This window comes from Pollachius pollachius, assembly GCF_949987615.1.
Source record: "Pollachius pollachius genome assembly, chromosome: 6".
Taxonomy (NCBI): Eukaryota; Metazoa; Chordata; class Actinopteri; order Gadiformes; family Gadidae; genus Pollachius; species Pollachius pollachius.
The window spans coordinates 11,701,304-11,773,025 of record NC_136939.1 but is presented as its reverse complement, the minus strand read 5'-3'; the positions used below and the strand labels follow the sequence as shown (position 1 = coordinate 11,773,025).

Genomic DNA, 71,722 nt, shown 5'->3' with positions numbered 1-71,722 from the left:
GGGCGTTTTCGCTGACGGTGATGATGAGCCAGAACCCGTTCCCCATAGAAAACCAGAACACACCCAGTTCCTCACCGTGTTACTCAATCATATCAGCACTTTATGATTAAGAGTATTTAAGAGTATCCCCTTGTGCTTGACTCAAACAAAAGCGTTTGGTTGATAAACCAATGCACAGCCACCATTGAATGTTGTACGTCCTGGCACTTTTACATTGCACTTATTCAAGGTACTTAATTGTGTAGCATCTACAGTAGCTGCTATCATTGCTTTACACGGGGAATGGGTTAGCCTAGCGATTGTAATACTTGCACTTGGTTCTATGAACATCTTTACTGTACCGACAGCGATATATTGTTTCACTTCTTATGACAAATGTACTTATTGTAACAAATGCACTTATTGTAAGTCACTTTGGATAAAAGCGTCTGCTAAATGCCCTAAATGTAAATGTAAATGGTTGTTAATCTATTTTAAAAGGGTGTTAAAGAATTTGCTAGCTCTTTATGAAAGTCTTAAGACGTACTCGGGTTAAGGTTAGCTTCAGTGAGTCGGTCCAAACGATGCGGTTCTCTGGTTTGAAATGCCCACCATCGCCTTCCCAGCGGCTCCCCCAAAACTAACGTTGTGTGTGGACCCACCCAGGGCAACTCAGGCCTTGGCTTCAGCATCGCCGGTGGGACGGACAACCCCCACATCGGAGATGACCCGGGCATCTTCATCACCAAGATCATCCCAGGGGGGGCGGCCTCGGAGGACGGGCGCCTGCGGTAAGTCTGGTCCTGGTCCGGCTCTGGGTGGAGGGTCTTAGAGTAGACAGATGTGTCCTGAGTCAGCCCAACGTCTTAAAGCAAACAGGGTCCAAAATGAGCTCCTTGTGTTGGCCACCTGTTGTTTATGTTGTCATTGCTGTCCTGTTTACACTCATTTTTAATTATTTCACTGAAGGGATGTTTTGGCCCTGCATTGTAAGGTGACCCTGAGTGCCCTGAAATCACATTATCACACGATTTATGCCGTGATTATATATATATTTTTTTTAATGTTTGTTTCTAATTTAGAAAGGGCAACAAATTAGTTAAGTTCTTTAAGACCAACATTGTGTTCTATCATCATATTATTTTTTACTGATTTTAAGTTCATTTTACAGTCAAGTGATCAATCATCCTGCAAATTAGTCCAGCCTTGCTTACAAACTACAAAATCATTTTGCCAGATGTTCATGGCTATATTGAACCAGCTGCATGGTCATCATAGTATAAATGGCTGAGACGAGGGAGACAAATTACAAAGTGATCCTTAGTTATGATGAAGAAAGTTAAGAGCGTTATGAAACTTGAGTTAAGCTTCATAAGTGTGTAAGTATTCCGATTATTTCGCTCTGCTTGCCACTTAGTTTGTGTCTGTTGCCACTTTTGTCTCTGTGCGTGTGTGTGTGTGTGTGTGTGTGTTTGTGTGTGTGTGTGTGTGTGTGTGTGTGTGTGTGTGTGTGTCGGGTCCCAGCTGGCTCCACTGCAGGGCCTCAAGGGGTTGTGTGTCCTTGAGTGTTAGGGCATGGATGTTGTATCCCTAACCTCTGGGAATTCAAACGCTGCCTCCCTCTGCCTCTCACCACACACACACACACACACACACACACACACCTACACACACATTTATGCACACACATACACACACAACCACACACACACACAAATACACACACACACACACACACACACACACTTAGTCACACATGAACGTTTCCCAGTAGAGAAGCAGTGGTTCATTGCAAACCTGCGTCCTGAAGCAGACTTAGCATCTATGCAGAAGCCGATGTGCCCTGTGCCCATGTCTGTTCTGCTTTCACAGGAAAGTTATCAGAAAATCTAGTGGAAAGCTCCACAGGGAACCCTTAATCTTGCATAAATATTGAAAAACAGCACTTCTAAAGCGAGTGCTGATTTTAATAAGTATTGAAAAGTCCACTTCTCAACTGAGTGCTGATTTTATTTGAAGTACCCCCCCTTCTGAGTAGATACTGCAGCGGGGGCGCGCGTGTAGATAAGTGTGCGTTTCCAACCTACCTATCCATGTCGCTACCGGTGGATGGTGGGCGGCCACCCGTCTCACTTCCTCCCCTTGCTCCCCAGGGTGAACGACTGCATCCTGCGGGTGAATGACTCGGACGTGTGGGAGGTGTCCCACAGTAAGGCCGTGGAGGCCCTGAAGGTGGCGGGCTCCATCGTGCGGCTGTACGTGCGGCGCCGCCGGCCCATGCTGGAGACCATCCTGGAGATCAAGCTCATCAAGGGACCCAAAGGTGGGAGGGGCTGTCGGGAGGGGGGGCGGGGCTAGTGGCGGTTAGTAAGGCTGCTCAATTAAATGTGTATTAATCTAAATGGTGATTTTGAAATCTGCCATTAGCAAATTGTGAAGGGTTGCAATTGATTTATAGATGAAGATGAATTAGGAATTGATAGATTAATTAGGTAAAGTATAAATAAGTTGAAATGAGTCCGACCGCAACATTCAAATCAAATTACAAATATTACAACTCAGCAATTTCTTTGCTAATGGTGTTTTTTATAAACAGTTAGCACCGCATAAGGTGAATTGAATCGATATTGTGTTTTGAAATAATTCTAATTTGAACTAAAGTTAAAAATAATAAAACCTCATGTGACTTTTAAGGAAAAATCGTGTATAGATAAAGAATTATGTTGAGTTAGAGGCTTCCACAAATTCTGCCTCTTGCTATTGGCATCCAGCTAGCCAAAACTGTTCTAACAAGGGGGGGATGCTACATGGCCTGGGGACCATGCTGGGCTCCATGGCTATGCACATGCTACCTTGCATGCTAAGCTAATCTTTTCCATACACACAGGGCTGGGGTTCAGCATAGCGGGCGGGGTCGGAAACCAGCACATCCCCGGAGACAACAGCATCTACGTCACCAAGATCATCGACGGGGGAGCGGCCCAGAAGGACACCCGGCTACAAGTGGGGGACCGGCTGCTTATGGTGAGGGATCCACCGCCGACCACTGAACTCAGAAAAACAGAACGCTACACCAGCCGTCTCAGGCTCGAAGGGCTTCACAGGACCCCTTTAAACAAAACTCCTCACCCTAAGCAGGCCTATAATGATACTAATCCAAATAAATGTTTTTCAAGCGTTCTGATTTGTCCAAAATGATGCGATATGATAGGTTGAAAAGAGAAATATTATTTTCTGAGTGATCTGATTGGTCGAAAAATCTATAATTTAAGAGCTTTCCACTTTAAACAAAATTCCTCATCCTAAGCAGGCCTATAAGGATAAATATCCCAAACCAAGCTCAAACGCAAAAGGTTCTGTCCGATGATCAACAGTGTCCCGCAGCTTCCCATTATTCGATTTGTTTTGCGTGAAGTTAGCTAAATTTATGCAGTGTGACTTTATGATATGAATATAATTATGAGCTGTCAATTTTTACCATTTTTTTTTCAGTCAGTAACCTCGCCCACTTGCTTAGCCACTTATCCAAACCTCTTGTGAGACCGAGCCACCTCCGATGCACCTGTGAGGCATGCGACGGCAGAGAGCGCCCATGCCTTCCTGCTTTGTCATGTCGGTAAAGCTCAGCTGGCTCCTCAGCTATTAGGGCACCTCTTCGGCGGGGCGCCTTCTTGTTATACCAGCGCCTAATTTAATTACCTCCTGTCCCACCGTCGTGCAGCCCTCCCCAAGCCCATCTGTCATAATCTGGTTAGCCGGCATACAGGGAGGGGAGGGAGTGGGAGGGCGGAGGAAGGGAGTGAAGGAGTGGGAGTAAAGGAGTGTGTGGGAGGGAGGGAGGGCACAGCAACAGGAAGGAGTGTATGAGCAACAATAGGTTGGCTTTTTAACAAGTCATCAACAATCGACCGTCTCTCTGTCTTTGTTGCCCTCTTAATCTCTTTATCTCTTTCTCTCTCTCTCTCTCTCTCTCTCTCTCTCTCTCTCTCTCTCTCTCTCTCTTATTCTCTCTCTCTCTCTATCTGTCCCGGTGGGGTACACACACACACACACACACACACACACACACACACACACACACACACACACACACACACACACACACACACACAGGTAAACAACTACACCCTGGAGGAGGTGTCCCATGAGGAGGCGGTGGCCATACTGAAGAACACCTCGGACGTGGTCTACCTGAAGGTCGGCAAGCCCACCAACGTGTACCTGTCGGACCCCTATGGGCCTCCGGACATAACGCACTGTGAGTTCCCCTTCGCCGTCTTCCCTTCTAGCTAATGAATACCTCAGAGAGACCAAGAACACGTAGAACCATTGTTGTTTGGTTTGGGAGCTGCTATTAGCATCGGCACGATAACCTAGGTTGAGCAAGTGAGGGTAAGTAGATTTTGTGTTGTTTGAGTTTGTTCAAATGAACATGAAGTTGAGTGTAAATTAGGGGTGTTTCACAAAGGTTTGCTTTAATCCCGACCGTGAGCTGTCAGGATGCGCTAATCTACGCTTGGGCTCCTGCTCGGATAATGCCCTGCTCTCAGTGGAGCAGCTAGCTAAGGCAGCTAGTTAGAGAAGCCTCAGTACCGGCCAAACGCGGGCGCTGTCTATCGCATCCTTCTGTGTTCCTTTCTCAATTCCTCTCTCTCTCTCTCTCTCTCCTCTCTTTTTTGTCATCCCTCTATGTCTACCCTAACCCTCGTCATCCTTACCCTCACCACACACACACTCACACTCAAACACACCGACACACACACAGCATTCTCTCCCACCATGGAAAACCACATCTCTTCCCCGGGAAACATCGGCGCCCTGGAGTATAAGTCGGGGCTCCCGCCCATCTCCCCCGGGAGTTACTCCCCCATCCCCAAGCACCTGCTGGGCGACGAGGACGTGAACAGGTTGGACGGTTTTTCCTTCTTACGGTAATTAGTTCCTGCTTTCCTACCGCACCTTCCTCCAGGTAGACGTCGGTGTCTCTGTGTCCCTGTCGGCCCATCACCCGCCTCCACCGTCCTCCACCGCTGTTCCATCTTGTTCTCCCTAATGGTTTAGCCGTTGTGTTTTCTTGTTGTGTAATTTTGAGCGTTTGGACGGCGTGTGTGTATGTGTGTTTCTGTGTTTGTGTGTGTGTGTGTGTGTGTGTGTGTGTGTGTGTGTGTGTGTATGTGAGTGTGTGTGTGATGTAAGAGTAACCAAACACTCGTCATCACCACGACAGAGACAGTAAAACACAGTTTGTTGTACTTACTTTTTTGTGATTGGCTTAAAGTTGGGGGAACCATTTAAGGGAAACTAAACAGTTAGGACAATAACGGACGTTTTCAAAAGAGAGATTGCTTGGTAAGTCCTTTACGGGAGACAAAAGTGGGAATGTACCGTATATCATTTGGAAGAAATTAGCCTCTTTTTCTACTTGACCTTTCAACTGCTCTCGCATTCTCAGCCTCTTGAATTACCTCCCATATGGTCAATGTGAGCATTGCTTGTTCTGATTGGTCTAAAAAGATATATTTTTCGAGCTACCTGAAAAATAAATATTTTTTGACCAGTGTGGCTCCAAATATGGAGCCACTACTGACAGTCTGTCGAAAACTGGACAATTATTCAATAGCTGTCTGCGTGTTGTATTGATTGTTGTGATTTGTAGTACCACATCCACAAAACACTGGAGAGTATCAGTAGATGGTATGCTTTGGGTACATCTGAGGTCAGAACAGAGATGGGAGGCTTCTGCCCCCCCTTTCCCCCTCACTCCTCTTTCACAGCTTTTACATCATCAATAGTTGACACATGTTTCGGTTTTAGTTCTTCTTTTTTCGAGTTGGCCAGTGGAGTTGTTCTAAGCTTCAAATTCTAGATGACGTCTGTAGTGTCCTTCTCTCTCCCTCACCCTGTTGCAACTGGATTGGGATTAGACTGCACAAACCATGATTCACGATCATGGTCGGTGCGTTACCAAGGACAAACAATAACAAGAGAAAGGCTTAACCGGAGAAAGGCAAAACTTTGGCAAAAGAAAAAACTTGGATAGTTATCGATTCTATCATGACGTCTTTTTATTCGTACCGGAATGGAATTTCAGGAATGGCAATAACACTCATAAAACATTCCTGTGTGCCGTAAGGAGGATGCAGCCGCCCGTCCCCGAACCCAAACGGTGAAAGCGGGACTGAGCTGCTGCCGGGGCTGGTTGGCAGATAGCCTGTTTGTTGGAAGGATGGCGAGGATGGGCACTTCCTGTAAATCCTTTTGTTCTCCGAAGACTTACCCCTCCTCCCTGCCTCGTCTCTGTGGCCGAGCTAAGAGGATTAAACATTTGTTCTGAGCTTTAAGTCCTGCGTTACCTCACTAGTGACCTTCCACACCGCCATAACTTGGGAAGCCATTGTTCACATTTAATGGCCATCCTCCCCTCGTCAAGGTAGTTAACGTTCTCCCGTAGTAAGACAGAGGGCATGCGGAGATGTTTGATATAAAACAAGTCGCCGACCTGTGGTGATATTCAGGATTTTAACCGTAAAGGCCAAAGCATGTTGCGACGAGAAGATGGATTTCTACTTGTGGCATGTATTCCTCCCTAGAGGGTAAAGGAAGCTTTAAATACAACAATTTAAGGAGGATTATGATCCCTCCCCACAGTCGTCTCCTTTTATATCTAAATCTTCCTCTTTTACAAGAGAAAGGCTAACTGAACGGTCTGAGCGTCCATGTTAACCACGTTTCCCCTCTCATTCGCTTCGCTTACAATTCTCTTTGAAAACCTGCCCTTTAATTTCCCCTATTAACAAACGACCAGCAGCGCCTCACTCTCTCTGGGGAGACTTTACAAATCTCAAAGAGAATTGTGAACTGGAAAAGGCCCCGAGTCGTACTCCGGCTACGCGTGTACGGAATGAGAGTGAGTTTGGGTGGGGGGGGGGGGATTGATGGAACTCAACTGTTTCTAAATGCCACCCTGAGTCGCTCCCCGCCCACTCTCTCCGCTTCCTCGTCCTCCTGCCAGTCTGGATTAGCTCTCCGTCCTCGTCTCTGGCCAGAAACACGTCAGGGGGTTATGAATGATTCAGCAAAGGCTCTCCAGATGTCTTGACCGTCCCTCTGGCGGTTCTCCTTATATCCCCACAGCAGTGTCTTCACGCCGGCAGTTGATGTGGTTAGTGAAGCGCATACCGAGGCAAATGTGACACTCAATTTGTTGTCCGGAATATTTCAGATCCACTTTGGATTAAAACTCCACCGCCGGTGATTTAGTACCAAATAGTGCTTATTCAACATGAAAAATGCATATCACCCAAAATCGATATTTTTAAAATCTTGCTTAGGGCTGAATGAGACGCTACTATGACCCACATTATAAAGATATGCAACATTAAATGATATTCATATCGACCGATATAATAAGAGGTCCAAAGTGTCTTCATTGAGCAGCTGTAGGGGTCAGGGCATCTTGCGAGCCTACAGGTAGAATTGGGCTCAAACCCAACACCCTACCCACCAGACTGTCTGCCACTGACAGCCAAGGCCTTAGCATGGAGTCTGGGCACATAGGCACACAGATGAGGCCGTTCCAGACGGCACAGAGCCTGGTTCTGAAGCGAGTGGCAAGACAGAGCTCTCAGAAGAGGATCCCTTCAAATCTTTGTATTTCCACAGATTCCTTCAAACCTGTGTATTTCCACGGTGCCCGGTCTACGTATTGTTGATTTGAAAACCTCACAGACCGCTAGGACAGTGCTATTCAGCAGCAGCACATCCAAAAAGTCAGAATTGCACTTAAAAATATAAGAAGAAGACTTGTTAGGTGTGTTTACTTTGCCTAAACCTGGCATTGTCCAGTTCTGGTGAGCCACCATCTCCACGTCTCTCCCTGTCCAGTGCCGGACTCCGACGTCGTGGACGGATGGACAGGGAGCTTAGAGAAATGTCTGTCTGAGTCGCATCATGAACGAGCGGACACTGACTCCACGGCCCGCACGTCAAAACGCTGGCACAAATGAAATGGACTGCGGCCCTCGACCACGGTATCGCTGTGGCTCGGCCCCGCTCTCCTAGGATCCTTAGGGCCCACGATCAGTTCAGTCAGCTGTAGACTGCCAGTGGCTACATAATACACATGAGCACGTGACAGTCTGTCAGGCAGAGAGCTTGCCCGCGGAGGGCATATAGTGACAGTGTGTGTGTGTGTGTGTGTGTGTGTGTGTGTGTGGATGATGTAGTGCCTGTTGTCATGTCCATGTATGCAGTGTGCATTTGTGTGGGTGACTGATTAAGCAGTGTGTGTGTGTGTGTGTGTGTGTGTGTGTGTGTGTGTGTGTGTGTGTGTGTGTGTGTGTGTGTGTGTGTGTGTGTGTGTGTGTGCGCGTGTATGTATGTATATGGCTGTGTTAGTGAGCTGTGGAGTATGCTAATTTGTACACTGCCTATTAGTCGACTCAAATTTAATCTGCAGGAGCAGAACTGTAGCTCCCAGCATCACAACAAACTTTGTTCACGCACGGACGCACATACACGAACACACACACACAAGCACACACACAAGCGCACACACACACACATAGCAAATCATCAGTCGTGCAGATACAAATTCAGTGCATAAACAGCCCTTCTGTGCACTCTCGGACAGTACGGCCCCTGAAACACTGCACATGATTTCACATTCCGTTTACACTGAGAGGCAGGCTTGCACGCCTATGCTTCTCTGTTTAGAGCAACAATTGCTACACAACTGTATACAGCGTGGATCTGGCTCTGCCCATGTGCACGGGAGGGAAGGTATTCAAATCTGAATCCGGTTAGGTGGCGGTGATGATGATGATGATGATGTGATGTCCCTTGAGTGAAGAAGATCGCACAGCAAAGGCGTGTCCTCTTCAGTGTGTCCGAGGATGTGCGCCCCCGTCTCTGAAGCCGTCTCCATTCGAGTCCGTCCACCCGTCTGTCATGACCTCACGCTATGTCCGTCTGGTTCTCTGTCGCATGCCTTTATGTTGTGAGTCTGTTCTAAATTCAACCTCGATGTAAACATTGCTTTGAATTTACTTTTGGATCGTATAAATAATAAGTTTCATAATTTGAAAAGTATTAATGAAAAGATAACATTGAGTATTGTACTCTTCAACGTCTGGGTTATTTTTGTGTCCGGGGTCTTGTCGGTTATAAATAAAGCAGCTGTGATGCCCATGAGCAGGAGAGTGTGTGAACGAGCGGCCTGCTAGCGCCAAAATGACTCACGATGTCTTTTTGCCCTCCGCCTCCCCGATTAGAAACCCATCGCTAGACGACAGCGACGGTCACAGGTTTGAGTCCCAGCATTTCCAGCTTAGGTGAGAACCGCCCCCGTCTGCCCACCGCACGCTGTGTGACCACGCCCACTCGTCCTTCATCGACCCCCCCTGCCAGACCCCCTCCACACCCCCTCCCAGCTTGTTTTTCTTCCAATTTCATATTTCACTTTTTAAATGGGGTATTTTAGATCTGTCATGGCGTCTTTTTTTCCCCTTCGTTTTTTTCCTGCTATCTTGCTCCGTTGCCCGTATTACGTTCTTTCCTGTCTTCCCCCTCTTTTCGCCGCCTTTCTCTGTTTTCCTGAAACAGAAATGTATTCCACCCCTCTCCTCTCTCCCCTCTCCCTTCACCCCTCACCCTCTCCCCTCACCCCTTCTATTTCCTTCACACCAGGCACTAACCTCAGTTCTTGTCTTTCACTCCCTAATCCCCGACTCCTCACCCCCTGCTCCCTTACCTCCCCCCTCCCTCCCCCCCCCCCCCCCCCCCAGGCCTCCCGAGCCCGTTTACAGCACTGTGAACAAACTGTGTGACAAACTGCCCTCCCCCCGACACTACTCTCCCCTGGAGGACGACAAGAGCCTCCTCCACTCCGTCCCCTTCCCCACCTATCACTTAGGCCTGTTCCCCGACACGGACGTCACCAGGTAATACCGCCATTCCGTGAACCCACCACCTCCACCGTCACCAACTCCACCACCGCCACCATTCCAGAAGGACATCGGCTCCTTCGTCATGTGCATGCCACCCCAAAACCCCCCATCCCCCAGCATCACAATCATCATCATCGTCGTCATCATCATCACCACCACCGCCGGCGTCACCCCCACAACTCTCCCTCACTAAAACCCGCAAGCCTCTCAGTTTTTTGGCCGCTGTGATTTATTTATTTCTCCCGGTACGGTTAATGGGAAGCCTGGCGCTTATCTTCCCCCGACACATTGTGCAGGTCGGGTTCCCGTCATTGGAGTTCCAACTTTGTCGTGGCTCCCCTGCTTCTGTCGGGGGGGGGGAAGTCGGTGTCACTGAAGCAAATTTAAGCAAATTATTCCTTGAGCATTTTTCTTTTTTTTTGGTAGCTTGCTCTACTTTAAACGGTGGTTTACACAGAGAACAAATCGCAAGGAGAGGCTCTTCACACTGTTGCGTACCAAAGTGGGACTTGGATTTGACGAGGCTGTTGTAGGCCTGAGAACAGGGACGTGTGTCCTCGGAGAACAACCCTGACCTCTGCTTACAGGCTAACAGCGCTCCATATGTTTTCCATCACATCCCTTCCTCAGGTTGAACAGTGGGACTCCAGGCTGTTGTGTCATCTGACATGCCAACCAGCTTTATAGCCGGTGGCTGTGGTGCTCATGGAAATCGAGATGAGTTCGGCCCGGGTCTTTTGACTTCCGTTTGGGTTCCACTCGCATTGAACCTCACTGTGAGGACATTTTTTCAGCCCGATCTCAACGTGACTAGAACAGAACAGCTTCAATTTCATGCAGCTTTCTTCTAGAAACTGAACGAGAACACGTCGTTAATGATAATTCATATTAATTCCCACCTGTGTAACACCTTAAATGTTTTCTCAAATGTGGGCCTTTCGGGCACATTTCACACAAAGAGACATGGTTTATGTGAGATATGGTAACATTGACAATGATGATAATAAAGAAGCGTTTCCAAAGAGTAAAGCTTTATTCAAACGACACACGTGCAGGCCTATAAATGCGCCTTACAAAACACCAGCAGAAATGCACCGGCTGAGGCGTCTGCTTATCAGAACATACACGTTTTTATGTGGGTTTTGCCTTGCCCCGTGAGGAGATATGCCTGACCACACGGAAAGGTTGATGTCCCGATAAAAAACACAGACGAAAGCGATCATGATGCGAGCCCTCCGGTGCCCTCGCCCCCTGAGAGTTGGATTTCTTTTGTCAGCCTGCGACGTGCACTTATCCTGAGCCACACGTCTTGTATCCCCGAACACACAGCCCTGTGGGAAGCTTGTGTCCTGCCCGTGGGATGAAGGGGCTGTGATGGCTTGGTGCAGATACCCGATGCGCCATCACCGTTTCCAAGTCTTACCTCTTGAGACCCACAATGCTCAAAACAGCCGGCTGCAAACACGAAGGCTTCAACAGCTTCAGTGCAGGAAGGCCCTGTAAGGGAAATGTCCTGCAGTGATTGACGTGGGGACGTGGGGACGATGATGGTTTTTTTGGCAACATCACTGCAGTTCATGTACCTGACAGTAGGGGACAGTATATCACCAGCATAGACGATGTTTGTGGTTGTTCCGTGAAAGGGAGCATATAAATATATATTCTTGTACTTCCTGTACAATCTAATTGTGTTACGGCAGATAAGCATGGTGGCATTTGTCCAGACGAAGGAATAAAGAGAAAAGTAAAAAGTTACACAATATGAGGGCTGTTGGCCGTGTGTGTGTGTGTGTGTGTGTCTGTGTGCGTCTGTGGAAGGGCTAGTAAGAGATAGTACGTGATGGGGTCCCTCTTGTTCAAATTGGGACAAGTCCTCCTAAGTAGAGCACTATCCCCCTGTGGCTCTCTCTTTCTCTGCCTCTCTTGCTCTCTCTCTCCCCATCTCCCTTTTCTCTTCCCTTTTTATCTTATCGCTCGCCCTTCTCCCGGTGTATCACCGAGACCGCCCTGCGTCCGTCCGTCCCTCAGTCCGTACGTGCGCGTCCCGCCACGTGCCCCGCCGTCCGTGCACGTTTCTTCTTCTTCCTTCCCTCTTCTTCCACCTCTTCTTGTGTTGTCCACCCACGGTCTGTCTGGGGGGTCGTCGCGGCGTGTGTGAGCGTGAGCGACTGGTGTGTGAGGATGCACCGCCCGTCGGAGTCCCCCGAGCTCATGTACTACCTGAACTGCGTGTACAGGGAGCCGCGCAAGATGGTGCTCCACAAGGGCTCCACGGGGCTGGGCTTCAACATCGTGGGCGGTGAGGACGGCGAGGGCATCTTCGTGTCCTTCATCCTGGCCGGGGGGCCGGCCGACCTCAGCGGGGAGCTGAGGAGGGGCGACCAGATCCTCTCGGTGAGTCTCAACCGCCTCCCTCGGTCCGTAGGCTATCCGCTCTCTCCTGTGTCATCTGCCCTCGGTCATGTGTCCTGTTTCCTCCCCTCTGTCCTCTCTCAATTAGTCGTCTCTCCTAAGTGCTCTGTCCTCTCTGCTATGTCTCTTCAAATTCCGCTCTCTTCTCTCCTAAGTCCTCTCCTGTGTCCCATGTCCTCTCCTTTTTCCTTTCTCACCTAAGTCCTCTCCCTTCTCTCCTGTGTCCTATGTCCTCTCCTCTCTCACCAAGTCCTCTCTACTAAGGACTCTGTCCTCTCTCCTGTGTCCTATGTCCTCTCTCACCTAGTCCTCTCTCCTAATTCCGCTCTCTTCTCTCCTAAGTCCTCTCCTGTGTCCTATGTCCTCTCCTCTGTCCTCTCTGACCTATGCCTCTCTCCTAAGTTCTCTTCCCTCTGTCCTATGTCCTATCCTATGTCCTCTCTCATCCATTCCTCTCTCCTCTCCTTTGGCCGATGTCTTTTCCTCTGTCCCCTCTCCTCATCCATCTCCCCTTAGTCCTTTCTTCTTAGCCTCCTCTCTTACTGTGTCCCTATCTCCTCTCCTCTCTCCTCGGTCCTCCCTCCTCAGTTCTCTGTCCAAAGCTCCAGCCCTTTAGTGTTCCCTGGGACTCTGAGTAGAGCTTTGTATATGCCAGAGAATCTGACCATATAGTACTAAGCACAATGCAAGGGTCACAGTGGAGTATAGAACAATACATGGAAGCGTATCGTTAGATCCACATTTTGGATTTACACAAAACCCTATCTCAACTTGTGCATCAGGGGTAGAATTTCATGCACTCAATTCTCAAAACGGTCAAAGCAGTAGCACAATTAACAGCATGAATCTTTTTGATTGCTTAATAAAACAGTGTTACCCAAACCATGAACCTCCCACCCCGTACGGGTGGGAGGTTGTATAGCATGCGTTTTCCCACTGACCTCTTCAACTATAGTCCAGTGGCCTAGTTCAGCCCAGTGATGTAATTAAGCTTATTATACAACTGCCGCTAATGTTCTTTTGGCTCAAAGGATCAAAACTGGATATTTTTGGTCTTGCACACTTTCTGCTTTAAAGATATAAATAGCTGCTACAGGGATATAAATAAACTGTAATGGATCATTCTAACAGATTCACAATCGCCTTCTGCTGCATTTCGTGAGCATTTTCACGGAAACTCTTTACAGCCAAGGAGCTGCTGTGAGTCTGACACCTGCAACTTCACAGCAAGGTCGAATGATAATTTGACTGAAAAGCCAGCGGAATGTATACTTAATGAATCCAGAATCTAGGTCAATTATCTTGTAATATTAGGACCACGCTCACACACTCACACACACACTCCTGGCGGAGCAGTAAATGAGAGGTGACGATCATCGCAGCTTGGAACAGGCTCCGGGGCAGCGTTCCGTAGAGCGGAGCAGATTGCGGCGGGCCTGTTTCAGGGCTAGTTCTCTGAACACGGTGTTAAACCAGCCGGGCACCTGTCACCCAGCCCATTTCAGTCCAATCACCACCTGAGTCTTCCCTGATGAAGGCAGGCGGTTAGTGCTCCAGTGGTGCCCTCGTTTTCAGGTCTAAGAATAACCTCTTCACTCTGTGTCATTCTCTCTCTATGTCTCTCTTCTCTCTCTCTCGCTTTCTCTCCAGTCTCTCTCTTTATTCCTGTTCCTGTTAGGTTTGTAACTACGGCATGGCAACCCATGTTTGCTTGTTTCTATCGTTAACAGTGTGTGTGTTTGTGTGTGTCGGGGGGTGGGGGGTGGATTTCCACACACACTTCACACTTCAGCCCCCATCACACTTTTATATGTAACCCAACACACTAAAATCGAAATGTCCCAGATGCAGCTCAATTTAGTGAAATGGGGTGTATTTAACTATACAAACTAGGCCAAATAGTGTGTGTGTGTAATGCTTTCCCTATGGTTTGGATTTATTGTTGGGGTTACTCTTAAAATAAAACGTAAACTGCTTCCAAATCTTTATCGGCCTAGTAAACAGCTCCATAAATGGTATGACATCAAAAGTGATGTTATGTCTGCCCTAGCCGTTTTTTCCTTTTCTACCCCCCCCCTTCTCTCTCTATCTATCTCTTTCTCTCTTTCTCTTTCTCACTCTCTGTCTTTGTCCTTCCTCTCTCTCTTCCTCCTCCAGTCCATAACTAACCTCCCTGACTCTCCTCATGCTGTGTGGACAGGTGAACGGCATTGACCTGCGAGGGGCCACCCACGAGCAGGCCGCCGCCGCACTGAAGGGCGCAGGCCAGATGGTCACCATTGTGGCCCAGTACCGGCCTGAAGGTGAGCACTGACAGCCAGCCAGCCAGGTGTTAGCCAGGGATGCGCATTTCACCGGGTGATACAATCTGTGACTAAATCAAAGTATTTACTGGATTCCACAGTGTTGGGTTAAGACTGGCTGTTTTTAGAAGCAACTCTTTTGGGCTCGACTCTCCGTCCCGAGTGTAAACTACAAAGTGTTCAGGAGCATTTGAAGGGTTGATTTGGGTCTTATTCTGTGGCTTATTTTGTGCGGTCTGAAATGACATCCTTTTGACTTGAACTCCTTTGAGCCAATCATGGAATTACCATTGCAATAGCCGATCATAGATCGAGCTTTCTGTACAGTCTAGTTTTGGTTGTAAACTTTTAAGGCTAGAACCTCATGTTCATCTTCTATATAAAAAAAAAAACACCTTAAGGTGGAAACTGGTTGTGGTTATAAAAACAAATGATGCCAATTCTTTATCTCGAATTCTTCTTACTGTTTATAAATCGCACACCCACTCTGTCTTTACGTGTGTAGTGGGTAGTAGTTAGGATCTGAGGACTACTAGTGTAGAACTGGGAAAGAGGAAAGTCTGGTTATTTGCCATGTTTTCTGAAAGCTCTCTTTACCTCTCTTTACCTGATTATCGATCTGTATCGATCCGCTCTAATATGACAAAACATTTAATCTACACAGCCATTGACGCCATACTGAATTGCGTAACGAGTTTCTCTGCATCTTTCAATATATTGTGGCCATCCTCACAAACACATGTATTAAAAGACACAAATATAATAGAGATACTATTACCAGCACCCACCTAGGAAATCAACCACTGTGGGCGCCCTACAGTGTAAAAACACAGGTCAGATAAGGCGCCTCACCTGATCTGATTATGCTTACAGGAAGTACCGCCAGCCAGCAAAGGAAATAACTCATGGTTAAAAAGCTCACACTGAGCAAAAGAAAAAACGTGCTCCCCACTAAAGCTCATGTGCCAGGCCTCTCATCAATGTCATCTATTATCGTCTCGCTAATTATTGCCGCCATGATTCTATTCCAAGTGCGGTCTCTTTTTATGCTCCGTCGAAGCGAGAACATTTCCACGGAATTTAGCAACGGTGCCAGAAATGGGACGCTACCGTTTTACAGCGTGTCAGCCTGGAATGATCCATACACATTAAGGACCGGAACAGGACGATATTAATTTGCTTAGCGGAGCATCATCTCCAGCCGCTCACATAGCAATTAAACCTAAAGCAAAAAAAAATACAAATAAATGTGTGCGGTCCCTAATCGCTTCTGTGTCTGAAACGGCCACCGTGCCAAGCAGACCAACCGGGCCTGGCTGGCCCCGCTCCCACTAACGGCTCCTCTCTCTTCTCTCGCCCATCAGAACTTGCCCTATGCTCACCATGCCGGGGCCCTTCTCCAGCACCAGGTTTGTGCTGCTGGCACCGGCGGTTGCTCTGTGTAGTGGCATCATTCACCGCTGTAGGGGCTGGGGGTGGGGGCAGGAAAAAAAAACAAGTGAATGACTGCAACTACAGACAACAGCCAACTACACCCTATTTAACCACCGGGCATGTCTTGTTGTTAATAACAACCCTCCCCCCACCCCCCCCCACCCCCTTGAAGAAAATACGTATATTTTTATCCCATCTTACGATACTATAGATATATCATTATTTTCTCAATCCTCGACTGTGCACTTTTGAATACCTCCCCTCCCCACTTGTCCTTGTGTACTTTTTGACTTCTCGTCCCTGGTCTTGAAGCCAAGCCCTGAATGTGTAGTCCGTTCTCCTAAACCCATATACTGGCTCCTCCCACCCTAGAATTAAAAGTGTCTGTAAAGATTTCCTCTGCAGAAGAGCTGTGTTGTGTTTTGAACCCAAATTGGAGAGACATCCAGTGTATGAGGCAGCCAATATATGATGAACCATACCTGGTTTATTAAGCATTATACATTTGAAGTGCAACTATATATTTGTAATGTTTAAAATGACAAGGTAGTTGAATGACAATCAGCTCATGCCATGAGAAGTAGTATTTTCCACTTGTGAATCTTAGAAAACAGTTGTAGCTGAGGATGTGGCTGGCACAGATACAGCTTGGTGTGTATAAAGGTGTAAGGCTGCAGTCTACATCTGCAGTTTCATGGTTTCATTAACCCACACCCTGATTCCGTATCCACAGGAAACTGATCATTTGAGAGATGACAAAGAGTATCTCTCTTGGTTTCTACAAATCAATTGTACTGTGTATTGTAATTTGTCTTTGTTGATCGGTTGTACAAATGAAGCCAAACTCTCAGTCAAACTCTGAACTGAATCAAACCTGTGTCTGCAGGGCATTGGCTTGATATAAGTTGTTAGATCTTGATATAACAATTGCTCTCTGATCTATACTTGTTGAAAACCTTGAAACACATGCAAGGTTGATCCCCCACTGAATTTACAATGAGGTACGGGGCAGGATCGCATCGTGACTTGGAAGCTAGACTCCAGGCCAAAGCTTCTGGGTTCGATAACCAAGGTCTGCAGCCACTTTGTAATCAAATGTTATGCTATCGGGTCTCTCTTGCCAAAGAGGTGCTCAACCTCAATGAAACAAACCTGAATAGGCAACGGTTCAATAAAAAGAATGGCCAACAGATCAATATACTCAATAGAGCAAGGTACGAAAAGGGTTGTACAGGGTCAGCAACTAGTTATTCCACCTCAACACTTCCATAATCACCGGTCCACTCACCCCCATGATGAATAATTTTGGTTGAGTCGCTGCAATAGAGACCAGGAGAGGTAGGTGGGCTTCTAATGGGGCTGCAGCACAGGGAGAGGTATTCAGCCCTCGAGGGTCTAGAGGGCATGCATGTCCTTCAGGGAAGTGGCTGGAACGCTGGAGGCGGTTTTATTCCCAAATGTTTGCTGATTTTAGATTTTGTTTTTCTATGTGTGTGAGAATTGAATTAACTCTGAAGTGGTGTTCCAATGTCATTACCTACGACAATTCACTTGCTTATATTGCTAATGGAACAGGGAGAGAAATACTTGGTTAACTCTACGTTACTTATCACTTAGTGTTTATTTTAATGAGCAGAGGAATTGTCACAGACGTTCATACAGTGAAGCCCTTTTGAAGCAATTGAAACGGCATCATTAGGTGATTTTGTGTCGTTTTCATGGCAAATTCCCACTGGCAGCCTGAAAGAACAATTGTCATGGGATTTGTCTAGTCAATTTGTAGACCTTGCTATGCTGCGTGTGATGAGATCTGACAGAAATTCACGACTGCACGGCAACTTTTGGCAATTCCACCTTTTTCCGTGTCCTGAATACGGGAGCATACCCACGTGTGCTCACTACAAATAATGCTTTAGGGTTCACTGTGCCAAAGACAGCTCATTAGACCCAGAGGTGACTCAGAATAGGAGCATCTCTGGGAGGATTTATTGAACGCGGATTATTACCCTGTAATAAAAAAAAGGACTCCCGCCGAATTCAAGTCAAGCCAACCCTTGACTCTGATCCGGCGCCAGACCTTTGAAGGCCTGGGAGACTGGCCTGTGTTGACCCTGGGATTATTCCTCTCCTTCTCGGGCCAGAGTACGGACGTTTTGAGGCCAAGATCCACGACCTCCGGGAGCAGATGATGAACCACAGCATGAGTTCTGGGTCAGGGTCGCTACGAACCAATCAGAAGAGGTCCCTCTATGTCAGGTAGGGACTATTTCCCATTCTAACACATTAGTCTTTTGGCAGCGTTTAGCTGGTGCAATATCTCTCTGTCTCTGTCTCTCTGTATCTTGCTCTTGCTCTCCCTCGCTCTCTCTCGCTTATCACTGCCATTGCTGATACCAATAACCGATTCGATCCATTACTTTTATTGAAGAGTGGGGACGGAGGCTGATATGTGTTAATCTCCGTTATCTCCTTTCGTGACAATCCCAAATTGCTAGAATAGGTCCCAGGAGAATATATCTCTGTCTTTCTGTCCTTCTTTCTCTCTATATCTTTCTTTCTTCCTTTCAGACTTTCTTATTTATTTTTGTGCCAAAGTGCTCAACCGACTCCCTTTGTGTGTGTCTGTCTTTGTGTGTGTGTGTGTGTGTGTGTGTGTGTCTTTCTGTGTGTGTGTGTCTGTGTTCGACGCTCCGCTTCCAGGGCCCTGTTCGACTATGAGAAGGCCAAGGATAGCGGGCTGCCCAGCCAGGGACTGAGCTTCCGCTACGGAGACATCCTGCACGTCATCAACGCCTCTGACGACGAGTGGTGGCAGGCCCGCCGCGTGACACCGCACGGGGACAGCGACGAGATGGGCGTCATCCCCAGCAAGAGACGGTCAGCAGAGAGCCAACGTTCGGCGGCCATCTTCTTAACAAACGACCTCCACTTCAATTGAATGATAATGTGGGGGGGGGGAGTTAGAGAGAGGGGGAGGGAGAGGGAGAGAGAGAGAGAGAGAGACAGATTATGAAACTGAACAAGCCAAAAAGGTTCCTCCCTCGTTGCTTAATGTTCTCCGTCTTTGAAAGGCGTTGCATTCTTGCACCTGTGATTGACAAGCAAGATGGAGGCCCCGAACCAATCAGGACCTATAGCTCCTTATATTAAACCAGAGATGCAACATTTTTAATCTGATTTTAGTCTTATAAGGGATTACCATATTGGTTATTGAAGCAATCATTTTAAACAAAGTCGTTACTTATTCAAGGAAATCGTTCATCGACATCTCCTACATTAATTGATCGTTGATGACCCTGTGGTGATTTCTCGGTAATGGATGAAGGCCCCGGTTGTGACTGTCCTCCCTCTGCAGGGTGGAGCGGAAGGAGCGAGCGCGTCTGAAGACGGTGAAGTTCAACGCCAAGCCGGGCTCCATTGACTCCAAAGGGGTGAGTGTGATTGTAAATATCAAGTAAGGATCTGCTGACTTGTTATTCTAATCATGGGCGTTAATCGTAAAACTTTACGAACGAAACGGTCAAGTTTGGACAAGGCGTGTCATTTTGACTGTGATTTTTAAGGCGCATATTTTGCGCTGATATGTAGTGTAGTTTTAGCCGTTTGCTATGTTTTCTTAGATACATGCATAGGATAACTTGATCATTGGCTATATTTAATTTAATAACACACAAGAGTATTAGTGTGCAAGAACATACACTTCATCGGAATACCCCTCATCTAATGCTTACCATACAACATCACAAAATACAGTTCCCAAATGAAGAGGGAAAGGTAGACTTCTAAGCAGATATCCAATCTTTTTTAACCGGCCTTTCATTTGCACTTAATGCACATAAAAGCTTGCGTCTTCAAAATGCTAATATTTCCCACGAGGGAGGCGATCATTGAGGTCTACAGAGTGTGACAAGGAACACCTCCAGTGTCGTGGTCCATTTTGGCTCTCCGTAAAACAGCCATTGATTATCCTTCATTGGTACGTTCCACCTCTGCCTCTGAGTCCAAAGTCACCCCTCCATTTTCTGTTGCTGCATGCTCTGTTTTGCTTATTTAGTTTCTCTTCTGAGGCGATACCCTGATTAAGTTTCTCACAGCATGATACCTTCAACCCTTTTGTTGCGTGTCTCACTTTGCCTGTGTATCATTTATATTCATTTATTTATGTGTATTTTGTGCCTTGGATGCAACTGTGGGATATCAGAGGTTATGGAGAACAAAGTTCCGCTGGGGGAAAGACGGTTTGATGTTGAACCGTTAGTTGAAAGAAAAGTATTTATCATTTATAAAAAAAAAAATAAAGTATTTTTTTTCTTAGCTTTGTAAGGCCTGATGATTTCGGGCAGTAATGGGCCAAAAGTATCGACTCATTGAATGGTCTTTTGATGTTTTGAGGTAAAGTAAACACTCAAGTATTAACAATGCTAAATCTTTTGTTTATTCAAGATTACAGGGAGTACGTAAAACTAAAAAAAAAGCCTCAAAAATAGGATCATTGACAGACTTCGAGAGGACAGACTTCGAGATAAAAGAGAGCAGTATAATCAGTGTTTACCTAAATCGCTTTGGTATTAGAAGGGTCACCAACAGAACGACCTTGTTGACTTCCCACTGTCTTTGCTAGCAGTTTGTTTGTTTGTTTTCTGTCTGCATGAAAATGTCCACCAGTCACACATACCTGTCCCCCCCCCCCGACACCCGCCCCTCCCCCATGCCCTCTCTCCTCCACAGTCATTCAATGACAAACGTAAAAAGAATTACATCTTCACACGAAAGTTTCCATTCTACAAGAACAAAGATGGCGACCAAGAAGGCAGTGATTCTGACCGTAAGTAAGCCACGGCCGCACGCACGCACATCGAGGCACACACACACACACACACACACACACATGCATGCAGAGACACACACACAGAGTAGGGTATACTTGCAGTGGTTGATAGGCAAGTAACAGTACAGCTTTGCGTCGTGAGAAAAGGGTTTGGGTTCTTTTCTGTAAGGTTTCCTGCTGTCTCTGTCGTCATTTCCTGTGTCTCCTTGTGCAGAGTGGTCCGAGTTGCTAGTCTTGAGGACGAATCAGTCAACAGATTTAAAACACGTTAAGGCTCCTAGAACTAAACCCTAAAAAACCCCAAAGGAGCATCAACTCTATGTATTTGGCTCCCCCTGCTGGCTGATTCGTGTTCACAGGCAGAACTCGGCCCCCTCGCCTCCGAACTGAAGGAAGCTCCCGCCTTTCAACGCCTCTTACCTTTCCCTTCTCTTGGTATCTGGTGTCGCTCCCCCCTCTCTCTCTCTCTCTTTTTTCCCACTGTCTTCTCTTTGTCTCTCTGTGGACGTCCGGGTACCCGTAGGACATCCTTGGCCTGGGTGATGATGGGTATGGGACCAAGACATTCAGTAAGTGGTTCTCAGAGCCGACGGTTCCCTCCTAACGTTTGGCTCTTACCCAGCCGCGCCGCGTCACATCTCCCCGTTAACCTTGACATTGATTTTGTTTTTTGTTTGTTTTGATATGGTTTCTGCAGTATCTCTGCATGCCAGGTGTACGTGCTTTTCTCTGTGTGCTGCTCCGTACCTCTGTCAATCAGGTTTTAACGTAACCGTCCAAACGTTTATACGTTAAATACAACACATCGTTTGACAAGGAATGGGCAAACAATTTAACGACGGCGTTCGTATTTGATGTGTTATTCATGATTATATGTGTATTTTTATGATGTAATAATGAATATAATATATATATTTTTATGTATATATTTTATATTTATTAATATAATATTAAATTAATTATAATAAATATATAATGCAGTCTAAACACTAGGCGTCATAGCAGATTGGCGTCTGAGTTAATTGTATGTCATCATTGTCAAACCAATCTTATCAGCCCCCGCATGAACAGTATTATTAAGTTGAGGGAGGCAACCTCCAGCTACACACACTGGTTTGATTGGGCTACTTATTGATTCGTTAATAGAATTGCTTCAACATAAATGTCGTTCCTTCATTAGCAAGGTGCGCCGATGACGTTAGTTCCTGCCACAGGCTGCTTCATTAGACTGCTATTTTTAGCAACAACTTCCCTTTAAATTACCGGTACTTTGAAGTCATTTAAGTGGCCTGCTGTCACCATGTGATTTAATAGGCAGTTGAAACCTTGGCAATACCAGCTTTGATCTACGCTCAAGTACCTACACTTAATACGATCTTATGAATACTGTTATGGGGTTTTCTCAAGATATGATTGAACTGATTATGAATATAGTGTACAACTCCCACGTTGGATACTGTACTGTATAGACTCCCGTTCCCGGTGCACACTGACTTTGTAATGCTAATAGAGGCCAATGCATGTTTGCATGATGCTCATGACTATAACCTTAATGCAATGTTTGCTTACGTTATCTGTGATTGCACCCTGGACTTTAACATTCAGCATAGTAATGCTTTCTTATGATTTTCATGTGTATCATCTATCATATAGTCTTTTCTTTCTTTCTTGTTTTTATATGTTTTATTATTGACTAAATGTAATTCAAATTCACCATTTTTGACGTTTTAGGAATTAACGTTCAGTTTGCAAAATCTTTCAGTTTAACAATTTCAGAGGTAACATTTTACAAGTGAGTTCATCTTTTAAGGATAAGTCTAGAAAACCTCCTTATTGGTCAACAGCAACACATGTAGTTGGTTGGGTTTTAGTGCCCAGGTTATAAAACAACCAAGCACTTACAGTCGCCGGCTTCTAGCCCTAAGCGGGTCACATATGCACTTGCTTTTGCTTTTATTATGTCATTAATCTTTTCAATAAATGTAATGTATTTTTTTCCAAACCCTTTAAGTGAGGGAAATACCCCAACATGGATTTGAATTCTTTATAAGGCAAATGCTTCAGCTAGAATCAAAGACTCAAAATATCCTGTATAACTGTACATAATTACATGTTATTTCAATTCTAGTGGCCTTTTTCTCAGCCTCTAAGACAAATTTCTTTTACACATGGTTATTGTTTTACTTTGCTTAGGCCAAAGATGTTTCCTTGTCATCGGCCATACTTTCTTAATCAGTACTAGCTCAACTTAATTTAGCTGGCTACCAAGTTCAGATATCACATAGAAGACAGTTGACAGGAGATTGTCCTCGTAATTACAAATCACATCACATCTTCACATTTTATTCCTCATATTTAACGCAATAAAACTGAAGACAGATAAACTCTCACTTAGAATGTGACACAGGATGTGGTTACACTTCACAACCGTCCTCAACATAGGAGTGTCTTTTGGTGCTCGTTGCTAAAGGTGTGTGTGTGTGTGTGTGTGTGTGTGTGTGTGTGTGTGTGTGTGTGTGTGTGTGTGTGTGTGTGTGTGTGTGTGTGTGTGTGTGTGTGTGTGTGTGTGTGTGCGCGCGTGTGCGTGTGCATGTCTGCGGTGCGTTGCATCCCCACAGGAAGCCAGGAAGAGATAATCCTCTCGTATGAGCCGGTGATGAGACAAGAAAGTGAGTGGCTATCACCCCTCCCTTGTTGTGAAACCTTAGAGGCCTGCAATACAAATATACCTGTCACATAGATAGATCCCTTAATAATCCTTTACAGGAAATTACAGTGCCACTGAAGCTTCAGGACAGACAAACACCACACATTTCCTCAGATAGCTTCCATACTTAATAAGTTAAAATACAATAAAGAAATGCTAAAAAAGTTATTTTTGTTCATTGTAAAACCTTATAGCCACTGGTAAACAAGACTTCCTGTATCTCTCAGTTTTGCACATTGGTGCACATACATATATGTATATACATTCAACAGGAGTTTTTCCTTTCTCTAGTTAATTACGCCAGACCTGTCATCATTCTGGGACCCATGAAGGACCGGATCAACGACGACCTCATCTCAGAGTTCCCCGAAAAGTTTGGCTCATGCGTACCACGTAAGTATTCACAAATGAAAGACCAAATCCAGGTGACTCCATTCGGGGTGTCATTTTATTGTTAAGAAAAATAGATATGGTTTAAGATGTTGTTTTATGTTCCTATGAGAGAATCAATTCCAATATGCAATCATACATTTCGATTAGATTGGGTTAGGTTGCTTGGATTAAATGACATTAGACTCAAAAAGTTACTTTAGATCAGATAAAATTGGGTTTTCATTAGATTGCATCGTATTGGGTTTGTTTAGATTTGATTAGGTTGGGTTTTTTTAGATGAGTTTGGGTTAGTTTAGATTAGCTCAATTTAGATTCAATCTGGTCAATTTGGATTAGGTCACATTGGATTGGTTTGAATTAGACTAGATCAGATTGTGTTAGTTTGAATTAGATCAGATTGTGTTAGTTTAGATTAGATCAGATTGTGTTAGTTTAGTTTAAATCAGATTGTGTGTTTATATTTGGTTACATTAGAGTAAATTCGATCAGATCAACAGTTGCGTACCTCCCAGGGCTGTGGAGAAATCTAAACTCTGTATCCACACCCGCATCCCTGCCACTGACCACGCTTGGTTGCGTGTGTGTGGTACACCGTTTGTAGCCATAGCAAATGGCTGGGTCTGGAACTCTGAGCCATTGGCTGTGCTGGCTACAGCATGTTGGATGGGCTGGCTTCACAATCGCACGGCCGCCTTATCTATTAATACTGAAATACTGAAAAGGTATCAAAGACAAAGTGTGCTTGACATTAAAAAGGTCATTGTGTGTCTGTCTATGTGTGTGCACGTTAATGTGTATGTAACCCCAAATCTTAACCATTTTGCATGCTTTTATTTATCCATCCGTTTGTTTGTGTTTATTTCAATTGACCCATTAAACAAATAAAAGCTGCTAACAGTTCTGGGCAACAAGGTGAGTGAGCCCCAAAGTCGTTCTCTTCCTGTTTCTCTCTTCCTGTTCCTCTATTCTTATTCTGTTTCCTTTTGTTCCCGTTGCTCTCGTGAGTTGCGTGTCGTATTGTGTTGGTTCCAAGTCTAGTGTAACCCTTACAGTGTCCCACTTCCAAAGCAATAGCTTGAATAGTTGTTTGGGCCCATCAGAAGAATATGGTGAGATAGGGCTGCTAGTTAACCATTGTGTCTTCAAGGACATCCAATTAAAATATTGAACTTGCAAGTTTATTTTGTTCTTACTTTTTCCATGTTTATATATTTTTTTACTCTTTTGGTAAACGATTGTTTGCTTACGCCACACACTGTAAGCTCTGTTTTACAGATGTGTGTTCCAAGTTAACATGTTAACTCACGTGGGGATAAACATTTGTCTGAACACAATTATTATAAACGTGTGCTCAATGTTGAATTGAAAAATGTATCTCAAATTGTCTTCTATAACCATTGTCCCCGTTCTGTAAATTCAGTCAATTAAAGCAGTGATGTTCTGCCACCAGGTTTGAGTTTGATTAGTCATTTCAAGCCGTTTGAAAATCAACCTTTTCCTGGGTTTTAGTGACATCACAAGTGGGAGTGTCCACCTAGATGTATGCTGGATAGGTAAGCAACATGTGTTAGAGTGCACTGGGTAGGCTAGTAGACTGATCTATACAGCACATATCTAGGTGTGCACCCACTTGAGATGTCCCTAAAACACAGGAAAAGGCGAATCACTCTCAAACCTGATAAGGGATGGGTCAGAATATTTGATTATTCGTTCCAGAGGGAACGAATAATCGTAACCGTTAACATTTTTTCCCATTCAAATATAAAGTTTTTCACAAGTCATAACTTTGTTTCCCTGGTATCGCCCGAGGGTTTGACTAATCCCTGTGACAATCATTACCTACCCGTAAGGTTCTTATGCAGCAGAAACGTTGTTCACTCCTCCAGTAAATAGGACGGACCTTAGCTACGACTTGGCAACGGGAGGTATTCTAGTTCGCTCGGCTATGAGCCAGAGAGCTAACGTTATGCGTTGTACATATTTATAATTCGAAATTCATCCCAGACAATTTGACTGGAACTACTTAGCAGGTAGTTGTTTTTTTGCGTTTAATATATTAAGTGATTTCTTGCCGAAGATCCATGGCTGCCTTTGTGAATGTCGGCACACATCGAATAATCAATTATCCGTTCATACCACCTACTGATTATTCGACAATGAAAAATTGTAGTTATTCACATCCCTACACCTGATCACTCCTTTAAGACACATCAAGTACAAAATCTGATTGGATGTCCTTGGAAAGATTCGTCCTTAGCTAGCGACTAAATAGACCTTGTGTGTCCCAACACTAACAGAGTTAAGCTTAAGCTCATTATCTTTCTAACCGGTCGACCCTTACCCCCGCCTCCTCCCGTCCTCAGACACCACTCGACCAAAGAGGGACTACGAGGTGGACAGCCGCGACTACCACTTCGTCCAGTCCCGGGAGCAGATGGAGAAGGACATCCAAGAGCACAAGTTCATCGAGGCGGGCCAGTACAACGACAACCTGTACGGCACCAGCGTCCAGTCGGTCAAATACGTGGCTGAGAGGGTGAGGCCCCCCCACCCCGCTCCAGCCAATGGGAACGTTGGATCCATATTTTGGCGGGGAGGTTGACGGTTGTCCTTGACTTTCCTTTCTGTGCATCCGTCTGTTCCAGGGCAAACACTGTATTCTGGATGTGTCCGGGAACGCCATCAAGCGATTACAAGTAGCACAACTTTACCCTATCGCCATATTCATCAAACCCAAGTCGGTGGATTCATTAATGTGAGTACTGGGGTGTCGGCCAACTTTGTCAATGTGCCCATTTAATTTGATCTCGACTTTATCCGAATTTTAGCCGCCTCTCTTGGCTTGAGATGTCGCTGCAGCAACAGCTGTATAATCTTCAGATGTCATGGCTGTCATCTGAAGATGATGTAGCTATAACTGTAGTGACATCTCGAGCCACTATAGGCTACTAATGGGACACACACAGCTGCAAGTTTCACATCAACAATAAGGTTTTACTCTCATCTGTCTTGGGTGCTGCTACCATCATGGTAGTGATGGTTGAAAGGACCTAGAGTAGATTATATGCTGTTGGTGGTGTGTGGGTCAGTTATCTCTCTGACAACAGGGACATGAACAAGAGGCTGACTGAGGAACAGGCCAGGAAGACGTTTGACAGAGCTCAGAAGCTAGAGCAAGAGTTTGGGGAATTCTTCACAGGTACGCTACTACTTCTACTACTACGTAACTAAATCAATAATAAATAACAAAGTGTACTTAATTTATATATATTCAAATTACCTGTTAATAATATCATAATATGTCTTACTGTATGTCAGGCTGATCAATCTATGGTTTATTGTGCAGGTTCATTTATTGTGCAAGGCACATCCTCAATGTATGAACCTTGCACAATAAACCATAGATTGATGTAAATGATTAAAAATGCAATATTATAATAATAAACACGCCGTACTGTGTGGATGCATGTGTGTGGTTATCCTTGTAATTGTGTTTATTGTGTATGCTCGTCGCCACTGTAAATGAGGGAAACCTCAGTGTCTCTCGAGTGAAAATAAATGTTATTGTATTATGTTGTGCTTGTGTGCCTGTGTGTGTGTGGCCTGCATGTGTGTGCCTGAATACCTGTGTGTACTGCGGCTCCACTGAGTGTGTGTGTGTGTGTGTGTGTAACCCATGGCTTCCTCTTGGTTCCCAGCGCTGGTCCAAGGGGACACCCTAGAGGACATATACAACCACTGCAAGCAGGTCATAGAGGAGCATTCTGGACCCTACATCTGGATCCCCTCCAAGGAAAGACTATAACTCCCCAGCTTCGCAGGGGTTCTGGACTGCTAGAAACTAGTGATCATTTGTAACATACAATAACTCTATGGCGATGAATAGTCTTCTGATATAATTATTATGATTACCGGTATTATTATTATTATTACTGTGAATATTTCTTTTTATTTTCAATTTGTTCATTCTTTTTTTCGAGTTTTATTTATTTGTTTATTTTTTTCACTCTCAACATGATTGTTCCTGAATGTATACCACAAAGTGTTAGACAACGTTTAGCTTCGAATACATCAACCGTTTGTATATTTTGTTCATTCTTATTTTTGCCAAAAAAAATGAAAGAAAGAAAAGGACATGCAGCGGCAAGCGACAAAATAAACGTGGGGTTAATTTGTCCTTATCGACGCTCTGTGGGACTTCAGAACCATTACACTGGAGATGTTCAAGTGCGGGAAAAATGAGTCTGCCTACTAGTACCACGCCCTCCACCACACACACACACACACACACACACACACACACACACACACACACACACACACACACACACACACACACACACACACACACACCAACCATCCCTTCCGATCGGCAGCCTGCTTGCATGCAAATCTTCATCACCATCATCATCATCATCATCATCCAGACCCCAGCTCACGTACGTACCACCCCCCCATCTCATCTCACTGATGGGATCTTACGCGTGTGACACCCTGGGAGACGACTCATGGATCACACATTTTGCTTTGCTGTTTGTGTGCTCGTTCGACAGGGTTTTGTCTTCACTGGTTTCTTTACCCCCTTCAGTGCCCAGGGTTAAAGTAGAGGAAGTGGTAGGTGGCTGTGTGTTTGGTCAGGTGAGTCGGTGGCCATAGGCTCGGTAGGCTACTGTCGCTTTAAGGTGGCGAGAGAACTAGAACTATATTTTGCTACTTCGATTCATTAAGTGGGAAGGGCACAAAAGCACAGAAGTATTTATTAAATATATAACCGGTATCTACTGAAGCTTTCATTTGAGTCTTGTGTATAGTGATAGTGTCTGATGGGAGTCCTAGAGCGACTGTAGTGAGTGCAGTGGTGTGTTTTGGTGAAGCATGAGGATTGACATAAGGCATAAGGGACACCATAATCCCACACCACATTGAGCCCTGTTTTCTGAATCAAATATGTGAAGCGATGAAAATGAGCACTTTTTAGGAACTTTACAGATATGCACTTAGTAAAAAGCAATATTGAAGCAGTGTAGGAATTGTATTTGAAATAATTCCCCAAAATAGACAAAACAATAAATACCTAATTTAAATATAAACCCAACAGATATAAACACAACAAGCCTTCTTCTTCTGCTACTTTGAGTGCTCAAGATGCACTCAAAAGGATAGAATCAGCCTCCAAAGGATGATATTGCTGGGCTTGACAAGTAACCATGACATCTCGGTGCTGTTGTCATTAGGGTGAAATAACGACCTCTTGTAGCCTGAATGCACAGGTTACTCCAGTACAGCCAAGTCAATGTTACATAATACACAGAAGCGATATATTTTACACTGCAGCGGCTTGCCTCGTTTGACCTCTACTGGCTTCCAGACTAGCCGATGACTCAAAGCGTCCAATACAATATCCTCTGCATTGGATTTAGAAGGCCAGTTAAGCAGAATGCGTCAACACGATAGGTATGTTTCTAACCAGCGGCCGCCTTTAAAGTGCCCTTAATCATTGCTCTAGTCCCAAGCCGCAGAAGTATTTCATTCAAAACAAATTAAAATGACAAACTTTCAACACTTTAACCACCTCCCCCTATCCCCCTCCTTTTAATTTAATCTGTTAAAAGATTTCAGGCTAGAGTTTACCCCACAAACTATTTGTTTGATGTGGACACTGTTCTGTGAGTTTGGTTGTTGTTGATATGATGCAATTTCAACTCTGTAAAACGGGATTACATTACGATGACATCAGAACACAAATCACCATTATGCAAAAGCATACATTGTTTATTATTTGAGGTATACGTATATATATATATATATATATATATATATATATATATATATATATATATATATATATAGTACTGTCTGGCATCATTTCCTTCCAGTTTCCATAAATTATTGTTCACCACTTGCCTTAACAGAGTAGGTTTATATCCAAGATGAAAAATCTTGTAAATGTAACTTCCTTGAGAAATGATTTTATTTATTTTAAGAACGAATCTCAGCTCTGAGTACACCCAAGGTTGAATATAATTATATTTAGATGTAGCTTTGTATTCAGTGAAAGGTTGTTAGAGCAAAGTTTAGTTAAAGGTTTATTTATATTTTAGTTATCCTATCAGATATGCATGAGAACCGTGTTTGTGGCAACAATTTATTTTATGGATGACATTTAAATTAAAGGTGCCACAAGATTCCCCACAAAAGAAATCATCAATATTGTTAAATACTTTATTTTAAAGAGTTCATAGTATATTTAAAACAACAAGGGTTTTCTGGTAAACCAGAGGATTGGGCCTTAAATGATTAATCCTTACATTATAACAATACAATAACCAAGCTAATACTCACAAGCTAGTGTGGATCTTATAGGAACACCTGACTTATAATGGTCCAATCTTCCTTTATCCCTCAAACAAATTTCAATTCCAAAAAATTCAAAACACCAATATCATCCACATCCACTCCGGTTGAAACAGGATAAGGAAAATCGGAATAAACGAATCCCATCTGGTCCCATTGTGAACTCAAATAATAGCAGAAGAAAGTGAAGATGACTGCAAGTCATTGTTTGAGAAATGTGGTCAACTCATCTTATAAAAGTTATTTCACGATAGTTGATTCCTTAGCAGTTACAATATATTATGTTTCCAAAACTGCCTTTTTAATAATTTGAAAATGCTCCCTAAAGTATATTATATCAGGTCAACACCATTATTCCTGTTTATTACACTTTAATGTAAACAAATAAATGTTCTGTTGTTCATAGTGAATTAATTTAACAATGTGTGTATAGGGTCTCAGAATAAGCTCACCCATTTGTTTTGTTTTTCACTTCCAGCAATAGTTTGGCAACATTTTTAAATAAGCAATTATAACATGCAGGATATAATGCATAGATATTTATTCATGAGAAAGGTGACTTTGGGGGCGATGGTGTGTGTATTTGGTTTATCCTTAGGACCTTTTTCGTTGAAATGTCCTTTTATTTAAAAGGTAAACCAGGGCTTATAATGAACGGGTATAGCCTATTTTCTTAATTAATCAGGAGCCTGTGGGCCTACTGTAACCAAGGAAGGATCATGCCCACTCTAAACCAACACGTATTTCGACATAGGAGGTGGGAGGACACTCAATTATTATTTTTCCACTGAATGCTGTTTACTAATGCTGTGTTGTGTCACTTCCTGTGTTCTGAACCTCTAGGTGTGTGGATTGCACTCGTACTTTACGGTACAACGTTAGCGGATAGCTTAATCTGCTGCTGTTTGCTGTCCACTCTTCCGTCACAGTGAATAAGTACGACTAGATCAGCCATTTGGATTTTCCAACCACTGAGTTTGTATTGCACATGAGTGGGCAGTCCTGGTATAGAAGGACCAAGAGGTGGTGTTATAGAGTTACAATGACATGAGAGCAGATTTCTATACTTCCATGTTTTGTATCAAGTGCAAGGCCTGTGAAAAAGCAGTTGAAGTGGTAAATAGAAAACAATATATAAAACGGTGGTGCCAATGCCACTTCTTTAACATTTTGCGAGCAATTTGCACTTGCTGAGAATATATTTAAAAACATGTTCACATGAAACGTTTACAAAATTTCTGTGACAAAACAATTCCGCAACAGCTTTGTTGTCTAGGAAAAAAAAGGGTTGCTTTTGTTTTGAGTTTGGTTGTTGATGTTGATTTTCTTTGCTTGAGGGTTGTTTGATAAGGGGTTGTTCTAGATTGCAGTACATTACATTACATTTCTTTGCAGTAGGAATATAATGGTATTTTCTCAACACCATACTATGAAACAGATTCAGCAAAACCCTGCCAGAGTTCAGCATAGAAGGCCACCTTGTTTTGGATTTGTTGCTTCTAATTACATGGATGTTGTTTTTTTGGTTTTGTTTTGTTCTTTAAACCTTCTCGTCTATTCAATATCAAGATACAATGCACTTAAAACAAGGCACCGATATGCCATATCTGATTTACACATTTGATTGTAGCTTTTTGTTTGTTTGTTTCAGCTGAGTGGTTATAGTAAAATCCGTGCAGGGCTGTACATTTTACATTTACATTGATTTAGCTTCTTGACAATAACAACAAAACTAAAGGAAATATATGATTTTGTCTCTTTTTATTCTGGACATTTGCATCTTTTCAGTGAAAACGTTTGAAACACTGAGGTTGTCTCTGCTCTCTGTTGTATGCACTTCTGGACGCTTTGATGAATACTACTTTAAGAGCATTTGCTGTATACAAGCCCTTACCACAGCAACCGTATTTTAAAGAGAAATGGACATTAAACATGTAAAATACTTTTAAATGCTTTTTGAATCTTTTCTTTCAGAATCTCCCACTCTCCCTATCTCTCTCTTCCCTTATCCTTGGTTATAATTTGAAATGCTGTTCCATTATAATCAACATATAACACAAAACTCATCAGCCAAAGTGTGAATGTTTGGGCCTGACAGAGTGAAATGATTCTTAGCTATTCTTTGTTTGCATTTTCTAAAGTATATCCAACATATTTTCACTATTTAATGTGTGGTGCATTTGGAGTTGGCTCTTAAAAGGCAAGCTGAGAAAACAGTGACCGACTTCATCCACCAGAGGGCAGGATTACAACGTGTTTTAGCCCGAGGGGACACATTTCTGAAACTGGGCAGGTTGGGTAGTCGTGTGCAAAGATGGGACAGGTTTGACGTATGAAAAACAGACTGCTCTACACCAACTTCTTTCACTAATGGCCACACCTGCATTGTGCTCGTTCCAGTTAATCTGTGTTAGGCCTAAATTAAGTATAATAAAAATCCTACAATTTAACCGTTTGGCGCAGAACAGTTAGGTTCTTTCAAGAGATTCAGAAGCAGCGACAGTCTGATTGGCGGATGTGTGGATAGAGAGAGTTCCAGAGCCCTGGATGATGAGCAGCTGAATGCCCTAGAACCCATAGTAATACAAAGTACACATGGCACAGCCAAAGAGAGATGCTACACGACCACATCTCACCAAAGCTGTCCCCAATTTGATCTCTGTGATAAATCTGTTTGTTAAATGCAGGTTAACTCTACATTGCGGATTGCTATGAGGTCGTGGAGTCGATGGGTCAGGGCAGCTGTTTCTGTCCTCAGGCATTCACCCCGGAAAACCACCAGAAGGAGTGTGCTTAGAGGGCCTTCAGGGAGGACAGAAGTTTGGTTTAATTCCAGTAGTCATCAGGACAGAGAATACAAAATCTAATAGGGATGGCCGTTAATGGCTGTTAACAACTATGATGTTTGCCTGGTCTGGTAAGACTTAACCTGATGTTTTGATGTTGTTTGTCTATAGGCCTATTTGTATAATTGTCATTACAGTAAATTGTTCTTACACTGTAAGCCGCTTACCCTGAAATGGCCCTTGAGACCCCTCCGTAAATCAATCAGTCAATCGATCACTCCTGCTCATTAAACCAGCAATGGACTTTAAACCAAATATCATTAGGTAAACTGATGAGGTGGTGGCAGAATTGACCATTCTGGAGGTGCTAAGAATGAACTACAAGGATGACAGCGCAGAAGTCTTCCACACACAGGAGCACTCCCACTTCAGGAGCCATGTCTGCAACACCTTTGACCTCATGGGGTGAGTTGGGGAAGAAAATGCCATGCAAGTTAGACAAACCGCATCAAGGTGATTGTAATTGTTCATTCAAGTGAATAATGATCAAATTAATGTTCACGTGTTCTTGCTTAAAAACAATATATATATATATATATATATATATATATATATATATATATATATTATAAACATGTAATGTGTAGAAACATAACCAGCATTAGGGGCTGACTACAAATGGGCTTATTTGGCCCATCAGGGGAGGATCAACTTCATTCCTCTTCCCTAGCACTTCCAGTTGCTTAACTGAGATTATCTCAACTACTCATACTGAGTAGTTGATGACTAAAGGTGTCAAGCTGGAAGTCATCCATGTGACACCTTTAGTTATAATACATACAATACATGCAGACTTTCTGGTTGATTCAATATATATTACCAAGCCATTCCTAAGATCTAAAGCCATGTGCTTGGTATAGTTTATGACCCAGGGGTCACCAAGATCATTGATTTTGGGGAAAGACGCTTCGACAACATAACAGTAAGAGTCTCGTCTTTTACCTTGACCTTTTCCTACACAGCCTAACCACTTGTCCAAACATTGCCATGCACGTCTCCGGAAGTCCTTCTGTGAAAAGCCTACAAGGTTTGAAACAAAGCTTTCTCTGCAGGTGGAAACAGAGGTGTAGGCTGTCCATGTTATCAAGATTGTTATTGTTGCTGTTGTGGAGGGTTTACATGCTCCATGTGTGATTGCCTCTGACACCAATGGATATGTAACTTCATAAAAGTTATGTTATGGTATGTTGATCAGGTCAGCACAGGAGGATTATGATGTTATAAGTCTATCATCATAGCAGAGATAAATCAGTATCGCAATCAATTTGTTGATTATTTAGGCACAGAATGGACGTGAAAAACACAAATTATGAGGAAGATGGAGAATCTAGATGGGATTGGAGTAGGAAGGGAGGGAGACTGTGGCCTCCTAAGCCAGTTATATTGTGTCTTTTAACACATCAATTATTTATTAGTTGTTTACATTATCCAAGTAGAGGCTTTTCACATACATCACAGTTGGGGTCCATCCATGAAAACAAATGCACCTCAGGTGGTCCCAACCAAGTTGTTAAATCTTGTGACTCACATGACTGTAGGTCAGTTGCTCAATGGCCCCTCTTTCTTCTAGGACAATGTTAAAGAAACTTGTAAAGATAATATTTACATCAATTATTCTATGCTAGTCCTTGTCCACTAGACCCCAAATATCAAATGTCATTGATTTAAAAATAGAGGAAATCAAAAGCTCTTTTATTTGTGTAGCCTGACATGAATCCTAAAAAATATTTTTGATGATTATTGTGTTCTTGTTTTATACAGAGCTCAGCAATAAATTAATAATTGTGCTCAGGCACAATATTTGTTGTAGTTATTGTCTGGGTGCTGTGTCTCTCACTTTCAGCTCTTGGGCTGTTGAGGCCAGAAACACATCAGATGCTAGTCACAATAACAATGGATTTAATCTGATCTCCAGAAATGATACAACAAATACTTATAATTGATGACTTTGGGAAGTCACTTAAAAAGGAATTTCATAGAAGTAAAATAATTGAATGTATCAACCATAACAACACCTGATATTGGTCGAGGCATCAAAGGTAGCTAGCCCTACAAGCCAAGATAGACTGGATTTACAGTAAGGGTATCACATTGAAGGATATAATGTAATGACAGCAAAAACCCTACCAACATGTTTTCTATGATCGGGATTTTAGCCAATAATAAAAACATACCATTAGGTTGTCATTTTTACATACAAATACAATCACAGCTCAGTTAAATCCATCTATATAGAAAATACCTATATGTGAAAAGCAAACAAGTAAAACATCAATAGTAAATTGACAGATTAATATTCTATTGAAGTTATTCACAACACAACCCCAATAAAGCCTAGATCATAAGCAGTCATTAAGTCATTACGGCCATAGTAACTAGACATTAGTAGGCTACCTTCAAACATATGATGGCCATTATAGCAAGCAAAGGCCAGAGGGCATCCATGTAGAACTGGCTACAGTGGTAAATACTGCTGATCAATCAGCAACTCCTCTTGCCAGTCTATAATAGTTCCGTTTTGCCACCAGAAATTCTACAATAGACCAGGGCAGGTAAAGATATTAGCCAGAAGAAGATAAGACAAAGTTTTGATAGAAAAGGTTTGAATGTCGTATAGCTTCATTGTTTCCCAAGCACACCAGATATACGTTGTTACCTGAGACACTTGATAAGACCCTCTTGAAAATATCAGATTTTGCCAGTGGTAAAGAAATACAGCATGGACAACGTTGTACATGGTATCACAATCAAGTGGAGCATCTATAAAAAAAAAGTTAAGAATAAATTTTGATTAACATCAAATGCGTCATGAAATTAAATGTCTTCTTTGATACATCCCATGTTGCAGGAGTGTAAATATGTCACGTGAAATGGGGCAATCTGAATGACAAAAGTCTTAACTGTTGCAATCCTTGATCTAATCTACTACATCAACACGTGCAATGAGCGTGCTACTAGTGATACCACTACCACTTTACCATAAGGATATTTTGGATGCAAGCCTTGAATATCGTCATCAGGATAACTCATACCTAAGAAAATCTGTAGCTTTAAATTGACCCCTTCATTGATTGATATTTTGTTGTGATGGTGGGCAAATATATTATTGTCGTTTTACATTCTCCCATGTAGTTTAATGAAGTAGGCCTACCTACATCTCATTATCAATCAAGTGTCGATATTATAACATAGTTGTGTTGGGCTTGTACCAATATAAGCTAAAGTAAAGATATACAATGGTTATCCCCAATGCCAAAATATGTTGCATACAAAAATGTTAGTTGAATGTATTTGTGATACACAAGTTCGATGGATGCCACTAAAGGATGTAGAGTGTGTCAATCAAATCAGTATCAGTGGGCGACTTACCTTATCAGTTTATGTTGAGGGGATCAGTGAGGAAGTGAAATCTTAGTTGATGGGTTGTTAATGAATGATGTTGCTATTTGTTCATTGTTCTTTTTCAGGTTTTGGTCCGTATGTGTTGTTATGTCGTTATAAATTAATAGTACACTTAAAAACTACAGGCAAGTTTTTAGCTGCATCATGGATTCTTGTTTTGGTTTCATTTCATAAGAAACATCATGGATCACATGACTATGGGTAACCAAACGAAATGTTAAAATACATGTGTAAACAAGTCGGATCGGTTGTAGTCAATAGCTGACTTTATTGTAGTTTGGCCTAACTGAAAGTCTATCGAGAGATGTGACTTTCAAATGCAGTGCTTATCGTGTTTACAGTAGACCTAGTAACTATAGCATAGGCTTATATGGATCAGACCACTTCTTTCATCGTGTTATTCTGTCAAGTTTGCAAAGCTTGCAAACATAAATGGTCGGTCTAATGATTCGGGCAATAAAGTAAAGAGAAAGCTGTATAGTTTGCAGGCTACCCGAACATGTAGTGATATTGACATCGGTCTTGTCAGCGGGCAGCGGTGAGAGACTTTAGAGGCGGTCCGACATCTCGATAATATTCATCCGTCAATGAATTTCACTTGTTGTTTTGGCACTTTGTCCATTGTATAATACGGGCCTGATGGTAGCCTGCAAAGACGAAACATTATGAAGACGTTTCATTAATCTCGCTGTCTCCGGACAATACTCGATTGTAATGCGACCTCTGTATGGCGGGTTGTGTCTGTCCCTCAAGCCAGCGTCCAATCACGCACAGCCTTACATGATAAGGATATTTTCACTATGTACAGTATGTTGCAAAAACTGTTGAGGTAATTTAGGCAAAGGGTGCGAAAGAGAAGCAGATAACTCCTCGGCTCGGGCACCCCGATCGATGTCTGGGATACTTCTGGTGAGTGCTACAACTACCGCTTTATTTGACCTGATTTTCTCGATTCATCAGTAGCGCAAGACTCAGGAAGCTATATCAATAGTCACTCAACTAAGCCACACTGTGACTTACCCTTTTCTATCTCATCGGGGTTTTAAATGGGCGCTGCGGACCTTTTCTCTGACCTTTTGCTAAAGTCGACAGACGGGGAAACATAAAAGTTTGGTGAATGTTGTTCGGCCACGGATGTTGTTCAAGCACAGCTAGGCCAGTCGATGCTTAGGTATGAACATCAGCTTCCGAGGGACTGTAGGAACACTTTGCAAACGGGGGGAGGGTAGATGGGTAAGATGTGAAATGTACTCGGGGAGAAAATAACCGGATGAATGTGACTCAAATTGTTTTCATTCGAATACAATTCGTGCACGATCGACGTTTAATGTTCGCTTCGTGCTGCGCCTCGCCGACGACCCGATCGCATTGATCCCCTCCCGGGGTGAAGAAGTACAGGCAGTGCTGAACTGTTATGATGTGTCAATAAGTTAAAAGGTGGACGCCACTGATGATGCGAGGGCCGTGGCGCTGGAGCTGGACGTTGGAGGTATGTTTTGACATGATGTGGCCGTCATGACAGAGATCCTGTATGTCTCCGGTCCTTCGTGGAGACCCGCTCGTCCTCTTGGTCAGGGTCTCGGTGCATCACCGTGAAACGAGTATTATCGCTTTCTTTTGACATGATGTCCGCGTGTTGGTTCTCTGCCCCCCACCCCCTCCTCCTCCCCCCGCTAAAAAATAGGTCTCGCGTCGATATTTCCTTCATAACCCAAGGCGTGCAGTGTCGTTTTAGCATGGTGTGTTCATGTTGTTCAATGTTTAATTCACTGCTCTGTGAAATCGACGTATAAACACGCGATATGTAGCTCGTATGCAACTGTTTCTGAGCCAAGTGGTCCGGACCCTCTCTCCCCCTCTTGATTCCGCATCAAATGCATCGCCACCCCGCGTCTAGGTGGACGTTCCCCCGGACCGCTGGACCCCATGCAAAACGCAACCTTTAATTCTGCGAGTGTCAACGCAGGAGTGTTAATAAGCGATCCTCCAGCGGGGTTTCGAGTCATTGTATGTCATGGCTGTGACACGTCCAGCAGGCTGGAGGGCTAGCAAGCTAACTAGCTACTTTTATTCCTAGTAACTGGTAGGAAACGGGGCCACCGCGGGGTAGACACGGCCCACGGATGCGTGTGGCCGGGCAGAAGATCCCCAGTTTAATTAATGAACCCCGAGGTTTCTCGGGTGGGAGACATTTCGACGACGACGCCGCGGAGAGTTTTTGACAGGAGTGATATCCTAACGTTACTGTACTCGGGGGGGGTTTTCTCCAAAGCAAGATGGACTCTCGTTCGCCTGTCTGTCTTGTCAGACCCCAGCTCGACGTTTTGCAGGGAGATGAAAATGTGAGCTTGTGTTACGCTTTGTATGGAGACTTTAGGCGAGCGATGTGCGTTTAGTTTAGCAACCCGTCGTGTCGGGTCGTGATAGCGCATTTAAAGCGTTCAGTTGCTCAAGTCTTCAGGCGGTGACCCATCGGACATCAGCAGTTTTACCTGAAAACACAACCAAAGCACTGCGCAGCGATGGACTACATCCACTAATGCCGATTGAATTGGAGCATTTCTAATATTGCATTTCATTCATCGAGGGGTCGTGGCTTCTGGCCTTCGAGCTCTGGTTTGACTAAATGGGCGGAACGACTTCACTGCTGTAATGGTCAGTGATCAACAAAATGTCCAACAGTAGTTTCAAGAAATGCCCTGTGCTGTGTACGCACTGTCACTGTGCTATTCCCAGTTAAAGTTGCTCTGCTCCCGTTTCACGGTCGACTGAACGCGGTTTTCCTTGTTGTGAGCCATGAAAATGTGACGCTTAACTGAGAGTAGTGTCTATGTCTGTATTTTATAGGTCATCGTCATTGCATGACAAAGGCAGTGGCAGATCCATCTTCATCACTCATACAGCATTTCCATAGTTTGATCATAAGTAAGTATCCCTTTTTTTCGGTCAGTTTTCATTCAACATGTGTGTTTTGTTTCACCTTCTGTTTGGGATGCATCCGGGGAAATTCTAGTCGTAAATCATAGTTGCTATGAAATGGATTAATATGTGAATTTACTATTTAGTGTGCCATGTTTTGTAGATTATATATAAGATCGATACTTGTATGCATACCTAGGTATTATTTAAATGTACCGATTCAGCAGTTTTCTTCATTGAATTGTTCGCAGCGAACTATAACGTGATGTTATGCCAATTTGCATATTTGCCTATACTTGGAGTTGTGTCAGGTTAGCAAAGACACACTAACAATAAAATGCAATACAAGCTCTGTTGAGGTGACGCACGACTGAAAGGGATAATTAAGATAAGGAATTTGCATATTAATGAGTCAAATTAGACCGGCTAGACTTAAAGTATCCAAATTCTATCATTATTTCACATTTGGAGACTAGATCTGATGACCAAAGTAAAATCTGTCTTTGACTTAAAAAAGATGACCTGTTCTCTTAAAAGCAACAGTGCCCTTAATAATCCCATACACTCCGTAAACAACAGACTCAGAGACGCCAGTCTCAGCTACAACAAGATAATAGATGCTAATTCAAAAGTCTTGTACGAAACACAGAGGTAACTACAATCCTTTACTCAAACTAGGTCATTTATCTTATTTATTCATAACCATGGACGGTAATGTCTAATAACAGTAGATATGCAGTGGTGGAAGGGTATGGATGGGTAAAGGATCTCCTCTCCCATTTTCTGAAGATGTCCAATTTCCAGATAATATCTACAACCACATTTGGCTATTATCATTTCAAAGAAAACCTTAGGGCAACCAACAATTTCACGCTAGTTTTGGTTTTCTTAAGCAATGATGCACGTATATATGCTAATAATATGTGCTCGCAAAAAAATCTCCCACCTAGAATTCGCCATAGCTTTATGACCTTTTTATAACTTGATTACTTTTTCTGAAAGGTAATCTTTGAAATACTTATTTTAATCGATCCCAAAGGGGGGGGGGGGGGGGGGGGGGAGAGACTTCCATGCTTTTACATTGTCCAAGTCATTGAGCCGAATTGTAGTACACCACCTGTTGTACACTCTTTTATGCACCTCAAAATTGTCAGCCCTTTAGAAAGATATTGCAAATAAAAATGCTCATGAAACTTTTGTCGTTACTATTCATCATCATGTTTGAAGTGAACGTTGAAGGCCTTTAGACACTGTACATTGTCAAAGTTTCAATGGCCTCTTCAGACATTGATTTTAAAGAGCATCTGTTTGATTTTGCTATTCTTCTGTTATTTGTATTACTGCGAGTGGTCAAAAGCATTTTCTGTCAATGAATTGTCAGGAAAATATTATATGAAAATGACACAGTTCTTGCTTATGTGCCATTTTAACTTCAAAGGCTCATTTGACTCGTTTGAGCTCGTCTCCACAAAATCTCCAAGCCTACGTTAGATTGATCACAAGTCCTCAAGGGAGTACTGCCTATTAATTTGAAGTTTTTAGTTAGGTAAACAACAGGGATAAAGGGTATTTTCACCATTGATACACCAGTAAGACAAAGCAGGATATTTGGTTCCAGGCCAGGGTAAGAAGTTAATGAGGACACACAAATCTGGGCAACAATTCTAGCAACCGTAACAAAAGGGTCCAGAGATGTATACTACCCTGGATTCTTTTTTGTAACATTAAATGTTTGAATATGGTTTCTATTTTTTAAAAAGGTAGTTACAAACCAAATAAAATGACTAGGGAGAACTAATGACTTATAGAAAACGGTAACGTTTAGTGTACATTGAGGTCAGGGACTGCAGACAGTGGAAGAAGGATTGGTTTTGTACAGTGTGTACAAATGCCGTGTTTTAACTAAATTTTTTACAATTTGGCTATGCTACTTAAGCGATGACTGAGTTAATTACATGTTGTCCACATTGTAGGGGTCGAAAAAATGTCATCTGCAAATGTCACAAGACAAGATAATTGTTCATTTACTTCAAAGATTTACCAAATTCCTTAGTTCTCAAAACTGCCACATTCAGTGAATTGCATATGATTTGAAATGAATACAACATAATATTTTTTATAAATCTTATAAACAAGGAACTTTGCTACCTTAACATAGCTTTTACAAGCGTCAGACACTCTCTCTTCACAACAGCAACTGTACATTGAAAAGTTTAAACCGTCATTAATAATGAAGTCCTTTTTAACCCCCTCCAAAGACGTGCACAATGGTGCATCTAGCAGTGTGCCTCTGAAAAGAGCGTTTGATACAGGCGAAAGCTAGTCTAATTTGTGTTCATAATTGAGTAAGAAAAGGGAAATTGTTACATTTCAAGGAGGGCAAGTTTTGGTAGTGGACCCAATCAAAATCTAAACGGTACATTCCCGGTTGAATTGGTTAAATACCATTTACAATTTGTATCGCAGCTCAGGCTAAAGACAAACAATGAGAGGTTATTGATTTAAGGTATCTGAGTTTGCATTGCAAACATTTATCAACGTATGTTCTATTTTTCGTTACGACTATATTTTGGGAATGTGCATGGTCTTCTCTTTCATCCATATATTCATGGCCTTGGTCTGATGTGTTGTGTGTGTGTGTGTGTGTGTGTGTGTGTGTGTGTGTGTGTGTGTGTGTGTGTGTGTGTGTGTGTGTGTGTGTGTGTGTGTGTGTGTGTGTGTGTGTGTGTTCGAAACATTATTCCTCACATGCAACAACAGACCGGCACTACAGACCGGCACCACTGCACCATTGTGTATGAAGGTGTTATCAGGAGTGACCCACACAGTATTATTTTATGCTCTATGTGTCCAGCTCAAACAGTGACACATAACAGTCATTTTCACAACTCCAAATTAATAACACCATGGTTTTATTTGCAACTGGAATGTGGCTGGTTCAATCCCCCTCTTGCCCCATCCAAAAACAAAGTGTCCTTGAGCAATGCACATGCACCCTACACTGCTCGTTTAGCTAGTAGAGTCATTGCACAGCCGGCATTGATAGTGTTGTATGTTATCACAACATTTTTGACCCAGTACCCAGGAATGGATAATATTTAAGTTTTAACATTAGCGTGGAAGGAATGGTGAAGGGGTGAAAAATGAATCAAACCAATATGGATACCTATACCTATACCTGTAATACAGGAAATGGAATAGGACATGAGAAGAATAGGCTACTTCCTCACATAATTACGAGGACCAAAATAATGGACAGTAGTGTCTAGATTCTATTTACTCTCACTGTCGCTCTATTGATGTTGTATTATCCAGCTGTTATTTAAGTGGTTGGAATTTATGTGTTAATGGTAGGGCACTTCAAGTAAGCCTGATTGGCTCGTGCAGCAGTTTCAGTAACAGAGAACTTTCCCAGTTAACATTTGTGGTGAAGTGCTAGTATGCCAGATATTAAAGTTGCTGTAGGTAAGATTAAATAGTTAAATTAAATAAAGAGAGAGAGAGAGATGTTGAAACTAAACTACAGAAAATGCTTTCTGCTCCCTCCCTATCTGCGTTTTCCATCATTGAGAAGTGTTGCATTTCACAAATCTGTGATTGAAAGGCATTAAGGATTCCCTGAGCCAATCAAAGAAGAGATGCCCTGATTGTTGAGAAAATAACGCAATGCGTTATTTAGAGCAGGGCGATGGACCACACACATGTATAAGGCATTTTGAGACCAGATATTTCCTGGACACTAAGACAAAGTCAGCTTTATTGTCAGTTCCAAAGCATGTGCCAGACAAAAAGAGGAATCAAAATTGCAATTGTCTCCAACCCACAGTGCAATAATATCCTAATACTTGGATGCTGTCTTTTTGGCTCTATGTCTGAACAACCAATGTCATCGACTTGGTACTTCCATCATTATACCAACATTAACTTTAAGATAACTGCCAAGGTACTGTGGTACTGTGGTTGGAAGAACCCAGTCAATTCACCGTGCCCTGCGGCCTAGATACGGCCTGGTCCTAAACGTTTCTTTTGTCCACCAGGGGCGGTAGGACCATGAAAGGTGGAGGAAGGGGCAAGGAGCCCCCCGCCGCTGGGGAAGTCGGGGGAAAGCGCCCCAAGCGCAAATGCCTGCAGTGGCACCCCCTCCTCTCCAAGAAGGCTCTGGATTTCTCAGAAGAGGAGGAGGAGGAAGAGGAGGAGGAACTGGAGAAGGTAAGCCTGGGCCTCCCGTGCCAAGTCTTTCAGCAACCAAAAAAGTGGTTTGATGGTGTAGATTTCGTACAGGAACCACTTTTGAAAAGGCTTTTATTGATTATTACTCATCATCATTACGGTTGTTGATTATTTTCCTGGTGGATAATTAAGCTGCCACTTGCATCCGAAGCTACTTGCGTTGCCCAAGTTTAGATGCATGGCATCAATGAGCAGGTAGGGGTCAAGAAAGGTCAAGGACGCCTACTGGTATCCTGCGGACTTCGGGGTCCGCTGGGAGTCAAACACCCTTACCACTAAAGACCATCCTGCCGTTTGTGTCGCAAAGGCGGCGCTTAAACTTTGCATCCATAGCCGACCACGAGAAAGCGGTACATCTAGTAGACCTTGAGGCGGGCCGTCTCCGGTACGACTCCCTTAACGGGTTGTCCCGTCGTCTCCAGCCACAGGCGCCCTGCGGCCAGGCCCCGGGGCCCGGCGCGGAGCAGTGCGTGGTGGCCAGGGAGGAGACGGAGGAGGACCCCACAGAGCAGCGGGCCCGGCGGCCCATGAACGCCTTCCTGCTTTTCTGCAAGCGCCACCGCTCGCTGGTACGGCAGGAGCACCCCCGCCTGGACAACCGCGGCGCCACCAAGATCCTGGCCGACTGGTGGGCGGTGCTGGAGCCCAAGGAGAAGCAGAAGTACACGGACATGGCCAAGGAGGTGAGGGCCCCGGTTCCTTATCGTCCGTCAAATATCGTGTCAAATAGACGTTTAGTACGATTTACCTTTGATTAAATGCCTACTCTTATGCATGTTATCGCTGATCAGCGTTTTATAATTTTGAGTTGGCACCCGTCTCAATATTTGCAACAGCCAACAGTTTATAATCAATACGTGATTTAATGTAATTGGTATTATTTGTGTCTACTGTTATGTTGGCAGGTAGTGCCAGGCTAATGGTTGTAAACACTGCTTACATTTTCTTTGAAACCACCTCTTGACGTTTTGACATATTTCCAATTTAAATTAGCTACACAGTGGAAAATAAAGTATGCCATTTGCTCTAAGTACCGTTTTCAACTTTAATTTTTCATTTCAAAGTCCCATGATGAACAATGCTTCATAATAGCCCTTAAAGGTATTTACTTATACCATGGCAAATGATTACTTTGAAAAATGACACAGGATATATAGTATATCTAACTATTCTTTGCCTTTATCAAAGACTAATAAAACACCTGTTTTTTCCGTCAAATAACACGCCCATTACACAATTTTAAATAATTGCGAAAACCAATCACAAAAGGATAGTCCAAACCTCAGAGTAACCTTTTATTTTCTCCCCTACAACAACGATCGATTTGTGTTCCTTTCCAGTACAAGGACGCCTTCATGAAGGCAAACCCAGGTTACAAGTGGTGCCCCACCACCAACAAGCCCGTCAAAACCCCCCCGTCCTGCCAGCCCGTCTGCAACCACCGCAAGAAGGTCTGGTCCTTCTCTTCCAATGCCCCTTCCAAGGACTCCACCACTGCCAAAAAAGTGCCCAAGTCGGCCAGCATGCCACAGTTGAACTTTGCCATGGCAGGTGGGTGTCTGGAGCCTGCACTCTGAGTGGTGGCAGCGCACTATTTGCAGTGTTTTGAGTTATTATACCTGTATTACAATTGAGGGGTTTATTTGTAAGGACGTCTTGTACTTTACCGGTGCAATGATTTTAATGGGCCAATATTTACAGAGCAGCTCCTTGTTATTGCCCTCATTAAAATGTCTCTGGAACACTTTCTCTATTTGAAATAAAATGCACTCCGCTGTTATTCAATGAAGAATATTAATTGATACAATTCTTTCCTATCTATTCATATATTAGAAATCAATATGGTTATGTATATATGGTTATGAATATTAACAAAGTGTGTGTGTGCGCTTGCGTGTGCGTTTCTTGTCGTCAGATCCTACGAAGATGGGCGGACTGAGCATGCTCCTACTGGCTGGCGAGCGCGCTCTAAGTGCCAGAGAGGTGGGTACTGTCTGCCTGCACTCACACACGTATCGACCTCTGGCTGTAATGGTGACCATCACAACTAGAGGGCGCCAGAACACCTAGCAGAATAGATGGTCTGTGTTATGGTTTGGTTTCGAAGATGTTATCACTCCGTGTGATCTAAATGGCCAAATTCATAATTTATTTTTTAATATTCAGAAATACTTATTAGTTATTGGTAATATTTTCATTGAGGATGGCTTTCCGATATTTAAATAAGCTGCATTGGAAATGCCTGTAAAAAAGGGCAACACGTCAAAAGCAATACATTATTGCTTTTAATTACTTCTGATTTCATATGTCTTTTATTTGGTGTTTTTAGAGCCAACCCAGCAATTCAATACCAAGCTTACCAGGGGTGGCAATCACAGAGAAAACCTTCCAAGGGAAAAAAGAAGAAGAAGAAGAAGAAGAAGAAGAGGTGTGTGACACGAGAATCTGTTCCTGTATTTGCATGTTTTGGACTCGGGCCTTACCATTTGTTATTCCTGTGCCACTGTAACAATTGCCATGTAAAAACGTCATCCCAAGACCCTAGTGCACCGCGGGTAGCCAGTGCAGTAACCAGTCAATAACCAGGGAACCCATTAGAAACTCTTACCTTCCCCCCTGGGAGTCGCTTGCTAAGGCAGCTATTCAAGTCACAATCCACGAGATCCAGAGAAAATTATGAATTTATTACTCATTGCTGAACGACAGTTCACAACAGTTCACAACAATGCACAAGTGCTGATCCCAATTATTCTGATATTTGTTTTTTTTGGTAGGTATTCAAAACCAATATTGAAATGCTTTGTGGGTTTTATTCATGAACAAAATGTTAGTGCAACAAATAAAAAGGAGGTATAAGGTAAGGTTACATTCTGTCAGAATATCCCAGGGATCAAATAAATAAATATATAAAAGGACGAGAGACATCCCTCAGTCTGAGAACGCTTCATGTCAGCACTTCAGATGCGCTAACTTTAGCCGTCCTCAAAATGTCCTGGCCAAAGATGGCAGGATCCCACTCCCATACTATGGAAGTCCTGCATCTTGGGGAAACTATTTGGGTTATTAAAAGACCACTGTAGAAATTAAATGGGGGGGGGGGGGGGGGGGGGGCAGTTAATTAAAAACTACATATTCAATGCTTGAAATGAAGTCAGGATATAATTCGTCCAATGCATCGTTTCACATTACTTGGTTTAAAAGCTGAGGAAGGTTTTTTGATAATTACCTATGGTACTCATTGATTAATGAGTGCGACACATTCGTATTAGAATATAAATATAAAGAAGGTAATCGAATGAACCCATTTATCTGCAGTTCACCATTACGGCAGTAAATGTTCTTCTTATTTATGATGTTTAAACATTACGTGTGTTGATTGATTCATATTTCTTTATGAAAAATGTAGCAGCCACGGCAATGGGCTGAGACGTTTCGTAATTACATTTAACCATAGTTGTTGTGTGCTTTTGCCTTCCTTCTACAGACACTAAGTGCAACACAGAATAGAGTGCCGGACATCTCTAAAAGCAGGGTAAAGTCTCCCCTCTCCCCAATGACAGAGGTAACTTTGTACCATAATGCCACAATTCATTTAAATACACACGTTTCTTCCTTGTAAAGTTATAATGGTTTACATCTATTGGACTATTGTTTTTGTCATTTGGGGCAAATAGTTAACCTTATTTATTTGGTTACTGAGGTGTATTGCAAGTGTATGGTAGTTTGTGAAACACATTTCTGTTGTTCAAAACCAGGCCTCTTTTGATACCAGAGGAAGCACAGATTACTCGCCTTCTGTGGTTTCAATACCAGTTTGCCTTTTTAAGTCTGATACACCTGATACCAACTGATACCATCAGATACCCCTGTAGCGGTGTCTACGTATCCTTATTCAAAATCTGTCTTTCCTTCTTTGACTGAATAAAGCGGGCGTCTCCACATTCAGCGCCGTCTGCGGCCCCGGAGGCCAAGCCATGCGGGCAGTCCGCTCTCTTCCAGCTGGCGGAGGTAAAACAATCGAGATGATCAGAGAGGAACTGTTTGAAGTGCAGTTACCGAATTCACGAGACGAGCCATGGACGTGGATGGCAGTGTCCACACAACTTTGTAATGGATTTCTATATTTAATTCTATTCTACTTAAGGTAACATTTGCTCATTTTATTCTGATAGATGTGCTTGGCGTCTGAAGCCGGGAAGATAGAGCCGGCCGTCTCCAAGTCTCAGGAGAACCCCTCCTCCTCTCTCTCTGTCCAGCCGGCCACTGTGGTCAAGGCAGAGGTCAAGTCAGAGGTCAAGCAGGAGATGATAGACCACCCCGACCGCACTCACTCCTCCTCCTCCTCCCACTCTCCGCTGTCACCGCTCTTGCCTCCGCATTTCCCCTCTCCCCCCACCTCCTCCGTCTCCTCCTCCTTGTCGGTTACCCCCGGCCACATCACTGCTACGGCTCAGTCGGACGTCCAGAACGCCCGCGCCGTCAAAAAGAAGACCAAGAAGAAGGACTCGCCGACGGACGCCACCTCCGCCCATAAGCTGTCCGCCCGGCCGCCCGCGCCCTGCCCCTCCAGGAAGCCCAGCGGCGAGAGTCCGGCGGCGGACCTGGACAGCGTGTTCTGCACCATCGAGGCGGTGGCCAAAGGCTCCTGGACGGTGGCAGAGGCCGAGGTCAAGGTGAGGAAGAGGTCCCACGACGGCGGCGGCACTGTCAGCCCCGGGTCGCCCAAGAAGAAGAGCAAGCCCAGGACCCCCAAGACGCCTCCCAAGGGGGCGGCGAACGAGGAGGCAACCGCCAAGGGAGAGGAGAGCGGGAATCCCGTCCGGCTGCACAGCGTCTCCTCGCTGTCCGAGGTGGAGAACAACAACAACAACAACAACAACGAGGATGACATCAAGGAGGAAGAGGAGGAGGAGGAGGAGGAGGAGACGGAGACGGAGGTCGTTCCCGCCAGTCCCAAAGAGGAAGCGGTGGAGATGTCAGAAGAGGAGGCGGGCGGGGTAAGCGCCGCTCAGTCCCCGGGGACCGTCCCCAGCGGGGTCCCGGAGCCCCCCGCGGCCGGCCTCAGGCCTAAAGACGAGGAGGCGGAGAAGGACAAGGTCCTCGAGGCCATGGAGAGCGGCGCCGAGAGCCGGGGCTCCCGCAAGTCTGAGAGGAGCTGCAAAGGAGCGCTGTACAAGACCCTGGTGTCCGAGGGCATGCTCACCTCGCTGAGGGCCAACATCGACCGAGGTACGACAGCGCCAGGTGTCCTCTGATGTCATTATCGTAAAATATTACGCTTCTTTCAACATGTTTAGTTTGTGGTTATCGTTTTTTTTTTTTGCTATTTCAATTCATTTTGTAGAAATGTACACACAGGCACTCCCTTTTTGTGTTTTGTGTTACATGCAAAAGAAAATTTGCGACAGAATTGATGTTGTGTTTTTGACGAATGGTCTCTTTCTAGGTAAACGGTTTGCTTTCCGTGCGTCGGAGCATGATGCCAACTGGCAGGATGAGGGCTGTGTGGTCCCCCCGACGGGACCCCCAAACCCCAAGAAGCTGAAGAAGTCCAAGTCCAAAGACGAGTCGTCGCAGGGGTGAGGAGCACGTCTCCGCCAAAGCCTCATGTCTTTTCTGCGTGCTTTTTACAGTTGGCACTAGAAGCTTGTGAAAATATATCATTTTGCAGCACATCCTATTCGCACTTTCTGCTTGCTTGGAAAGACAAGTTGAAGCTGAAATCACATTAGACACATTCAACATTAATCAGAAGCCTTCATATTTAGTGTGATGTTTTTGTTTTTTTCAACGCCTGTCAGCCTGGGGAAACTGGAGGAGGAGTTTGAGAAAAAGTTCAACAGCCTGCCACAGTTCAGCCCCATGACGTTCGACAAGAAGAGCACCACGGTGGTGAAGAAGAAGAAGCCCGACAGCCCCCCCACAGCACAAGAGGAGGGCCCTAAAGCTGCCAAGGGTAGGCCCCCGAACGTCCCCCCAAACCCTAGCATTGTGCATTCTCCTTGTGTTAATGGGGAATGGCCTTCATTTCAATCATGCCCCCACAATGCACTTTTGTGTTGTTGTTTTTTCTTTTGTGTGAGGTTTTTTGCCCGCAGTTCTGCTGTGCAAAAATCGTTTTGTGCAGTAAGACCATGACATGACTCCATAACATGGCTGTTCCATTCCCTTCTTCTTTTGTTTCTTTATGATTTTTTTGTGTGTGTATTTGTGTGTTTTTGTTTCGTCACATCAGGGTCATCTCCATCTCAGAAAAAGACTTCATTCCACAAGATTGTTAGGAAGCACAAACAGAAAAAGGAGAAACCAAATGTGCGGGAAAAAGGTGAACTTGCGTAAAAACACTCCTATTAATATACAGATGTGAATGTGTGACGTTCTTCAACAATATGTTCAAAACATGTTTTTCTTTTTAAGTATTGTCTACTACCAAAATATATTTTTTTTATAAAAATTCTCAATTTTAAGCATCTACGCCATCTCATTACGTATTGTTTAACATCAATGTTAATGTGACCAAAATAACCAATTAGAACCAACAACAAACAAACAAACGATAGACATCACAGTCAGGCCAGGCTTTTCACACCTCCGTCCTTTTGTCTCCTCCTAGTAGCGTTGCCTAGCGACCTGGCCCCGCCCAGCGACTCGGGGACGAACAAGGCCAAGCCGTGCGCCCCACTGTGCGCCCCGGCCAGTGCCCCGCCCTGCCTCCCACTGGCCACCGCCGGCCCCGAGGCTGCGGGGGCCACAGCCCTGGAGACGCTGCTGGTAGGCAGCCAGAAGAGGAAGGCCCGGAAGAACAAGATCACCCACCTGGTGCGCACGGCCGACGGCAGCGTGTCTCCCATCGAGGGTGAGAGCGGAACCCGGGTCTCATTTTTTCCCCCGCCTTTTGAGCGTCCCTCCCTTTGCAGTGTTCTGTGGCGCTGCAGTAGATGGAACGATTGAGCCTGTTCAACTCGATTCAAAATATGAACGATATAAATGGCTTGCATCATTCTGTCTTGCTCAACTTGTAGAGCGCGATGTTAACACTGGCAGAGTTGGGGTTCGATCGCAACTGGGAGGGGGGGGGGGGGATTGCATGTCACACATACATGCACTCGGCGTATCGTAAGGCACTCACATCGACCAAATGACCAATGATTCCTACTAAAAGTGAGTCATTTTCAGTTTTGTCTCTTTTGGTTGCAGAAGACAAAGCCAAGGAGCTCCCCCAGGAACAGGAAAAGAAGCCATTATTTACCCAGCAGAAGTTATGCAAGGACCAGGGGTGCTTCGAGGCCCCCAGTCCAGAGCGGGTGGACGCGCCCGGAGAGCCGCAGGAGCTGCCCGCCTTCTTCAGCCTGGCCGCCCTGGCCGAGGTGGCGGCCATGGAGAACGTGCACAGGTACGCCTGCAGCCAGGCCACCCCTGGTTCTCAGGGTTGCGATAAATGTGTCTAGATTCCCTTCTCTTTTTAGTACACAACAAACTGTTTACACAATGTCAATATATCCCTTCCCTCCACCAACATCAACACATGAATACCTACATGCATGCACATATACAACACACATAAAAAAACGAAAACAATCATAACAAAACTATTAACAATAAAAATATTAATAAGATGACAAAATTGTTGTTTTTAAAACAAAAGTATTTATGAAACGGATTAAGCCGATTAAACCATTTACTTTGGTGATTTGTGTCTTAATATTTTTGTGCGTTATTTAAATTATTTGTTGATCGTATGGATAGTTTCGGTCATTGAAGAAAACGTCATGTTCGTGTTGTGTTTTAAAGAGGTCATTCAACAATGCAAGTCAGGGAATTTTACACTTGATAGAATTGAAAACGGGAACCCTAGTATGTATAAAATAATCTAAATGTTACCTGTGGCTTCACATGTCGGTGTCTGTCTCTCCCCCTGTCTCTGGGCTGCTGCTGCAGAGGTCAGAGGGGCAGCGTGTCTGACACTCAGACCAAGGAGCTGGCCAAGGGTCCGGTCCTTATCTCCTGCTCCGACCAGTGAACACCCTGCTGCTGCTGCTGCTGCTGCTGCTGCTACTGCTGCTGCTACTGCTGCTGGCAGAAGCACCACACCATGGATGCTATAGGACCCAGTGCTCCACAATTCCCTCTTGATACTGCCCACTGTGGGGGGATGGTGGTGGTGGTGGTGGTGTGGGTTGGGTCGTGAAGCAGGAAACTTTGGACTGAATTTGACCAACCCCCCCCCCTCCCCCCCTCCCTGTCCCCTCGCATCCTTCTCTCACCCTGACCCCCGATGGATTATCTGAAGCTCTGTGGTCGGTTGCACCAGCTTTGTGTAAATTCAAACTTAGATAAAACCGTGTTGAAGTGTTTTAAGTCAGGGTTGACCAATGACTAATTCAAAACAGGTTGCATCACATCAAACTAGTTCTAACGTATCGCTTAGTAGTTACTTAATATTTGCAGTTGAATTTTCTTTTTATGATAATCCGCAAAATGACAGAATTCTGGGTATTGTTACTGGCTATGACATTAGTTGCGTGTCATTGGTGCAACCGTGTTTAGTAAACTGTTCATTTAAAACTCTGTGGTTACTATGGACTTAACGCACAGACATGGTATCGAACTTACACATAGCTTGTACAACCCCGTCCAGGCCAGTTATTGGGGAGGGAAGAGAAGGTAAGAGTCAGCCACACCCTACCCTGTCCCACCCTTCCCGCCTTGTATATCTCAGTGTTCTCCCTGAAGCCTTTGCTTTTTGGTAGGATGAGGGTGCCTTTCTGATGTCTTCAAAATGCTCTGGTAGAATCGTCTGTTCAAGAAAACAAGCACGCCCGACCTCCTCCACCACCACCACCACCACCACCCTCCTCTCAGTGAGCGGCTTCCAATATCTAGATGGTCTTTCAGTCACAAACCCCTGGGCCACATGGAGGTCGGATCTTGCGGACAAAGAAAAAAACAACGCCAATCTCAGTCACGCTAGGTAGGACCCAAGACGCCATTCCTTCTTTGTTTTTGTTTTGATTTGTTTATTTTTTACCTCGGACACACACACCTCCGGTAGAATACCTCTTTATCTGGACAGCTCTTACCACTTTGCTCCGTTTCCCCCCCCCCCCCCCACTCTCCTCTAAGCTTTGACCCAAACTAATGTAACCAGGGTAAATCACCATGATGACAACGGATGGGCTTTCGCTACCGACGTGATGCTTTGTGTACAGCGCACCCGCAACGGTGTGAGCGATCTATGAAGAACTTGAAAAGGTCGAAAAAGTGTTTTTTGGACCTTTTCCCTTTGACGTTTTTTTTGTCTTACTTAGGACGTGCTACTGTGTGACCGGTATGTGGTAGCGACCCTATAACCCGTGATAGATTTAACATTGTAAGAGTAGGCCTCTAAAAGCAGCGTTAACTCTTAGCTAGGGACGTGTTTGTTTGTGTGTCTATTAGTCATTTAGAAGCTCACCATGATCCCTCGGTCCGGTTTTATCCAGTGGACGGACCACTTTAAAAACACACAGAATCAATGCTTTTATTTTTATGATGGTGTGTGTGTGTGTGTGTAGAAGAAATTAACAGTTCTAAATAGCCTTAACCCCTCCGACGTGTACCTTTTATGAACCCCCCCGGCAGACTCCTCCTCTTCCTCAGCCTCAATACAGCTAAGGAGCGAGGGCACTTTTCAGGTGTGAAACGCGGTTAGTGTCAATATACTTGATCTTCTCACACTCGGCGTCGCGTGTAGGTTAGTACCGTGCGCACAGCATATTTTAGTACATTATTTTGGTACTTTTGTCTGTTGTGATAGAAACTGCAGGCATTTGTAGGCTGTGGTAAAAATGGATTTCCAGTAGGTATGCCTTGTCTCCGATGGCCAAACTGGTTAGCTAGAATGTGTCATAACTTTATCTCTTCAGAAAAGTAATTCTTCTTATTTTGTTTATTGAAACAACGACAAAAAAAGGGATCAATATCCAACGGGCCTCATTCACAAAGCACATTTTAAAAGCTACACTATGAGATTATCTTGTCAATCGATCCTTTAATTTAATTACGTATCAGCAATGGGTGTAGTCTATTCGCTGGGTCAAATTTAAACCGAACTTCATTGTGTCCTTCCCTGTTATCTTGCTACAATGCAAACTAGGACTAAATAATATCGGAGAGAAAACGAAATGACATCGAGTTGTTGTTAAAAACAATGCATGTTGTGTTATGGGATGCAAGAAATTGCAGGATATTACCAGATATGTATGTACAACTCTCCTTTTTTTAACAATAAGCCTATTAATAATTTGCTGTTCTTTATTTATATTAATTGGACACAGAATACCAAAAGAAATACAGAGACTGATATTAAAGCATTAATTCTACTCCAACAGTCAGTGATGCAAAAAGTACTCATATGCTATACTTAGAAGTAAAAAAATACCCTTAGAAAATGGTACTTGGTTGGACTCAAGTATACTGATATATAGAATGTACTCAATTAAAAACGGCCTCATAGCATTAATTCATAGACCTGTTGGTAACCCTAACAAGTGGTGATGCTCCATTTGTGGTCCACTCAACAGTTTCCCCTTGCTGTCAGCAATGATGAATGCTCGTATTTAATAATAATGTTACGTAGTGTCTCTTTAGTAAAACTGATATTCAGTACTTGAACGTGTAAGATGAGGCTAAATGTAGCAAAAGTGATTTATTTGCTTTGGAATGTAGTAGTTTAAATGGTGTAAAAGTATGAGGTCCCCAAATATATAATTACCCAAATCATGTATATAGATGGCCCAAAATGGTCCAGACCTTAAAAGTACTCAAGTACCTCAAATCAAAAGTAACACCATTGGGCCTGATTAACTTTAAAAGTAAACGGTGTCTCATGCTTTAATGTGTCAATCTCGCATTATATGCTTTTGCCAATACTTATTGTTAAACTTTTGGCATGAATTCCACATTAATAATTGGATGGCAATTTAAATTTTTATTTGAAAATAATAAAGTATGAATTATATTAGTGATACGGTAGAACTAGGGGAAAGACAGCAAAGTTGAATGCAGTTATGCTGTATTTCATTAGCGAAATATCCAGAAACGTGTGTGCTTTTAGATTGTTTAATGCTAACAATGTTCAAATATTTACGTAATATTCCTGTAATTTATATAATTTTGTTTTTCCAATGGTGGATAAAATATTAATATTAGTCAATTATGGATTCTTGAATTTAGGCTTCTTCCAGTTGAAGCATTAGAATTCAATTTTAAGGGGATCCACATTTTTATTTTGACTCAACGCTATGTTTTTTGAATGAGGCCCATTGTACACTTTCCCTGCAAAAACAGGCCCTGGTAACTGAACTAAACCAGACAAGGCATCAGGTGTCACATGTACGTCTCTGGTCAGGTCCTCTTTTGCCAAGTAATCTCCTCAAAAGGCCATCAGATTCCAACAGGCGTAGTGTTTTGCGTGTTTCTATTCAGATAAAACAATGTTGTTATCGCTGAACTATGTAATTCTGTTTCAAACCGCATGGTCAAGATGCATTCGGTTTCCGGCCTGGCTTTCCCCCACCCCAGTTTGTGCATCTGTACTGCTGAAGACTAGGGTGGAGGTGTCTATGGTCAAACCACAGATTTGCTGTCTTCCCATTAGATAGACTTAGCCGAGAGAGACCTCAAATGCTAGCTCCCACTGCTTGTGATACATGTGCATACCAAGCTACTCTTAAATCCCAGTTTTTTGCCAACCCGCTCCTCTCAAAGGAAGTTGCCCACAGGCCTATGAAATTTCCTTTTTGCTCCTCGTTATCGACCAATTCCTGATTTATTACAGACTTATGATTCAAGCAGTGTATCTTTTAGATTGTTGTTTTCATTCAGTTTTGTTTCTTGTTTATTTAAGTATTCTGTTGCATTTACAGTACTCTCCTAGTAAGGCTGATTTATCTTTCTTTTGCTTACTTTACTCTTTTACCTTCTTTTTTTCGCGAGGCCAAGTTTACTGGATTATGACTGTTGGCAACAAATTCTCGTACACAAATGATTGCTTATAGGCTAACTTGTTGGCTAAATTAGCAAAGTGGTGAAAAACAAAAAACACACAGCCTTTAGAAAATACGTTGGTCTGTGTCTATTCGAGACATTAGCAGTGGTCCTTCGCTGGACGATTTTAGAAGTCAACTGACTTGAAGGATGTGACATGAGGTCCAAGTGTCACTGGAGATGGGGAAAAGCCTCTGCTCTTGAGGTAGTGTCTGTCCTTAACCAGGACATTATTACTTATTGGTCGTGCTCGGCCCTTGTGCAAAAGATATTAAGAACACAGTCATACTGTGTGATTGCTCCGTGAATTTGACCGTTAACGCTAAGGAACTAACAAAGTGTGCCCCCCCCCCCCCCCTTATGCTGAAGGATAGTGATAATGCTTTAAGATAATCTTAATAGTGTTTTGTTTGTTTCAACATTTAAGAAATGTTGCATAAATTGTTTTATCCAGGCAGTAAAACGATATAATTCTTCCACTGATAGAGTGGTTTTATGTGAAGTCAAAGAAGTTGTCTTCCCCCCCCTCCCCCCGAAATAGAGATATATTTGCTTATTGCAAGTGAGTTTATTGACATTTGCCAAAGAAAAGGGAAAGATGTCTTCAAATATAAATCGTATATATATATATATATATATATATATATATATATATATATATATATATATAAAAATACGAGCATGGCGGTTGCACTGCAATTTGTAATTATATAAATCTTCAGGTAACATGCTCTCAGCACAACAAATCATGTGTGTCTCAAGGGGTTTTCCTTTCAATTTGAACCCCGAGTTTGACTGGTGTGCAAAGAAAAGAAAGGCATCAAGCAATGCCTCTTTTAATAAACAGTGTGTGCACCTTATGACCCAAACCAAAATGATCATGATCTTTCAAGAAAATAACAAATTTTTACCCCATCTTTGAAATTATGCATTTTGAGAAATATGTGCTTATAGCACATCCAATACAAAAAACACCCCCCATCAATGACAGCCATAATACTATCATTCCACATCCTTTCATCTTTTCTATGTAGAATATTGCCTCTATAGATCTAAAATTCCTATATTAGTTACCTAAATGACTATGAATAATATCCTTTGTGCTAGTACTGTCTTCTCGAATGTAATCATTTTGTACCTGTATTTTTCTAATTCCAATTCAGTCTTGATTGTACTGTATGTATGCTATGGTGTACTGTTCCTCGGTGCATCGTTCATCACGACTAACAGTTCTCGTCACGAGATGGCCGCTGTGCTACGAACACAATGGAATTTTGTGAAAGTCGGTGTCCGAGGAAAAAGGACTCGACTGACAAGCAGCCCTTAGACTGATGATTGAGTGTCTTGCGTTCTGGATGACGGGACTATTGCTTTCCCCGGTTTGGTATTATCTTTATTTTTTTTCCTTTCTGTTTTTTCTTTGCAGTAAAGTTTAAAAAGAAAATGTAAACTCTGTTCAGGACAGTAAAAAACCAGGGACACTCCTGCAATCGACAAGAACAATGGAATGCTTGGTTTTTTACTTATTTATTACAATTCCCTTTTTTTTCTAATAGATTTAGTACAATAATGAAATGAAAATATACAACTTAATATGCATCAATTTATACATAAATTCTGTGTAACATTATCTAATCTTTACTGGAATGTATATCATGGCTTCCTTGTTTTTTGTTTTAGTTCATTTTCTGTGTGTTTGTGTGCGTGTGGAAAAAAGGTTACGCCAGATCTCATTGTCTATTTACTCTTGATAGTTTTGAAACAACTCACGCTAAATCTAATTTATGCTATGAATAGTATCACCATGACATGATATATGATTTTGTTGATTGTTGCAACCTAGTTGTTAAAATGCAGCCTTGCCTTACTGGAAACCCTGCGTAGTGAGGGGTCCCTTAGCTACCCCCTCCCAGCCCAGCCCTCCCCCTCCACAGCTCCTATGTCATAACACTGTTTGCCGATGCAACTATTCCTTTTACACTTTCTGCTGACGCAAATGTTACTTCTTGAACACCTATTAAAATAACATATTAAAAGCTCGCCACTGCTGTGAATGACCTTTCCTTTCCGTCTTGATTACAATGAGATGATGGATGATTGAATTAATGAAAGTCATTCCACTCAGAAAAGCTTGTATTCCTCTCCTTCCTGTTTGGAGGATATTTGTGATTATTTAGAATGGTGCAACGGGGACATCCCCTTTGACCAGCAATAATTAGTGAGCTGCATCTTAATCTTGTTTATTGGTAACGACATTTAACTTTTTACACATTGACTAAAATATTCTAATGTTTTTTCATCTGACAAAAATACTGTGAGTTTGTTCTATGATAGTAGAAGACTGTTTGGTGGGGATGTCTTCTGATTTAAGCCACTGAATAATAGCCTTGCATCATATTTGGGGAGTGTTGTTTTAGGCTGATGTGTCAAATGTCTGCTGCCCCATTGTCTGGTTCTTGGAGAGCATTTGAACATGTTTGTCACCCTCTTAGCTAAAGGTGTTCCTTTAGCACAAGCAATTTCCTGGTTAGTCATAAACACTGATGCCTCTCTCTAGCAAGGGTTGCCATGGACAAAGGTCATTCAGTCAAAGGGTGTCTCTAGGGGGACCTGAGTGAGAACAGTTACATCAAACATCCACATGGAAGGGGCAGATTCAGGTGGTTTGTTTATTCCCTATTGCACTTTGCACCATGTGAGAATGAGAGTGAGTTAGTTTTGTGGACATCGCATCACTGTGATATTTACTATTTGTATTATTTAGCCATTTCGCAGGGACTTTTATGTATAGAGATTCACTGTGATTACCATGATGAGTCAGAATGTAGCTTGTTCAAGGATGCCAAGTCAGACAAATGGGATTCGAACCCAACACTCCACGGCAGGTTAGGAAACCCCCCTGCCCCCTTTGAGCCTGATATTTGTTGAGTCGTTCAGGAAACGTTGAACTTGGGAGCAGACACGCTGATCTGGAGACAACCATAGGGGTTGTGCATTGTTTCTCTGGTGGTGTCTGTGTTGAAATGATGTGGCCCCATCTCCGCCATTGAGGTATTTGTTTGCCTCATAGTTTTGATTAAGCTTGCTCTTATTAGGGATACTAGATTCAAACAAGCCTCCCTTGTGGTAAATCTAGCCTTCTTCAAGATGAAATTAATTAATTATTCATTCATAATCATGATTTACACGTCATAAAACCCCACCACCAATGCTTATTGGTATTTATCATTGTCAGCCATACAACAAAAAATGTGTTGAAGGAATTAAAGACGTAAAGGAAAATAAGAAACGTGTGGAAATATCAATCAGAAATAATAACGTATAAACCACACGTATGAACGGTGACAGCCAGGTAAAAAACGGATTGACCTGCGATCTCCTCCCTCCTTCCGCATCCATTTCCGTTAACAAGCGGCTCACGTGACGTTTGTTTTTGGTGTCACATGAGAGACTCTCATACTATCTGGCTAGCAAAATGGCAGCATTCTTACAGTGGCGAAGATTTGTGTTTTTTGATAAAGAATCGGTTAAAGATCCTGTAGACAATGGAAAAAACTTTTATCTTCCCAGCGGAATATCGGCGTCTGATTCCGGCCGCGGTCACATTGTTCTCGGAGATATCCTTAATGTTATGTGATGCTTGAGCTAACACTGACTAGCTAGCAATGCAATGACAGCCCTTCGGGCGTACCCAGTCTTAAATCACTCTAGATGTCTTGGCTTGTCTCTGATGGGTGAGCTGTCAGATTATTCCCATTTATGGATGACATTGCTGCAACCAATACCGATTATAAAAGTGTGGCATTAATTGATAGCCTTGCAGATTCAGCAATGAAAGGAGGATTTTTGATGACATTAAACGACCATATCCAACCCAAATTACTACATAATCCAAGAAACCAAGTGTTTGAGGTTACTGTAAAGGGAACTTAATGATACTAGTGAATAAAAATGTTGTTTATGTACTACTATGATGCAGCAATAGTATGCTATGATGCTATGATACTATGCTAGAGATAATACACTTCTGTGGCTGCAATAACTGAATCTCCTGTGTGGCGTTTTTGTACAAAATGCCTGATCTAGATAGGTTACCATCTGAATAATAACTTTGTTCTTAGAAGACATGCTGACATGTTAAAATATAACTTAAATATGGTACTCCTACCGGTTGATGCTGGTTGTTGTCATTATTCAGCCTTAACCCCAACCCTTTTACATATGGATGGCCAGATCTGGCTTTTGCCACGCTCGATGAAGCCTGAGGCCTTCCAGGCTTACAAGTTGCGTGTGACACACCTGCATCAACTCAAGCAGCACAGCATCCTTGTCTCGGTGGGGCAGGATGAAGAAGGAATAAACCCTCTGGTCTGTACACATGGATGTTTCAGCAAAACAACAGCATACAAGACATTGTTAACTAATAGCATAATTCCACTAATGAATGTGCCCCTGGGTTCACAGGTGAAGGTGTGGAACCTCGACAAGAAGGACAGTGGGAATCCCTTGTGCACTAGGATTTTCCCCGCAATCCCCGGGAATAAGCCAACAGAAGTGTCATGCCTCAGTGTGCATGAGAACCTCAACTTCATGGCCATTGGTAAAACCTAATATAGTGTCTGTCTGTCTGTCTGTCTGTCAGGTCGCAGGGGGGTGACAGTGTTTCTATGTGTCTTTTTGGCAGGCTTTACAGATGGCAGTGTGGTGCTAACCAAGGGGGACATCACCAGAGACCGCCACAGCAAAACGCTGACGCTGCACGAGGGCACCTGTCCAATCACTGGCCTCTCTTTCCGCCAGGTCGGCAAGGTCACACACCTGTTTGTAGCGACGCTGGAAAAAGTCCATGTGAGTTTTTGGAGCATTCCTCGCACCTCCTTGTTTGTATTGTGTGCATTTAGCCTCATGGAAATGCACCGATGATGCTTTGCGTGAATGTATCGATATCTTATCACTGCAAATAATGATTCCCACCCAATAACTAGGGTTGGGAATCTTTTTTTTTTTTATGAATCGATTCAAACTGTATTTGATGTAAATTATTTCTCCATTCAGTACATAAGGGTGACAATTTCAGTATCTACTCCAGTCCTCTTTTTGCTAGGAAAGGTGGTGTGTCAAATTATGGCATGAAAGCATAGTAAAGTGTGTATAAGATTACCGTATTTCCCGCACTATAACGCGCACCGGATTATAAAGCGCACCTTCAATGAATGACCTATTTTAGAACTTTTTTCATAAATAGGGCGCACCGGATTATAAGGCGCATAGCATAGAAGATACTGCAGTCAAACGTTTGACTGGGGATGCGTTATGCATCCACTAGATGGAGCTGTGCTAATTGTATAGCTCGTCACGCGCAACGCAACTGTGAGGACGAGTTGCTGCATTTAGCAGATATAAAACTGGAACCTTTATGACAAAAAAGTAAAACACAATTACGCAGTTCCAAACCTTAGATTTTTTAAATATCTTGCAAACGTGAATGATACAAAGTAGAGCATCGCACCCTCGAATCTTGTAGTGTGGCCAGTCTTCCACCCGATTTCCTGGCTCTGTGATCGTATAGTGTGACCTTCCGTGAGTAAGCGCAGTAAAATGCTGTGTGCACTGACTACGATAGCCGTAATGCTGCAAGCGGTGTGGCTTTATCGTAGTCGTAGTGAAACATTTTATTATTATTAAATTGTTTTTATTGGTTTTTCATACTGAAACATTTGGACAGAGCGCCGTTTACAACCAGTATGGATCAACCAATTAACCAATTGATCCATATATAAGGCGCTCCGGATTATAAGGCGCACTGTCGTTTTTTGAGAAAATTACCGGCTTTTAAGTGCGCTTTATAGTGCGGAAAATACGGTAGTTTATTTTTGAATAAGTGATATTAACTGAATCGCTATTCTTCCAATAAACGATTAAATCCAAACTTTCATTGAACAGTAAAGATCGAGGCTGACATGTCTTAATGGTTAACACAATGCCCACATTTTCTCCTTTCAATTCAAAAAATGAAACCTATTCTAAATGTCCGGAATAAGAGACAACTGCATCCCTCTCTTCTCATCATCAATCGTTCACCACAGTCACGTGTGTATTGCTGCACTCTGATGTTTCCACCACCCCCTCTCCCCCCCCCAGTGTTACACTCTGTCCATCAAGGAGTACCCCAGACTGGAGCTGGACACACATGGCTGTGCCCTGCGCTGCTCCGCCCTAACCGACCCGTCCCAGGACTCCCAGTTCATCGTGGCGGGGGACGAGTGTGTGTACCTGTATCAGCCCGATGAGCGGGGCCCCTGCTTTGCCTTCGACGGGCAGAAGCTGCTGGCCCACTGGTACAGAGGCTACATGCTGCTGCTCACCAAGGATGCCAAATCGCCCAGCAAGTAAGCAGCATTCCCGTGGATGCAGGTTCTGGTTCATTGCTGGGTTTTATTGTTCACTTTAACGAATCGTCGTGGGAACAACACTTAATGTGACCTATTACGCCACCAGGTGTGAGTTTGGTTAGCCACTACAACCTGTTTTGAAAATCTGCTTCTTCTGACACCCACCTGGTGGTATAATGTGCGAACTTTAAACTATGCGGTCTAATGTTGGTACGTGGGGGTGGGGTTTCCTCTGCAGAGTTTTTTAAATCAGGTTCATCCATTGTTTCCCCCCCCCCCCCCCCCCCACAATATTAAATCATTGGACTGATTAATCTGGGAAGAACCCAGGGTCTGCTCACCCATAGTGTAAGAACAGAAATCTGATATCAGGATTTAAAGTGCCAACAAGTGAGACAACAAACAAGTTTATTTGAGAGGTTGCTTTGGAGTGGACTTTCTGCACTCTTGTGGTCAAATTGGTTAAATCTTTAACCAAAGCCCTCTGACATTTCTGCCATGAAGATGCACAGATTTTAGTTATTTATTAATTTGATGCCTGGTTGAATAGTTATTATCTGACTTGTACATTATCATCTTACTTGTTCTTTTTCAAATAGGGATTGACCCTGTCAGCTTTGCAATCTTGCCGATAAATACTAGTGATACTAGCTATTACTCAAAGAAAGGACAAGCAATTTAATTTCAATGACAAAAGGTTGACGTCACGGTAATGTGCTTGGCTGACTGGTCTGTAGGTCAGGTCAGTTAGAAGCAGGTCAGTTAGAAGTGAGGGGTGGAAGATGGCAGAAGAAAGGCAAATCAATTATCAATAATATTGTTTACAATTTTATTGGTAAAATAAGAGTTATTTCTTTACTTATTTTCTTTAGTTGATGATTGCGGCATTTCGATTCTTAATTGTTTCATAATGAATTAATTGTTTGATTATCAATTTGACTCACAATACCCAAGCAGACCATCTATACTGAATAAACGTAAGAATGCCCATAACATGGCATTAATGTACATATATTCTGATTCTCTCTCTTCTTGGTGTCTTTCTCAGGGCAGCGTTTGCGAGCAGAGAGACGTCCCCCTCAGAAAAGCAGCTGCTGACCATCTACGACCTGGACAACAAGTTCATCGCCTACAGCGCCCCCTTTGACGACATCATCGACGTCCTGGCCGAGTGGGGCTCCTTCTATGTGCTCACCAGGGCCGGCAAGATGTTTGTTCTGCAGGAGAAGGACACTCAGACTAAACTAGAGGTGCATCTTAACACTTTAGGGAATGCAGACACACACACACACACACACACACATGGATACACACAAACAACTATCATTTCAGTCATATCCTGTTTCCAACCATCTAGGCTTCTTAAGATCAGAAAAGAGTAAAGTTCCGAATTATATTTTGCAATATTATTATAAAACAGGATCTAAAATTACAATAATACATTTTAGCCCCATAGAATCCCTGGTTGCCAGTCTAGAAAAATGCATTTAATAATAGATATTGTTCTCTTTTCAAAATCATGTTAAAAAACACCAGTCCATACCTTGCAAACCCCCTATCCTTTCCCCCTGTTTGCTGTGAGAACTTGATAAAAACACATTCCAAGCATTGCACAACAAACCTTAAAAGGCATTAGTGAGGACTCCCGCTCTAACCCGATACAGTTCAGAAGGCTAACGTGTCGCTGTGTGGTTGTTTTCTGCTTCAGATGCTTTTCAAGAAGAACCTGTTTGTGATGGCTATAAACCTGGCTAAGAGCCAGCACCTGGACAGTGACGGGCTGTCGGAGATCTTCAGGCAGTACGGAGACCACCTCTACCTCAAGGGAGACCACGACGGGGCCATCCAGCAGTACATACGGTAACCACATTAAAAACCCATCCACTGTTCAACACAAATACACAAATACTGTGTTGGCATGCAAATGTGTGAGCTAAACGACAGCCTCCCTGTCCCATTGTGACATCAACCATGAAAGTTTACAGTGACCAAAACCTAAGGCAATGCCCAGCAATTCAGATACCGGGGTCACGACTTGACCTTGGCGGACACACACTAACCAGCGTGTTTTGCTCTCTCCTGCAGAACCATTGGGAAGCTGGAGCCGTCCTACGTGATCCGGAAGTTCCTGGACGCCCAGCGGATCCACAACCTGACGGCCTACCTGCAGGCCCTGCACCGGCAGTCCCTGGCCAACGCAGACCACACCACCCTGCTGCTCAACTGCTACACCAAGCTGAAGGACAGCTCCAAGCTGGAGGAGTTCATCAAGGTAGCCGCCGCATAGGGGAGCCCACGAGGGAACACATTGATACTTTGGAGCAGTGATTGATTGATTAATAGTGCTCGTGACTTTTTTTATTTTTTTTATCATTCTACTTTTCCGTCGTACCTTTCAAATCCCTATTAGCTTTTGAAGGGATTTACGCTTTGATATTGACATGTTCAATTGGTAACAGGGTCGTAGCTTACCTGATGGCTACCAGGACATATCTGTAGTCAATGCTGATTGATAGGGGTTTTAATCATGTTGGCAAACAAATCACATCCTATAAAATTGCTGGTCAGCCCGGCCCGTACATCTGTTTGTTTACACGCAGTCTACTATCGACACGCCCTAAGCCCCTCCCACTCAAGCCACCCAGCCAGACGAGCTATGTTTTGTTTGAACAAAACAAACAAAGTTAGACTAGGGCATGCCCTGTTTAGGTATAGCTATATTTCTAAAATCTTAAATCTTACAATTTATCTTTTGATAAGAAATGCATTAATGATTGCATTTGGCTTCACTTGTTTATTTGAAAATACACTTGTGTAGAGTCCAATGTTTTCTTAAAGAGAGATTGAACAAGGGAGCGGTTCACTTGAGGAAGAGATTGAACGAGAAGGGGATCAAATGAAAGAAACAAGAGGTTCAATGAGTGTCACTAGACCAACGAATAAGTCCCGCCCCGACCATGGGTTCAAACGGGGGGTCTCAGGTGTTAAAGACCCGCTCACCAAAGTGTGTCTGTATCCCCAACAGAGCAGCGAGAGCGAGGTCCACTTCGACGTGGAGATCGCCATCAAGGTGCTGCGGCAGGCGGCCTACCACAGCCACGCCGTCTTCCTGGCGGAGAAGCACGCGCAGCACGAGTGGTACCTGAAGATCCAGCTGGAGGACCTCAAGGTGAGCGCCCACAGTCCCGTCCCACCTTAGGGTGGGTTCAATTTCAAATTGATTTGAAGGGGTTCGGACGCCACGTTCATAGTCCACCTGTAGGCGTCCTCAGGCAGCGTGCCCAACAGCCTTTCTGCTCCTTAACAACAGAAAATCTGCCTCTTCTGACATCACAAAAGGGCGTGTCCACCTAGATGTATGACAGATAGATGAGCAACGTTTGCTACAGTCCAACTGGGTAGGCTGGTAGACTGATCTATCCAGCACACATCTAGGTGGACACGCCCCACTTGTGATGTCAGATGAGGCCGATTTTTCCAAACGGCTTGTAATGGTTAATCACACTCACACCTGGTGCTATAATAAGTCACCTTTGAAATAAAATAGATAAACTCTACATCGCAACGTGGCTCTTCGCCGGAGCGCTTGCAAATACAAAATCTAAATAAACACACTTAATCCAGCGTGGGAGAACGCGGGTAAGGCCTCACACGGGGGTCTGCCTGTCCTCCGCAGAACTACCTGGAGGCGCTGCGCTACATCGGACGCCTGCCCTTCGAGCAGGCGGAGAGCAACATGAAGCGCTACGGCAAGACCCTCATGCACCACGTCCCCGACGGGACCACCTCCCTCCTCAAGGACCTCTGCACCGACTACAAGCCCAAGAAGGAGAGCGCCGACAGGGAGACGCCGCAGAGAGGGCTCGAGGTTAAGGTCAGCACACCTGGATGCAGTGTTCGTTTCAGCCTCCACGTCCCGGGACACTTGTCCCTGCTCTCAAATGACAAGAATCCTTTTGTACTAAGATTTATTGGATTGCATAACATGATGCGTTTTTCGTCATTAAAATGACATTGGTGAGGAAATTCTAGGTACCTTAGCTCAGTCATGCACTGAGCCAAAGCACTGCTGTATTGGATCACAGTGTATTGCTCATTGGTATTAGTTAGTATTGGGCTCGGCTTTTACTCTCCTTACCCAGAAAGCAACGCTAGAACTGCCACCCTATTCATTTAAATGTTGCCCTTCCAAATCCGAATTAACAGGCTGAACCTGAATTAATGAAATGACGGCAATTAAATCAACTCTATTTCCTTAATCCGGGAACCACAGCTAGTATATGCTTATACTTTTGCCTGGTCATTATAAAAAACCTGTTTGTCGTTGCTGTATGAGGCCACACATAGACTGACCTGGTTGGTTCTGTGGCAACAGGCCAACTCGGAGGAGTTCATCCCAATCTTCGCCAACAACCGGCGGGAGCTGAAGGCCTTCCTGGAGCACATGATCGAGGTGGAGCCCTTCTCCCCGGCCGGGGTGTACGACACACTGCTGGAGCTCAGGCTGCATGACTGGGCCCACGAGGAGGAGCCTGAGGTACCGCACCTCTAAGCTGCCCTGGTGGTACTTTGGTTTGGGGACCGAGACAAGGTCACGGTGCACGGGGGGGAAGTTGGGAATTGAGTAACAATGAAATACATCCATAAATATCCATAAAGCAGCAGGTAATAAAACCGTTAACAAAGCAGAAGTGTATCATCGGTTGTTACCTTTATGCTGGTAGCAGACTTCCCACATCAAACCCATAGTTATACGTAATGTTGTACCCAAACATAACCATTGATCTTACACCTGAACCATCTCTAGGCTTATACCGTAACGTAACTGCTTGAACTTCATCTAAACCAGATTTAACATTGAAATTCAATGTGAGAGCTTCTTTGTTGTGCATGGTATGTGTGTGCCAACATGCCTTATCGCCTGACAGACTGTACACTAATTTTATCACCTGGCAAACATTGACCAACAGATGGGTGAAGCCTATGTGGATTTATTTTTAACTTTGGCTAGTCAAAATAAGATTTTTTTTAAACAATTAAACCGTATTATACCGTATTACTATGATACTATAAGTGAGCACATTGGTGATGGTACTTGTGTGGTATACGAGTTTGTTGCTTTGTTTCTGTTTGCCCCCGCAGCAGAAGAAGGTCCTGCAGGGGGCAGCACTGTTTCTCCTGCACAGCGACAACACAGTGTTTGACAAGGCCCTGGTCCTCTGCCAGATGCACAACTTCAAAGAAGGAGTGCTGTACCTCTACGAAAAGGGCAAACTGTGAGTGCACTCGACTTGATGTTCTGACGCTTTTGGGCCATTTCTCACAGATCTGGAGATGTATACTTTTTATAGAGCCAATACTTGTTTTGTTTTTTTAAGTTTTTTGAAATGTGTTATGGTTTATAGTCTAAGAACCACATCCTCTTATGGGGAAAAATGGACCGGTGAAATATTTTGGCAAACATTTTTCTTTTTCTCTTTTATCAACTGAACCTGTAATGCAATAATACGCTCTTTAAGAAAACTTTAATTCATATCAATATGCTTCGCGTTGTTGATTGGCTGGCGGTACTACCGGCCACACCCTTTTATTATTACCAGGCATTGACAACTGACAACAACCAGAGACCCTTTTAAATAAATCTCCCATTCCCCTCACACAGGTACCAGCAGATCATGCACTACCACATGCAGAACGAGGAGTACGGCAAAGTGGTGGAGGCCTGCAAGCGCTACGGGGACCAGGAGGTGTGCCTGTGGGAGCAGGCGCTGGGCTACTTCGCCCGGAAGGAGGAGGACTGCAAGGCCTACATCAGCCAGGTCCTGCAGCACATCGACCAGAAAAACCTGATGCCCCCTCTGCTTGGTGAGAGGGAGGCGAGGGGGCTCTCTGTTCAAGGGCTTGAGCACATTCAACTTACTCTGTCTCTTTTGAACGAATTTTTAGCAGTGAGTCGATTCCTCCATGAGTCGACCGATTAGTCTGTTCGTCGAATTGATCCGAAGTTATATTTAATTATTTTGATAAGGCTTTAATCATTCACAGATCCGTTTTATTGGATGTTTTTTGTTGTCGAATTGGTATTTCCCAGGGGATTTATCAATCAATCCAAACAACTGAATCAATACTCAATGAAAGTTGCAGACCGGCCGCTTTATAAACATCCCTTTTTATGCAACTGTAAACAAAGACTAAAGTTTAGCTTTTCGTGTTCAGGACAATTCTCTATGCAACACTGCTGGCAATGTCGTGACCACGTGTGTGTGTGTTTGTATGTGCGCGCTTGTACACTTTAACCCCACAGTGGTGCAGACGCTGGCGCACAATTCGACGGCCACGCTGTCCGTCATCAAGGACTACCTGGTGAACAAACTGCAGAGGGAGAGCCAGCAGATTGAGGACGACGAGCGCAAGATCCGCCAGTACCGCGAAGAGACTGCTCACCTCCGCACCGAGATCCAGGACCTGAGGACCAGGTAGGCCCCCAACCACACAGCCCGTCCCCTGTGGACAAGTTCTGGGCCCCACAGCCCACTCCTCTTCCTCCCGGTTCTCACGACTCATGTCCTGTGTGATAAAGTTCTGATAAAGTGGCAAGCCTGATCATTTTATAATTACACGCCTCATACTCCATTACTCCGTAATGCCGGTCGAGGTCAACATCCATATTTTGTACTTTATTGTGTGTACTTTAAATGTATTTATAATTATTTAAACTACAAAAGATCCATTCATCAGCAAACCATTGTATTATGATTCCACAAAATGCTGTTCTTTATTTGTGTGCAAAACCAACGTTTGGATGTCTCTCTCCGCAGCGCTAAGATCTTCCAGAAGACCAAGTGCAACATGTGCAGCAGTCCGCTGGAGCTGCCCTCGGTCCACTTCCTGTGCAGCCACTCCTTCCACCAGCACTGCTTCGAGAGCTACGCCGACAGCGAGGCCGAGTGCCCCACCTGCATGCCAGAGAACCGCAAGGTCATGGACATGCTGCGCGTGCAGGACCAGAAACGGGACCTCCACGACCACTTCACTAGACAGGTACCTCAGTGACATTTTGTCGTTCAGCCCCATTCACGCTCGTATGCACGCCACGCCATTTTGGGTCAGAATAACGTTGGGTTTAAGTGATTTAAACCTACTAAAAATACACCATAGGTCACTCAGAAGGTTTTGGAGAGCAGTTGAAAACGTAGCGGTATGAGTCAGAGTAGGGATTTTGGGGAATTTTGGGGGATAAAGATTGAGATGTGGTTGCGCTCTACTCTGCTGTCTGCCAATGTACACACATTTGCTAAGCAAAGCTTGACAAAGTGTAGCACCTTAAATAATGTATGAGTATGATGCTCTGGGGGCACACCAGGAAGAGCGCGTACCATTAAGGCTCAGTCCTTTCTGCAGCGACCCGGGTTTGATTCCTGCCTGTGGTCCTTTGCTGCATGTCTTCCCCTCTCTCTCCCCCATACCTTCCCGTCCAACTCACTGTATCGTCATGAATAAAGCATGAAAAATGCAAAAATATAAAAAAAATCCCCCAAAAAAGAAAGAATAAGACGGTCAACTCCTTTTACCGTTTTGAGAGCAGTGTGGTACTTCATTCTATAAATATTTTCTTAAGGTGCTTGCACGCTGCCGTAGCAAACACCCAACACCCACTCACCAACAACAAACCACATACTGTACCGGTATAAACCAGTTCCTTCGTGCGCCTCTTGTGTTTCAGCTCCGCAGCTCCAACGACGGCTTTTCGGTGGTGGCCGACTACTTCGGCAGGGGGGTGTTCAACAAGCTGACCCTGGTCACGGACCCCCCCGGGAGCAGGGCCGCGAGCAGTCTGGAGACAGACCTCCAGAGAGACCTCCTCATCCACACCAAGAGGAACAGCTAGAGAGAGAGAGATTGTGTGTGTGTGTGAGTGTGTGTGTGTGTGTGTGTGTGTGTGTGTGCGTGCGTGCGCGTGTGGGCCTGTCTGTAGCGATAGCCATGCTATTACATGAACCGTGACCCCAGAATTGGTTGCCAAGCAAAGAAAGAGAACAAGTCTCTGCTGCACGATCTGTGACGATAACCTACTTAATTTCCTCTTAACATTGTCTATATTATTGTCTCATATTGTATTTAACATGTAAAAGCAGAAGCGTGCCAAAAGGCCTTCAAGCTGTATTGTATTCAATATGTTTTTGTGTCTGCTTTCATCGTGTCGGCTTATCAGACTGCAGATCTGCGGTTGTGTTTTAAGGCCACGCCCTCACTCTCTTGCATAACTAACAACAGAAGGATGATCTCCTAGTATCCCTTCAGCATCATGTCCCATTGACTTAAGAAATAAAATGCTGACTATCGACATGTTTTTTTGTAACTTTTTGGGTACTGTACCTTCTGGTTAAGGGGTGTTTGATGTTTTGTTCAAGGCACATTCTTTCTTTAACCCTGTTAGTTATTTGTTGTGCTGTCTCATATGTTCCCACAGAGAAACTATATCAAACAAAACATCGAAAGCAGAGGATTCCCATTCCGACTGAACATGGTCAGTGTTCAGTTGGGCATGGATAGAGCCTGTGCTCAAGATGTCAATGGGCTTGCTGTAGGATTTCAACAGAATGACCTCCAGGAGGATCCAACTGAACGAACAGATCCCACAAGACAAAAGGCAACCAAATTCATCGACTCTGAACACGTTTTGTTTTTTTAATGTGGTTTTAGGATCTCTTTGTTATATGCGTTATATTTACCATGATCTTGCGGTCTCCTTTGATGACATCATAGCCGTTCTTGCAAACCTGCATGAAAAGTGCATGATTCGGTCTGCAAAGTTTGAATCCCCTCACCTCAAACAGTGTCATGTGTTTGCTCAAGGCCTTCAAACAAGGCCTCTCTGTGGAGGGAAAGGAAAGGGTCTATCTATTTTTTGTCCAAAAGGATAATGTATGCAATGTGTATCGGTACCACACGAGGGCGCCCAATACTTACCCTATTGGTCGCTTTAATTAACCTGTTATATATTAATAATAAATATAAATAATACATGTGATAAATGTAGTTTAATAAGTATAATTATTAAACTACATGCAAACAGACTTGCTTCTCATACATAGAGACCCGCCATCGGTGGGACAGTACACTCAACTATTTACCATAATGTAGTCAACACAGTTCACAATGATCGGACACTGTATGGGAGCTTTAACACGATTAAAAAGGGGTGAGCTGGTTTGTGTAATGACGTTGTATTGCACTGAAGAAGTCCTCCCTAGAGGCTGCTCCATCCTTCTCCTTCTCCTCCTTCTGGCTCTGTTCAGAGTGTTAACAGACGACCATAAGGAAGGTTTTCCTTTATCTTTCTTCTTTGCCACGACAGGCGAAAGGGGGAAATCACACTGACTCTCTTCTTGACTGATGTCCTACATTAATAATACGTTATCAGAATAAGTTAATGGTTTACGTTTTCTACGTTCAAATCCGTTTGAAATAAATTCGACAAGTAAATGTTGAATGAATTATGCGGCCGTGCTTTAACTTTTGCTGGGTTGGTTTACATGTGTTCTCCAA

The 71,722-nt window shown here is 43.7% G+C and overlaps 3 protein-coding genes across 8 annotated transcripts in view; all 3 read left to right on the top strand.

Annotated features, from left to right (window-relative positions):
* dlg2 (discs, large homolog 2) overlaps positions 1–28,364 on the top strand; it is a gene marked incomplete at its 5' end in the record, with an annotated part of 78,239 nt that extends 49,875 nt beyond the window's left edge. For both annotated transcript variants that reach the window (XM_079738536.1, XM_079738537.1), the window contains 18 exons: positions 646–770; positions 2,133–2,302; positions 2,867–3,003; positions 4,093–4,237; positions 4,745–4,886; positions 9,765–9,920; positions 12,086–12,320; positions 14,539–14,641; positions 18,217–18,331; positions 18,776–18,952; positions 19,431–19,506; positions 21,427–21,472; positions 23,522–23,572; positions 23,902–24,003; positions 26,367–26,539; positions 26,649–26,758; positions 27,111–27,202; positions 27,702–28,364. In XM_079738536.1, the coding sequence (XP_079594662.1) occupies positions 646–770; positions 2,133–2,302; positions 2,867–3,003; positions 4,093–4,237; positions 4,745–4,886; positions 9,765–9,920; positions 12,086–12,320; positions 14,539–14,641; positions 18,217–18,331; positions 18,776–18,952; positions 19,431–19,506; positions 21,427–21,472; positions 23,522–23,572; positions 23,902–24,003; positions 26,367–26,539; positions 26,649–26,758; positions 27,111–27,202; positions 27,702–27,808 (2,262 nt within the window). In that variant the 3' untranslated portion in view covers positions 27,809–28,364. The remainder of the gene's footprint in view (positions 1–645; positions 771–2,132; positions 2,303–2,866; positions 3,004–4,092; positions 4,238–4,744; positions 4,887–9,764; positions 9,921–12,085; positions 12,321–14,538; positions 14,642–18,216; positions 18,332–18,775; positions 18,953–19,430; positions 19,507–21,426; positions 21,473–23,521; positions 23,573–23,901; positions 24,004–26,366; positions 26,540–26,648; positions 26,759–27,110; positions 27,203–27,701) is intronic.
* Positions 28,365–37,452: 9,088 nt separating this feature from the next.
* On the top strand, positions 37,453–57,790 carry bbx (BBX high mobility group box domain containing). Of its 5 annotated transcripts, none has more exons than XM_079738050.1 (16): positions 37,453–37,514; positions 39,453–39,530; positions 43,562–43,733; positions 44,177–44,437; positions 45,095–45,305; positions 45,670–45,737; positions 46,084–46,182; positions 47,239–47,286; positions 47,682–47,762; positions 47,927–48,983; positions 49,201–49,333; positions 49,556–49,710; positions 49,990–50,079; positions 50,368–50,610; positions 50,952–51,147; positions 51,693–57,790. In XM_079738050.1, the coding sequence occupies exons 3-16, from the start codon at positions 43,575–43,577 to the stop codon at positions 51,772–51,774; spliced, it is 2,883 nt and encodes a 960-aa protein (XP_079594176.1). In that variant the 5' UTR covers positions 37,453–37,514; positions 39,453–39,530; positions 43,562–43,574; the 3' UTR covers positions 51,775–57,790. The 5 variants fall into 5 exon arrangements, with proteins under 5 accessions (XP_079594176.1, XP_079594175.1, XP_079594172.1 ...); XM_079738049.1 differs by having other exon boundaries at positions 47,239–47,316; positions 50,371–50,610; XM_079738046.1 differs by having other exon boundaries at positions 47,239–47,316.
* Positions 57,791–59,256: 1,466 nt separating this feature from the next.
* Positions 59,257–70,515, top strand: vps11 (VPS11 core subunit of CORVET and HOPS complexes; the record flags this gene model as incomplete). Its single annotated transcript, XM_079738562.1, has 16 exons — positions 59,257–59,402; positions 60,005–60,149; positions 60,246–60,381; positions 60,466–60,629; positions 61,923–62,170; positions 63,222–63,423; positions 63,882–64,033; positions 64,259–64,445; positions 65,199–65,342; positions 65,850–66,047; positions 66,549–66,710; positions 67,316–67,449; positions 67,836–68,038; positions 68,478–68,649; positions 68,992–69,214; positions 69,897–70,515. The coding sequence occupies 16 exons, from the start codon at positions 59,257–59,259 to the stop codon at positions 70,059–70,061; spliced, it is 2,781 nt and encodes a 926-aa protein (XP_079594688.1). The 3' UTR covers positions 70,062–70,515.
* Between the last annotated feature and the right edge of the window lie 1,207 nt (positions 70,516–71,722).

Excerpts from the sequence above, each read along its gene's own strand:
- bbx (XM_079738046.1), top strand. The coding sequence starts at position 43,575 with ATGAAAGGTGGAGGAAGGGGCAAGGAGCCCCCCGCCGCTGGGGAAGTC. Across the intron at positions 43,734-44,176 it reads AGGAGGAGGAACTGGAGAAG|CCACAGGCGCCCTGCGGCCA; the intron begins GTAAGCCTGGGC and ends CGTCGTCTCCAG. Across the intron at positions 44,438-45,094 it reads ACACGGACATGGCCAAGGAG|TACAAGGACGCCTTCATGAA; the intron begins GTGAGGGCCCCG and ends GTTCCTTTCCAG.